Consider the following 63,954-nt stretch of genomic DNA (forward strand, 5'->3'; position numbering starts at 1 on the left):
GGTTCCGAACTACGCCTGATTCCTCGAGATAGGGTTGGGGCTTTTGGGACAACAGACACAGCATTACCATCAAACTGAAGAAATTGATCTACTTCTTCATGTGAGGTCTTTTTTCTGTTTTTCTTTTTTATGATATGTACCTTATTATTAACTTGTGAGGATTATCTGCGTCAGTTTAGTTGACGATATTAACTCTCCAGTTAAACCGAGATAACAGGTGACTGTAATAGATGCATTTGAATAATATTGAAAGGATGATATATCAAGGACAGTTTTACAGTTCTGCTTTCTCTGTTGGAGGTCCATCTGTCCTGCATCCTTGAAAACCCCTTAAACCTCGAGCAAATTTTCAAGTGTGACTGTAACACCGCCATGACTGGTAACTCGAGAATTACTTGGGAGCTATTTGGTACTTAGACTTGACTAAGTTACTCAATACATGTGCCCCTGCACCTGAGATCTTAGGTTCGATTCCCCATTCTCTCAATATCGCTTGTATAACAAAAAAGCATCCCTTTTGCTTGGCTGGGCTAGGTTTGGGATGTGGTGTTTGTGGGCTTTGCAGATCATTAATCCTAGGGCTCAGCCCAATATAGTGCACTGGGTAGGTATCTTACAGTACCTAGCCAAGATTATTAACCATGGAGCTTTGTTGGAACCCGTGTACAAATTTAGGTGCTTTTTAATAAGGCTTGCCTGGCCCCCTTTTTTTTTTTTTTTTTTGCGAAACAGTAGAGATTTAATTGAAAACTGGGCAAAAACCCATATTACAACAGTAAGAACACAGCCCCAAAAGGAGGTTTTTGCAATACATAAACTGTAAAAACATAACCAACTAAGCATACAAAACAGTGAGAACATACATACATCTTGAATCCCAGTTAACATGGAGTTACAGATGAGGAGGACTCAAATTCCTACAACAACCAGTGCTTCAAGAAGATCGAAGCATAAATAAACTCTCAAACATCATGGGACAAGAAACACCTTAAAAGTGGAGGGCATAACCGCTCATCTTCCACTAGGACATTCCACAAAATATCACAGTATCTTCTAATCCCCACCTGATCCTCAAGCACAATAGATTGTAGATCCACCAAATTCAACAGCTCTACCTCCAATACAGAGAGATTTACACGATATCTACCACAAAAGCAGCAGATCTATCAAGATCTTCCAAAAACCAGCACCAAAAGGCTGAGACACAAACCCTAGATAAATAGGGATGAAACAAAACCTTGCAAAAGCAAGGATCAGACAAAACCCAACAAAAGTTGGGAGGGAAAACCTCTCCACAACATAACCAGGAGGGGGGGTAGGCCCGATTATTACCCCAAGGGGGTGGCTCCAGGAGAGAGGCTTGCCTGACTTTAGTGTTCCAATTCTGGCTCTACAAAATTTATGAATGTGACATTAACAATACATATATATATGCTGCTGTTATTTATATGAGCCGCCCAACCAACCAACTGAAAACCAACTCCTCCCCCAGATTGTTTTCATCAAAGTAGAGTAAGGATTGTCATTAACCAACTGAAAACTACAACACCGCCGTATTGGTTTGATCCTAAGTATAGTTGACATTGGCATTGGTTTGGTAGGGCACATTGACATTAGGAATTGCATAGCTTAGGATTTGTCAGTTGTTAAGGGCTCGTCCGGTAATCTTTTCAAAGAATGTTTTTAAAAAATATTTTCATGAAATAAAGTCAATAAAACAAATTTGCAATTTAAAGATATGATTCCGTTGAAAAAATCAACCATGGTACATAAACCAAGGGAACAATGCCATGTTAATTTGGCATTACTTGTTTTGAAAACTTGTGTTCTCTCAAACTAACAAACATGAAAACCTAATCAAAGGATAAATATCTTGAGCGCTAGCTAGTTCAAAAGGACATCGCTGTCGAAAAAATGGATGGTAGGACGTCTGAAGACACGACAAAGGCATTTAGATTTGTATCTAACTTAAAGAGCTCTTCAATGAGGTGATGAATTCTCTGTACTGACGCAGCAGATTTATTTGTCTCCCTAACCAGCTTTCCAGTTTATGCATCCATGGCTAATAGCAAACTTAGCCCCACCAGCAAAACTCCACACCTAAGTTTTGTCATTGCGTATTCGGAACATTCAAGTTTTTTATTATCACATAGTTGATGGAGAGCTATTAATGCAAGAAGCTGGAAACTTCTCCAAACAGTAAAGATAAGACATTGATGGACCATTTCTTGGTGCATTTGGTTTTACCTGGAATTTCCATGTTAGCATGTTTGATTTACCACTTTGATGTCGGTTGTAATTCAAGGATGGCTGGTTGAATTTACATTTTTGTTTGCTGTAATTCAATGTTAATAATTTTATTCATGTCGTTTAGCTTGGTCAGTGCAAGTAAGTTCAAATCGTAAACTTCATCTTCAGTCTCATCCACATTTTCATTCTCCTTCTTTTTCCTCTATACTCTAGCGCCAAAAAAATAAGAACTAAAAAAACTAAAACTAAAATTGAAACAGGCCCTAAAGCAACAAAAATCGAGTCAAAACTATAAATACAACAAATTGTAATTTGGTCTTCAAGGGGTGGGATTGCATCCTATCCAATCACCTTAAACTTCCTTTTCGATTTGGAAAGATAGAGCTAAATCACTTTATGCTTGTTTAGTTGGGCAAAACCTTAACTAACTATATCATTAAACCTTGCACATTGTTTCCCTAAAGTTATGCAATATGTCAAACTCACTTTGTTTCAACTTTGTACAGAATAGTTTGTCAAAGTTTATATGAGTCCAATAATGGTTTTGGGTTCAATGATACTTCATTCTCATTACAATGTAAGATCAAAATTCAATCATAAACTAACTTGAATCGAAGATGTACATTCTAACATCCTATGAAATTAAGATCGAGAATGAATAAGAATTGTGTTTGCACTTAGCAATTGCCCTATATACACACTTGTAATGCTTGTATTGTTCGTTTTCTTTTAAAAAGAATGTTCACAATGCAAAGATCATGGGGCTTAAGTTAACCCAAACCCTAGCAAGTTGGAATGTTGCAAGGGCACTTTTTTTATTCAATTTCTAAGATTGTTAACTTTAGTGACACTCACAAATTACAACACAATGTGTGGATGATTAGAATATAAAATCAGCATATCTTGTTTTGCTGAAATCCATCTGGCATTGCACAACTGCAGATTTTATAGGGATCGCACACCTAATAAACCCATTTGATTGGAATTAATTTAAGAGATTAACTTGCATCAGTTTACTGAAATACCATCACAAAGCTTAAAAGCACTATTGGATTAGGGGGGGTAATATCGTAAGTGCGACTCCGTCCATCCCTGATAAAGCGGACGAACCGCATGTCTCGGAGAGTTTTCGGTACTCTTCGTTTCTTTTAACCTTTTTGGTCTTTTAACGAATTCATAGTTCCCACGTGATGGGATGCCACCACCACATCCGTGGCACCCTGTTTTCTTATATGACCATTCTACCCTTATGAACCAACTAGTATTTCAAAGAACTTTTCTTGAAAAGAAATAAGGTTGATTTTTTTTTTTTTGGTTGAAGTGAACAATTCTGAACACCAAAATCATCATGAAAGGCAGGACACAAGCACAATCCTCCTAAGAAATTGGCTGCTGGAAAGCACATTCATTTAAGAAGTTGACTACCTGAACCAAATCATGAGGGACTTGAAAACAAAAAACAAAAGAACATAAACCTAAAATCGGGTGATGCAATAAGTGTGGCCTTATTAAAACTTTGTCTTAAAAAGTCTTCTAAAATGGAGGAAAATTCGGTCAAGAAAAAAGAGTACCACTGCTTTACAACCAACAAAAAAACAACCCCTAAACTATAAAGGGTTTATTCTCTGTTAAACATTGGAAAAAAGGTTGATTTTAACAAATTGAAAACATTTATTTTGTATGATATAGAAATCCAATAATTTTTCTAATAATAATGTTTCTTCCCAATTTATCTTTATTGATCAAGATTCTTTTAAAACATTTTTTAAATTTTCGGGGGTGCATTTTTCATTTCTTATTTTTAATTGGTAAAACAAGTCGTTTTAGAAATTCAAATATACACTTGCTGTTACTAATCAATTAGCTCTTGATTTAGTGGTACTCTATTTGAAGTTTGAATCCCTTCTGCCCAAATTGAGAAGAAAGAAAAAAACTCATATGTCGACTCAAAATTCTAGTAATGGGCATCACCATCTCCTTGTTGTTGAAGTTATGTAAGCTTCCAAATGGTCCCAACCAGTATGCTTTATGCTTTTCATCTTTATCTGGGTATTATTTAGCGGTCCTTCAGGTTATGTTTGTGGTTCGAATTTTTTTGGGCCAAACAAGTTGCCTGCCTGCCTGCCTAGTGAGATAATGAACCACCTTAGTTGCCTTTAAAAACTAGGTTCCCTTTTAATAGTAAATTTAGGTTTTAGCTATAAAAAAAAATTTATTTTTGAAAAAAGTTAAGGTTTTTTCAAAAAAGACAGAAAAATCTCTCAATTTTCAAATCAAAGACATGCAAATATAAAGAATTCCTTAGAAAATTCAAAAATAAATAAGAGTAATTTTATCCATTTTGACTTCTTTTAAAAAATTTCTCTTTCCTTTGGATTTTTCCAAAGTCTCCGGAATGGCAATGTTTTCAGTTGGATGGCGATGGACTCGGCTGCATTAGGAAGTGCCCGAATGGCATGCGGATGAAAGGGATAGAATGAAAGCATACGTATACCCTATAACCCACGTCAAAGTGCCAAGCCAAGTGCTATGTCGCACTCGCCCACTTCCAATTGGACTTAGTTTTGGGTGGAATATATAGGTGATGGCGGCTTGGAGGGGCATGGCCATCTCAAGCCTACGTGTGACTTCGGCACTCTGGCAAGAGCTCTACGTCCGTCGAATATCTATCGAGTTTTAGGATTTTTTTGCCTAGAGTTGAATGGTAATGGAGTTCATGATTATGGGATAAGTGGAGTTGATAATTTTGCCATGAGTGGAGCTAAGACATTATTGTTTATAGAAGATTATGAAAAATGCCAAAGTCTCTATAGCGACTTGTAAGGCGTAATATATTGGATTATTCTTTAATTTAATAAGTTTAATTTAATTATTTATGAGTTTAGCAAATATTAATCAAGATATTAATACTTACGGAATAACTATACATATTTAGAATTTATGCTTAGATCGAAGAACATACACACCGAAGTGTCTACCTCTCTTTGGTAACCTTACATCTATTGGTTTGTTAACTTTGCTTAGATTTATATTAGGATAATGGATTGGGACTTTTCAAGCTTTTAAAATACTTCACCACTCTTAAATTATCCATTTCTTCATTGACATTCGCTTGATGCTTTCTTATATCGCCATGCATATACTACTACTTTCTTAATGCATACTCAATTTTCCCTTTAAGATAAGTTGGTTAGAAGATAACCACAAAACCAAATTTTAGTACTATTGTCACCAATTTTTCGTAGTATTTATTTCATTTGTGCAACACGTGATGGAGCCGCATTAGTCCTAATGACTCCAAGAATTTTTTTTCCTTTTCATTCCATTAATCTTGAGTGAGTATTCGATCATAATGTTATGGAATTTCAATTTTATAAAAAATAAGTAAGATATTTGATGAAACGTCTCTCAACTAAGAGAAGGCCAAGACACGCCCACCTACATTCAGTTTAATAAGCTTTTTTTGGTATGCCTCCACAATGACAAACTCTTGATCCAATTTTCACTTTACTTGTTTCAGTATATTGTTTCTTTTTGGGTACATGGGATGGGAGGAGAGATTCAATTCAACAATTCTCCTCTTCCCTCATCTTATTATAGTAAAAGAACAAAAAAGGAAAAAAAAAAATCATTACATGGTGGTTAAATGTGTAATAACATGTTCCTTACGAGGGCATAAATGTCCAAATAATTTTTAAAATAGGATTTAAAAAATGGAAGTGTTTGTATAGTGGGAATGTGGTAAAGGCCGAACCTGAGGCGACGCACCTGTAAACGGGGTTGGGTTGCAGCCGTTCACCTTCTCCATCTGGCGAGGCGACCAGAAGAATTGAAACTATTTTGCGCCTCTGTTATATGAATGAATTAATTAAAATATAGTATCTAAATTTTTCTGCCATGTATCCCATGTCGGCTTGGCTTAGGTGGCTGGCTTGGGTGGCTGCAGCCATCAACTTCACTACACTCCATTATTTGCAGAACAAAAACTAGGTGGCTTGTCCAAAAAAAAGAACATGCACTCTCTTCTGTAACTATTCTAGAGCAGGACCCAAAAGTAGATCTCTTCTTATATATTATATTATATTATATAAAAAAGAAAAAGAAAATTTAATTTTAATTCCAATTTATGTGGCATAGCTCCTGACCTATTTTACTATTTCATTAAGAGAAATTAGTGAATATTATTAACTTTATGTGCATGTAAATATATAGTGGTATAGCTAAAATTTTCCCTAAAACTTATAAACAAATTTAATAAATGAGAACGTTTTCATGTCCAACTAATTTAACTTATTTTCTTATACATCAGCCGGTTGGCATGTGTGTGCAAAAATTAACAAACAAGTATATGTGAGTTAGGTTAGTTGGCGGATGCAGTGACTCTGTCTTTTGATATTTGAGTTCGAAAATCATTTCTTGTAATTTAACAATTTGATTAGTTTTTTGATAATTAAAAAAAAAAATGAAAGATAATCTCATTGAGCCCAATTTTTGATGTCCTCCTCATATCTCATAGATAGCATATGATATTTGAAAGGGAAGCAGACAGAATAGGACGTTTCATTCAAAATTGAAAGTAGGACTAGTTGAGAATAGAAATGAACAAGAAAGCCAAATCTCTACTAATAATAGAGAGGTTAATTAATTAGTTACGCGAAAAAACCCAAAACACACTCTATTGTCTATTTGTCTATTTGTCCATCCCCATCACCTGAAAAAGAAAGGAAGGAAAGTCCATCACAACTGTATCCATCATTGGCTTGGCTTCAACTCAAATTCAAGCCACTCAGCCTCTCTCTCTCTCTCTCTCTCTCTCTCTCTCTCTCTCTGTGACATACTATTTCTCCTAAAAATCTTGCTGCAACTCTCTGAATCAGAGAACCCATCCTTTTCTTTTAACACACTCTCTCTGGAATTCTCTCACACTTCAATTGCATGGGAATGAAGGCCAAGCCTCACCACCACCACCACTACAATGGCAATGGCGGTGGTGGTGGAGGTGGGAACGGCAGCGAGAGCAGCAGCAGCACATCACCCAGCCCACCACCGTCACCCCGCCGACACTCCAGCACACTCTCCCACTGCCGCCGGAAGTTCCGGTCCAAACCCATCTCCGTCGTCGCCGGATTTCTTCTCCTCCGCCGATTCCTTCGGTTACTGGTGGTGCTGCCTCTGCTCTACGTCTCTGGGCTTATCATGTGTGTCGGCCCGTTCTCTGGTCTGGTGGGTCATACCCCTCTTCCCGGTTCTGTGTACCGTAGTCACGAAATGTTTGAGCTGCTCTGGCCTCACATTCAGGCTGATAATTCCACCCCAATTGAGGTTTGGCTTCTTGGGTTTCTCTCCTTTTTTGTTTTGATGAATACCCTTTTTGTTGCTCTCTGTTTGTTTGGTTTCTGGGAAAATGCAGGAAAAGCGTCGTTCTCCATCAAAAGAGTAAAGCATGAAAAGTAAAAGCAATAAAATGTTTCGACTTCAGATTTTCATTTTGTAGCTAAAGGACAAAAACTTTACTTATACAAGACTATTGCAGCTTAAATCTGTGATTTCAAAATTTTCCCTAAAGTTTTCCGATCAAATAAACAGTAGGATTGTAGCACAGTTACTTAGTTCTCGCTGTTCTTCTCTTTTTCCCAGTGTTTCTCTAAAGAAATGCTTGTACAGTATCTGAATTATATGAACTTTCTGATATCTGAACGTGGAAGTTAGTTATGGGTAGAAGAATTTTATTTGAATTTGGTATGGGGCATCTTTATTTTGAAAGCAAAAGGAGTTGATAGTTTATGAAAACGGGGAATTTGCAGATAGTCAAACTTTGATGTGGATACGTTTAGATCCTAATTTTGCTTTCAAGTACTACTGTAATGGCCATTATCACTTGCTCAGTTATTTTGCCACTGTGCTCTGCTCCTCAATTGTTGCTGAATTTAACGTGCAGTGAAATTATTGCTATAATGCTATTAACCAAGATGATATGTTGTTTCTTGCTGTAGTTGTCTTCTGTGTGGAGATACAGAAGAAAGCTGAAAGAGCAGAAGCCATGCCCGCCTTCGACTGCTGGACTACAGTTAGGTATTTTCAAGACAGCACAATCTTGTATTAAGATGGCTGCTACAATTTTGACAAACTATTAAATTTACTTGTGGGAAATTGAAGGTTTGGTAGTTTTGGAATCAATGGTCGTAAATCTTTATCTGATAGTTTTTTTTTGGCACCTAATATATTCTCCATTGAATTTCAGAGTCCCCTGGCCCTAGTGTTTACTTGATTGTGGAGGTTAATGGTGGTCTTAACCAACAACGCTCTGCGGTATGCTACTTGTCCTATTATTCTTATAATATTTCAATTTTCATTTGTTTTCTTTGAAAACTAGAGCATTAAGGCGACCAGATATCTATGGTGTGTTTTTTGGTAACTTTACATATCTCCTATGTGCTGGAATATACAGTTTGTTCTTCCTACTAAAACATGCTTTTTCACAGATTTGCAATGCCGTGGCTCTTGCTGGACTCTTGAATGCAATTCTCGTTATTCCTAACTTTGAATTTCATAATGTTTGGAGGGATCCAAGGTAAAGGAACTATATTATTAAAGTCCTGACTCTTAAAACTTTAAATAATAGTTCTTTCAATGAAGAAAATTGATTCAATACTGCATTATAGTTTAGCAAGCTTGCCTCATTAATCTTGATAAGTGTGTATAACCATGTCTAACCAACTTCAATGTGTCCGGAGCTAAAATGGGGTTGTCAGGTTCATACGCAGTCGTCATCTAAATGACCAATAACATCTATTGAAAAGCCTGTCATGTGATAGGAGAACTTGGAGCTTATAGACAGCATGAGGAGAATGATCTCTTTATAATCTTGCGTTAAATGATCTTGTGAAATTTCCTTATTGTGCTTTCAATTCAAATATAAAAAAGTATCTTTTGTTTGGCAGCACTTTTGGTGATATATATGATGAAGATCATTTCATAGCCACCCTTGAAGGCCATGTTAAAGTGGTTAAAGAGCTACCTGAGATGGTATTGGAGAGATATGATCACAGCATCGCTAACATACCAACCCTTCGTGTCCAAGCTTGGGCTCCTGTCCGTTATTACAAAGGAGAAGTTTATCCTATCCTGCAGAGGCAGGGGTAGGTACTGAACTATTTTTTTTTTTTCCATTCTATATCAATTTTCTTTTTGGAAATTAATTCTGTTGTTTTTGCTTGCTTTTTGGTTTATGCAGGGTTATCCGCATAGCTCCATTTGCTAATAGATTAGCAATGAATGTCCCACCTTCTATTCAGCATTTAAGATGCCTTGCTAATTATGAAGCATTGAAGTTCTCTTCTCCCATATCAAATTTGGCAAGGAAACTAGTTGAACGAATGACTGAGATGAGTTCAAGGACTGGTGGAAAGTATGTTTCGATCCACCTCCGTTTTGAGGAGGTAATGGAGCTTATTTTCTGTAAATTGTTAAAAGTTTTTGGTTCATCTTATGTTTAATGGTCAAGAAAATTAATCATGTTATCAACTGTCTTTCTTCATCCTGCAGGACATGGTGGCATTCTCATGTTGTTTGTATGATGGGGGAGAGGCTGAAAATAGTGAAATGAATTCAATTCGACAAAAAGGATGGGGAGATAAGTTCAAACGAAAAGGCCGTGTAACTCTGCCTGGTCTCAATCGGATTGATGGAAAATGCCCACTAACCCCTTTGGAGGTAATCTACTTTGATAACTATTATTGCTTTTTAGACCTGTAACTTTGAATGTAAGGTGTTCCAGATAAACCTGTGGCGTTAATCTACTTTGATAACTTTTGTTGCTTTTTAGACCTTTAGAACTTTGAATGTAAGGTATTCCCGATAAACCTTTTTTTAAAGGAGAAAATGTGGTTATCTTAGATTCTAATTTTGTTGTCATAATTCCACATGTATCTCGTACTTTCTTGCTCATAGCTGTCTACCATGGAGAAATAATCTCTTTCCTGCACATTTGTTGTCAGTGTAGGTTGGAATGATGCTGCGGGGTATGGGGTTTGATAATAGCACTTCAATTTATTTAGCCTCAGGAAAAATCTACTGGGCAGAGAAACATTTAGCCCCTCTGCTAAAGATGTTTCCCTATCTGCATACAAAGGAGTCTCTTGCAACACCAGATGAGCTTGCTCCTTTTAAGGTACATATCTTACTAGCTTTTATTAACTGTGTGCCAAGAGAGTATTTTGGAATTGGTGAAACAATCACTTTGAAATCTACCACCCCAAAAGTTTATCTACTCTGGCTCTACTTCTATCTTTGAAATTGTAAAGTTCAGCCTGGTTAAATTCATGATTTTAGTAATGGGTAAATTCATGATTTTAGTAATGGGTTGACAAATGCTATGAACTCTGAAGAAACCAATCTGTACCAAAAATGAAATAGCCACTCTCATGTTGAACTTCCACATGCTCTAAATCTGGTTATCTCTTTTGCTAGGGATATTCTTCGAGATTGGCAGCTTTGGATTATACAGTATGCTTGTCTAGTGAGGTTTTTGTAACAACACAGGGTGGGAACTTCCCACATTTCCTAATGGGTCATCGGAGATTCCTTAATGGTGGACATGCCAAGACCATTATACCTGATAAGCGCAAGCTTGTTGTTTTACTGCATGACATGAGTATCAGGTATTGTGTAGGTGTAGTTTATGTAAAATAACGTAGGTGTAGTTTCTGTAAAATAAAAGACTTTCTGCTTGCAACACCCTTTTTAAGATTTCAAGTTTATATATGCTAACAGTAGGCTTATATGCAAACTCTGTATATATTTGTTTTTGCAGCTGGAAAGATTTCAAACTTGAGATGGAAGCAATGCTCACGGAAAGTGACCGCAAGGGAAAGATAATACCTAGAGTGAAAAAATTCACCAAAAAATCTTCTGTATACAGCTACCCTTTGCCAGATTGTGGGTGTCTCCAAAAACACAATAGCACTCGGATTGACCCATCTGCACATTCTTGATTTTCATGACAATCTAGGAGATGAAAAAACAAACCTAAAGCTTCAAAAGTTTCTTTTACCTGTGCCGTCATCAGACGCGATTTATAGTGGGGCCTTGGCTCTTTTCTACTGTGGATTTTGAAGCGGCTCATTGCTCTAAAGCCTGTTGGGAAAATGTAGATAGTCCTTACAGCAGGTTTTCCAATTTTGGTTGCAGTAGGATTCCCTTATTTCATGTTATTCTTTTTTCCCTTTTTCGTATGGATATGTCAGGAGCAGCCTCTGGCAATGTTGGGGCATTGTTCAACATTTCTCGTACATAGATTGGATGTTTGACATATAAGTTTTTAGCTAGATATGACATTCCAGCTCGGGTCAGATGGGGTTTAGGGGTTGATACGCTGGTTTTGCAGTTTGATTGTTTTTTTTCAGCCTTCAAGGCATTTCTGAATTCTGAGTACATAAATACTTTGTTCTTGCAAGTTTGCGCATCGTTTTGTATCTTGGAAACAACTTTGATATAGTAAGTATAGTGGCTGCATTGTTTTCTTTAATCAACAGAGAGGAGGATTCGATTTTGGGACCTATTTCGATATTACAAGACCAAGAGTCAGCATGATATGTGAAAACATTTAGTGTACCAATTGAGATGACTTGTTCTTTCAACATTTAAAAGAGAAATAACGCTAGATTAAGAAGTAGACAGTCATGTGCTACTTGTTACATGTATATTAACTTGACCTTATGCATTACTATAAACTATTGTTAAATTTTTGTAATGAATGCAATAAAATTTGATTATGGTTAACCATAATATAACATATGGTACAAAACCAGTGCTCTTGTAAACATGAGTTAGGTTAGATTACTTCATCATGGAAGTGTGCCATGCCCGTCTCTAAGGTAAGGGTAAATATGACATTTTCGGTTTCATCTTTTGCTGTATTTTTTTAAAAAGAAATTTTAAAGTTGATAAACGTTAAAACTGTTATAAAATGAACGGGGATATGAGCGAATATTGAACTGCACGTAAAGTAGATGAGACACAGCATTTAACGAGGTTCGGCTATGCCTACGTCCTCGGAGAGCAGCAACAGTAACCTTTCATTCATAACATAATATGGTTACAACTCTAGTGTTTACAATATGTATGCTCACCTAATTTTCTCTCTAGGAGAATTTCTCTTTGACTCTCTTTCTCTTCACACACTCACCCTCTTTCTTCCTTCCCTTCATCTTCTCTCATTTCATCTTACATTACAAGCAAATAGAATGCCTATTTATAGGCAAAGCAAATGGCTTGGTTTGGTGGGTGTGTGATTTGGTTTGGTGGGTGTGTGATTTGGTTTATGGGTGTGTGATTTGGTTTGGTAGGTATGTGGTTTGGTTTGATGGGTGTGTGGTTTGATTTGGTGTTGAATGTTAGAGCATGTGGGCTTCATCCACTCTTCTTTCTTTACAACACTCCCCCTTGGAGACCACATGTCCCTAGATTGGTTGTCTCATTAAAACCTTGCTTGGAGAAAACCTAGTGAGGTAGAAAACTGATGGAAGGAAGAAAAAAGAGTATAACAATCTGTATAGCATACTTCTGGATGCTCCCCCTGATTAATATCTCCCCCTGATGTCTTCATGACTATCTTTTGGAGTGAGAATCTTTCGGAGTGAGTGGAGGATGTAGCCATTAATAATTCTCGTAGTTGAGTAAGTAAATATATTTCCAGTGAGCTATCTCTATGTAAATCATAAAATTTTTTCAGAGTCCGCGTTTCCAACAAAACTTGGGCTATTTGTAAGTTCACTTGAAAGAATATGCCCGTACATAGTGTTATGCGGAAATAGCATCAAATATACCTCACATCATCCCAAAATGATGGAGTTGAGCTCTATCTGGAAAATACGATGTCCGGTCCAATATACGTCCGGAAAATCCTTCAAGTGGCCAACGGATAATCTGCATAAAAATGCTTCAATACTTTCTTAGTATAAGCAATAATCTTGTTGGCATAATGCTCGATCTTTCAGTCGAGACAAATATTTCTGGAACTCTTGAGAAGCTTTAATGTGTTTGCAAACATATTAATGTACTCACTGAGGCAATTTATGCATATTAGTATTGAGTACGGATTTTGTGCTTCAGGCACATGTCATTCAGGGACTTGCTTCATGCAATTTCAATCCTTTCAAGGATTTTGTTTAAAGGGATTAAACTTTATGACACATTATATAGCTTTAACCGAGCTATTTATACATCTTTAGGAAATCGCTTTTGGCAATATGCTCCATGCATTTAATAACTTTTAGAGATAACATGTTGGTCTCCATGTGCAATAAGGGGGGGCACAATTGAATTTTGAAAATATGGAGAAAACCCAACATTCCTTGTTTCTGCCAGAAACATTGTGTCATACAAAGTAGGTATATTCCCTTTTATTCCGAACACCCAAGTATAACTTTCAGTATTAACAAATTTTGGGGTTCGTACTGTGGGTTTGTTCTTTCACGTTCATTCTCATCTATAATGGAATTGCCTCATTCCATTTTGGCCAATGATATTGTCGACATTTAATAATTGAACGTGGTTCCAATCAACACAGCCCATTGATGATTTGAGTAGCTACTCCAAAATCAAAATTTGTCATTCATCAATTCATGATCCCACCATTCTCATGTGCATGCGCATGCATCAATTATAAGCATTTCTTTGCTTTTTGGGTACCCAAGCCACTGCAGGGGGCTTTTATTATGTGAGAATGTGGATTATAACCTCCAATGGAGCGTTATGTTATAGTAGGGCGTGGATAATCTCCATTTAGGGAGTTGGAACATTTAGAACCATATATATGGCATGCTGCAGGCATGCCACAGATTAATATATACATGTCAATTGATTTCTGGGACTTTAACCCATACAATTTGCAACGCATTAGGCGTGCACAATATCAATATTGACATGTCAAAGGATTGTCCTTTCGGGACTTCAATCCACATCATTTGCTACGCAACAGGCGTGCATCATATTGATCACTGCTATACCCATATTTTGTTCTTATGGGACTTTAATCTGTGCAGTGTATTATCAATGTATCCAACTTGCAATTTGTAAAATTTGCATTAATAATTCATGGATACATACAAGCCATTCTTTTGGAACAGACTTATCTCCCCATTTGGTTACCTTTCAAGATAAAATATCAAATAAGTATATAAGCATAAAATAACACAAGTATTGCTTACATCCTTAGGTGGGAGAAACTTTTCTCAAGTATCATTCATGCTTGTATCGGCCCAGTAAATGTAGTGCTTGATGATCTAGTTATATCCTGCAAAGCAAAATCACAATTCTTTTCTCTGTCACAAATAACTCTCAGAGTTAGGATCACTTCATGGATTCTTTCTTCAGATGTTCATTCTAAAGAAATAAAATCTCTTATGAACAGAGAGTTACAAAAAGAGAAAAAATGCAAAAAAAATTGTGATATTGATTGCAAGATAAGGTAAGCAATCAAGGAAGGAAGCTGGTGGGAGCAGACAAGCAGCTCATCAATCAAGGAAGGAAGCTGGTGGGAGCAGAAAACAAGCTCTCAATTCTCCTAGTCTAGAAGGACCTCAGGAGATTAGAGCATAAGGCCGCCTTCACAATTCCCTGATCTTGCAGAAACATGATCAGGGATAGTCTTGCTTCCTGAATGGATGATCAGAGATAGTCTTGCTTCTCAGGCATATTAAGTGCTTAATGATAAGAAAAACAAGTAGATATTGCATCATTTTGTATGGGAAAACTGGATGTCTTCTGCAAAGAAAATTTCGTTAGTAACACATTTATACACAAATACAATGAATAGGTAGAACCGGTGAATTTCAAATTAACCATAGGAAAATTGCGAGATTCTCGGGATACTTTTGAAAAAGTAGCTCCGTGAAATCCGTAAAGCAAGATCGGCTTTGAAAATAATACTTGAAAATGCCGAAAGTGCCGACAGGCATTATCAGAGGCCACGTGAAGTTTTGGACTCTTGCGAAAGAAAAAGATAATGTGGGGATTCGAGAAGATATTGGAATCCTGAAAAGTTGCCACATTTTCGTCTATAGATATTGCCTTTGCAAAACTTGATTGAGCAACTGCGTTTCAACTCAACTTTGTTTCAACTCAACTTCCTTCATTTTCTGAAACTTTAGTTTTGTAAGACTTTCTTTGAAACCTTCTTAAAATGGCTTCCTCTTCTTCCTGCCCAAATAATTTCAATTTAAATGATGCTCCCACAACAACCAGTGGACGCCAAAGTTTGGCGTCCATCCTTTGTATCCCAAAATCGTCATCTCACAGTTAATGATTCTGTGATGATGAATGATGCTACTGCTGTCACAGTAGCTAGGAATTTCATTATTCCAATGGATGAAATGTTGTTGACAGGGAGGTCTGAAAAAGAGGCTATTGAGGACTCAATGGCTTTTAGCATTCAGAGTGCTGCTTCTGTTTCTAACATGGCTGATCGTTTGCGTGTTAGAGCAAACGAGGTTCAGAAGCTGACAACTGAAAATTATTCTCTTCAAAGAATGCTTCATGAGTCTCAAAAAGAGGTTGAGAAACTCAAAGGAGAGAATAATTCCTTGTTGAAACTGGTGAGTTCGTACTCTGCTGATACACTGAGAAAGCTAGACATGCTGCAGGTCTCAAATGAAAGAATTTTGGGAGACCATGAGAGGCTCATGGCTAAGCTTAAGAGGCGCCGTCCTCTTCCTTCAGAGGCTTCCAGAACATAATGTAATTTTATAGATTTTACAGGGCCTGCACCTTCATTGCAGGTGTAAAAATCTATCTGTTGTATGTTCATTTCCTTGTTATAATAATTGCGCACGTTCTTAAACTTGCATATGTGGTTTTTACGTCTTTTCAAAATGACGGTTTGGAACCTTGTGCCTTATAGGTTCAAATAACCACATCAAATCTCTCATATTTCCATGCATGTGAGCCCAGAATTTTTGGTCTGGGTTAAACCCAAACTCATAATTTATTCGCCATTTTCAAATGGACATGAAATATGAATTGAGTAAAAGCCACGATAATATCTCAATATAGTAGTGAAGAGCATTAACTACTATACACCCACAACTTCAAGTTTCAGGATCTCTCATATATTTGGATCCATGGGCTTCCGGCCCAGATATAACAAAATATGTGGGGAGCCTCAATTCATCATTTGAGTTTATACTGATATTATCCATTTCACGGTGTATTCTTAACAACCGAAATTCACAAAATATATTTCTTCCTTGAGGTGTCGATTATAACAAAATCGAACTTTATTAAATTCATCATTCTCTTATGCCAAAGAAATATGTGGTGTACCACAATTTGCAATAATACCTCAAGGGTTGTCCATTTAATTGTTGGAACTTTAGGTTCTCAACACTGTTAGATTTTGAACTTCAGGCCAAAATCACATATTCTCATGGTATGGATATTCAATCCCTTAGATTTTGAACTTCGGGCCAAAATCACATATTCTCATGGTATGGACATTTTTACAATTTTCTGTACATATTTTGGGACTTCAAGCCCTTACATAATTGTCCATATTTTGAGGAACTTCTGGCATCTCATTTAATTGCTCATCCATGAGTTTAAGGAACTGCAGGTTCCCTTTTGTATATAGTGACGGTTTACCCAAAATGGTTAATATTTATGCATACGTCACTATTCATGTGAATAGTACTATTCATCAAGTCATGAATACATATCTATTCATATGTGCAGTACATTTGCCAGTACAGTTATTATTCATGTGTACGGCACTTTTAACCAATACGGTACTGTTACATCATCAAGGAACTCTAGGTCCTTATTTACATGTCAAGGATCAAGGATCTTCAAGTCCGATCTCTTGTTTACATGTATAGTACCGGAGAGACTGCCAGCTCTCATATCAATATCATCATCAAGGATCTTCAAGTCCTGATGTAATTGTATGATGAGGATCAAGGAACTTCTGGTCCTGATCTGCATACTGTAAAAACTCATCATACAGCACAATTAATCCATAAAATAAATTGCTAGTAAATAAATTACTGGTATGGACGATAAAACCGCACCATACTTTAAATAAAATTAAATGTGCGGTAAAGTAAATTCATAAATTAAATTGCTTGCTGTATGGACGTTAATCCCGCACCATACTTTAAATAAAATTAAATGTGCGGTAAAGTAAATTCATAAAGTATGAGGGTTAATTCCACATCATACTTTAAATAAAATTAAATGTGCGGTAAAGTAAATTCATAAAGTATGAGGGTTAATTCCACTATGAGGGTTAATTCCACATCATACTTTAAGTAAAAGTAAATTTACGATAAAGTAAACGTGCTTGTATGGGCACTAATTCTGCTCCATACATTTAAATAAAAGTAAAGGCGTGGACGATAAACCCGCACCACCCTTTTAAATAGATACTGTTGTATGGGTAATAAACCTACACCATACAATAAATAAAATAAATGTGGGGATAAAAACCACCACTAAAAATATAGAGAAATAATAAAATAATAGAAAAAGTAAGAGGCATAGAGCTTATCCTTACAGTTGGTTTGCTCGTATATCTCTCTAGCAGACCACAACTTCTCCACTACTTTTCTTCCTTACATCAACATAATGGTTAGTAGTATAGATAATAGTGCAACACAAAAATTATACCTGAGAGCTTCTCGTGCTGATAACGTGTTATAAAATGAACGGGGATATGAGCGAATATTGAGCTGCACGTAAAGTAGATGAGACACAGCATTTAACGAGGTTCGGCTATGCCTACGTCCTCGGAGAGCAGCAACAGTAACCTTTCATTCATAACATAATATGGTTACAACTCTAGTGTTTACAATATGTATGCTCACCTAATTTTCTCTCTAGGAGAATTTCTCTTTGCTCTCTTTCTCTTCACACACTCACCCTCTTTCTTCCTTCCCTTCATCTTCTCTCATTTCATCTCACATTACAAGCAAATAGAATGCCTATTTATAGGCAAAGCAAATGGCTTGGTTTGGTGGGTGTGTGATTTGGTTTGGTGGGTGTGTGATTTGGTTTGGTGGGTGTGTGATTTGGTTTGGTAGGTATGTGGTTTGGTTTGATGGGTGTGTGGTTTGATTTGGTGTTGAATGTTAGAGCATGTGGGCTTCATCCACTCTTCTTTCTTTACAACAAAAACGACGATATCTGTCAGAATTCATTCGAAGCCTCCGTCAGCGGTGGCGTGGGTGCTTAAACTTGACCACGTGTTAGAAGCCCATGTAAGGCAAAGCACTGGGCCCCCATTACAAACATGTAGGGCCCAGTCTAGCGGCCGGCACGTGCTTGTATTATTGGCGATGCACGAGCTCATATTCAATTGACCATGGAAATTGTGTATTTGAACCGCATAGCTCTAGCTTTGCGCCAATGCGGGCGAGTTCGCGCCTCGAATCACGGCAAATCATTTCACTGCCAGTTGATCAAGCTCGGCGTTTCGAATGACGTGTTCCTTGCCAACAATCTGATTTCCGTGTACGTTGGATTTCCTTGTTTAGAAGACGCACGGAAAGTGTTCGATGAAATGCCTGACAAGAACGTTGTTACATGGACCACAATGGTCTCTGGTTATACAAATTGTGGGAAACCTGAAAAGGCTGTGAGGCTATATACCCAGATGTTGGAGTCTGATTCAGAGAAGCCCAATGGGTTCATGTACTCTGCGGTTCTTAAAGCTTGTGGCATGGCGGGTTACATCAGAACGGGTAAATTGATTCATGAGAGGATATCTAGTGATAGGTTGGAGTTTGACACTGTTTTGATGAATGCCCTTTTGGACATGTACGTAAAATGTGGGAGTTTAAGTGATGCTAAGAAAGTTTTTGATGACATGTCGAGTAAAAACACCACTTCTTGGAACACGATCATTTCGGGGTACACTAAGGCTGATTTGATGGATGAGGCAGTGAATTTGTTTCATCAAATGCAAGAGCCAAATGTTGTATCTTGGAACAGCATTATTGCTGGTTTCGCGAACAATGGAAGCCCACGTGCTTTTGAATTTATGTGTTTAATGCACCGAGAAGGCCTCAGACTTGATGGTTTTACTTTCCCGTGTGCTCTTAAAACCTGCGGTCGCCACGGTTTGCTAGCTTCTGGGAAACAGATTCACTGTTATGCCACAAAGTCAGGTTTTGAGTCTGACTGTTTTACTGTGTCAGCTCTGGTTGATATGTATTCAAATTGCAATGGACTGACTGAAGCCACAAAGCTGTTTGATCAGCACTCAAGGTGCAATGCTTCCATTTCTGATAGTTTGGCACTTTGGAATTCTATGCTTTCAGGATATGTCATTAACGAACACAATAGTGCAGCTTTGGATTTAGTTTCAAAAATCCATTGCTCCGGTGCATGCATGGATTCCTACACTTTCAGTGGTGCTTTAAAGGCTTGCATCAACTTACTCAACTTGAGACTTGGTCGTCAAGTGCATGGCTTGGTTGTCACCACAGGGTACGAGTTATATCATATTGTTGGAAGCATTCTTATAGATCTCTATGCGAGACTGGGGAACATTAAGGAAGCATTAGGATTGTTTGACAGGCTTCCCAAAAAAGACACTGTAGCTTGGTCTGGTTTGATCATAGGGTGTGCTACAAAGGGACTAAGCTGGCTAGCCTTTTCACTGTTTCGGGATATGGTGTATTTGGATATTGAAGTAGATCAATTTGTCATTTCGTTTATTCTAAAAGTTTGTTCTAGTTTAACCTCTCTTGGAAGTGGCAAACAGGTTCATGCTTTCTGTGTTAAGAGTGGATATGAATCTGAGGAAGTTGTAGTAACATCCTTGCTTGATATGTACTCAAAATGTGGTGAAATTGAGGATGGGTTAGCTCTGTTTGATTCTTTGGAAGAAAGAGACACCGTATGTTGGACGGGGATAATTGTTGGGTGTGGGCAAAATGGAAGAGCAGAGGAAGCAATTAGATTATTCCATCAGATGATAGAAGCAGGATTGAAGCCAAATGAAATTACATATCTAGGTGTTCTTTCTGCCTGTAGGCATACTGGACTAGTTGAAGAGGCACGGACCATATTCAATTCCATGAAAATTGAACATGGAGTGGAACCTGGTTTAGAGCATTATTATTGCATGGTTGACATTCTCGGTCAAGCTGGATACTTTAAAGAGGCAGAACAGTTAATTGCTGAAATGCCATTTGAGCCTGACCCAATCATATGGAGAACATTGCTCGGGGCCTGCGGAACTCATAAAAACACTGAACTTGTTAATGTTATTGCTGATCACATTCTCACAACTTTGCCAGAAGACCCTTCCACATATGTGACACTTTCAAATGTTTATGCAGAATTGGGAATGTGGAATGATTTAAGCAAGGTTAGAGCAGCTGTCAAGAAAGTGGGTGCAAAAGAAGCAGGAAGGAGCTGGATTGAAGTTTGAAGTTAAGAAACACTGCATTTTTAAATTGTATATGGTGCAGAAACTAACTTCCTTTGCATCCATATTTGGACGAACTACGATGCAGATACCATTCTGAAGTTAAGTCCCTACACGAGCTTAATGATCGGATCATTTTATTACTGAAGACCTAACAAGAATCTCCGAAAACAGATGGCCCTTGGTGGCATAGTCCAAGGAGATTTTATTTTATTTTATGATATGGTATGTCAAACCACTTCCTTAACTTTGTTTTAATTTTAAACCTACAAATCAATCTGATTTTTTTCCCCCTTTCTTGAGGTTGAAATTTGGATCTAGCCAAGCCATCAAAAATTTCCCCTCTTAATAGAAGAAAATGATAGAAGCAGACTAATTTACTTATGTAGTTCAACTGTGCTTTTCATTTTGTGCTTCTGCTGTCACTTGTCTATCATATTTGTTTTGTTTACTTATTGTTGTTTTCCTGTTTAATGCAGGTTTTGATACAGCTAACTGCATCATCTAAATGCACAGTTGCTCAGAAAGATCTCGGTACATAACCCTTATCTCTGGTCTATGCATAACTAATTTGTATTTTGTCATTGCTTCCTTCCTGCCATAAAAGGAAAGATACGCATTCCTCTTGGTCTTCACCTTAATCATAAGTGAAATATTTTCTGTTATTGGAAGTAAATCATCTTTTCCTTGTATGGCAGAAAGGGGGAAAAAAGAGAGAAGCCAATTGAGCTGATCAGTTGTCAATTTTGCCTCTGGTCTTGCATGTGCCAATTGTTATCTTTCTGTCAAATAGCCTTTAACTACAAGTTATTGCTCTCATCCCAATCCAGGAAGAGGGTAAAAGATAAGATGGTCCTGGAAATTAAACCGGGTAAGCTGGTCCAACCCAAATGAGCTTGACCCGACAGAATTGGAGCAACAAGAGGAACATGGGTGGGCTCCACCAGTTGCAGGCAGTGAGGTCCTCCATCTTCACTGTTGAACGCAGATAAAACAGATCTTTGCTTTGTAAGGCCTCCACCTTGCAGAAATGGCAGAGAACTCTTTGTCATTTTCCCCCCCTCCTCCTGACCTGACCCTTTCTCTCTCCTCTTTATAAAGTGAGAGCATGAGCTTCCCTTTCCTCAAGCATGCCTTGGATTATTCTTTCTTTTTCAGTTTTTTTACTGTCATCTATGGCTCATAACATAAAGTTAATACAGAAAAGCTACACAGATATTTACGTATAAAAAAAATTCATAATTTTCGCGCCTTTCTCTTTCTGGCGTCAAACTTGACCCCTTCCAAGTTCCAAGTGGTAAAGAAACTGATACCGTATGGTAAAATTATTCTGGTGCATTACTAATTACCACCTCATCTGTATATATATACATCCATTGAAAATGTTCTACATGTCATTTTCTAAAACAATTAAAGCATTTTTTATATAATTATATTCGAAAAGGTCAAAAAAAAAGGAAAAAAAAAAGGTTATAATCTTGTATAAAAGATAAACGGAAGTATCATTGATTGAAGTGATGATACGGTATCTGTGTTTAGAGGTGGAAAGTAAATAAATTATTATTTTAATTATATATATATATATATATGAAATTATAAATAAATATCAAAAGAAGAGGGATAGGATAGATCATGGAAACAAGTTGACTAAAAAAAGGAAGAAATCGGATGAGGACAAAATCGAGCCATACCGTTGCATGCACCATTGTTGTTAGAACTTAGAACCTTCTAATCAAACACCAAGAAAATTCCAAATGATGAGACAATGAGTACAAAAAAAGAGTCAAGAATTAGTAAAACTAGGGCGGGGCCCTCAAATCAAGAAGCCATGCGTAACCTTCTATCCTCGCTGCTTTGCTCAGTAAAAACAAGACCAGAAGACATGAAATGACACAAGATTTGGAAGGTAGCTTCTGCCTTAGCAAAGAGAATGCATAGAGCAGATTAGCATTTGAATTGAATTCATGGTGCAATGGGCAACATATTCTAAATCTTATTTATTTTTAATGGTTAAAGACTTTTTTGGTCGTTGGTTTTTACATGAAAATTTAATTTGGCCACTGAAAAAAAATTTAGCCAAATTATTCACTATGTTTTTCAAAGTTTATAATTTATAAATATTAAGTTATATTCCATTAAGTACAGTTTTTTTAATAAAAAATTTATAAAGGAAGCACCTTCAATGTTCTTCCTCTAACTCAACGAGTTAGGATATAGTGTGCTATTAGGGTTTCACAAATTGAGAGAAATTTTAGGTTGAAATTGAAATTGAAATTGTGAGGTATAAGGAAAATAAAAAAACCAAATCAAATTAAAATGAAATTAACAACTTTCAAATATATTTTGATGCTGTATCGCCTTGATTACGTCTCCTTGCCATCAAAAGTCACAATACGATTCTCACTCAATTGATTCAAGCTTCAATATAGCATCCAATTTGACCTCTCACAATTTCGATTTCAACCCAAGATTTCCTCCAATTTGTTAAACCCTAATAGTACAATATATCCTAACTTGTAAAAAAATAAAAATAAAAAATGCACTTAAAGAAAGTTGATGGAAGATAATAAAATATTTATAAATTTTAAATTTTACAAAACACAGTGACCAAATTGAATTTTCAAATAAAACATAGTGACTAAAATAATATTTAACCCCATTTTTAATAATTAAAGTTGAAAGAGGTTTTGAGTTTGAATATCCATTTCCCGTGGAGTCTAATATCTAATACTAAAAAAGATTGTGTTACTTTTGACCTCTCAGTGTGTGAGAACATGAAAAATGAGAACCTACTTGTATTCATGTTTGTTCCTTTCATTTAGTCTGTTTGTTTCCCTTTCGCTTAGCCTTGAAAGCGCAAGCTTGTCCATTTCCTTTTGTTTGATGTAAAAGCTGCCTACCCTTCTTTAAGCTCGTATCAAACTTTCAAGGCCAAAGAACTTAGGAGGAGCCCTTAATAATGGCCTAACTGGGAATTTGGGGCCATTAGGTTGGACTTGGACATTAAAGCTTGATGATTATTGTATTGTATTTCTGACTTGTAGTTTCTCAAGGAATTATTATTTTCTTCTTTCTTCCCTCACAACTTACATTGCAAGGGGAATGCAAATAGAAATTTAGATTAAAGAGACCAAAAAATTTACCCCCTTGGTTGGATTAAGATATACAAATTCCAAAACCCAGTTTTAACTTAATGTCACCTTAGTCATTAATGCACTAACAGTTACACAAATTTTTATGCAAATAATTTATCTAAACCAGCATGACTCCTTTGTCATTTAGCATCTGTCAGCTGGCACCAAGAACTTTAGGGTTCCTCGTTGACCCAACAAAAATGATCTAAACAATTCCACCAATCTATGTGCATGCACATCCTTCTAAGTTCTAAACTGATAGACTGATCATAGTGGATCACTTCACTCACTCCCCACAGATCACCAAATTTTAGACAATATTCAAAAGATTGTACAGACAAATTACAGTTTGATGCATATGCATAAATTTTCCTTATACATAAACAGCTAAACGAGTCAAAGGAGAATTGAGTCTTAATCATCTCAGCAATATATAACATAAGTGTGGCCAAAAACTCATTAAAAAGTTTAGAAACCTCCATATACGACAACAAAACAAGGCAAAATAGCCTTGGGATTAAACACATACAACTCATCCAAATTAGAGTAAACTCCCACAGCTCCAGCCACAGAGTCATACTCTTCCATACCAATGGGTCCAATACCAATACTATCCTCCATGTTCTTCTTCACCCTCCCTGCAATCACACGACAAACCAGCATTGCCCTCTTGCCATTGTCCTCTGCAGCAACCACAGCCTTGTCATGAGCTCTTCCACTTGTTGCTGTTGTCAAAATGCCGTCTTCGATTAGGTCTCCAGAGAACTTATTGAACCCATTTTTTATTATGCTGCAGATATTGCAATGTGGAATTGAGTTGCAGAGATTGGAGGAGCCGTTTAGGCCTAATGAGCACACAAATGTGGTGCTGTGGAACCTGAGGAGCTCATTGCCGTCTGCAATGCAGCGAGGGTGTTTCTTGGGGAGCTTGGTGGCTTTGGCTTTGATGGATTCTCTGTACTCTTCAAATTTGGAGATGGTCTTTTGGGTGTTGTGGACTTTGAGGATGCGGTCGATTTTACATATTGGGGTCTGTTTCTTTAGCCAGCTGGACTGGAATATGATCTCCACTATGTTCTTGCTTGTGTCTTCAGGACCCAGTTCAGAAACTGTGGATTTTGTGATAGAGATTAAAAAAATTGAAACTTTGAGCATGGTTTTCTGAAATTTATTTGAAAAGACTGAAAATTTGAACATGGTTTTCTGTAAATTGTGTAGATATTGGTAACATGTTTTGGAAATGATGCAGGAAGAGGAATGGTGCTCATGAACTCATTGTAACTAGCTAGTAACAGAAATTAATTCTGCATTGAAGTATGAGAAAGAGAGAGAGAGAGAGAGACAGGTTCTGAAACTGAAAGTTTATGGCTTCACAAGTCCTAGCTGATAATACTTATTATAAGCTCAGAGTGTAGAGATAAATTAATTTTTAATGTACCTTTTCTGTTATGAATAAAGACATTTAATTATTAAACGCAATAAAGGGTTTTCTCAGATCACATCACATGCGTGCATGATTAAAATTGTTGAGAATTGTGAGATGTACCTGCATGCCTAACAGCCTGATGAAGCTCCAAGTTCTCAGCTTTCATGAAAATCTCACCACATTCAGGACATGAACAAATGCTGCCTCTCAGAGAAGGGTCTCTAGCAAAACCAAGAACAGGATCAACCACCATTCTGCACTCATAGCAGCCAGAGAATCTCCTGAAAGGCATTGCTCTAAAAGACCCACCACCAACAGAAGAATTATTAGTAGATACTGCAGATAATGAAGAAGAAGAGGTAGAAACAACCCCATTGAACTCATGCAGAGGAGCTTTCATGGATCTGCTTGAAGTTTCATTACTGTTACTTGAACCCATTGAAGCCCTTTTCTTATGAACGTCAGGAGATCCTATTTCAGGCCTGTGCATGATTTTGGTGTTGTTACACAGTGAGCCAGAGCATCTCATTTTCTTGCTTTTCTTGGCAGCATTACTTTCCTCCATGGCTTGCTCATGCTGTTGTTGTTGTTGCAGTAGCTGCTGTTTGCGCTCTTGTTGTAGCTGAAGTGGTTGGAGATGTTTACAGGTCAATAAGCCTCTTACAACAGACCAATAGGGTGGCTTCTCTGTCTTTTGGGGCTTCTGGTTCTGGTTTTGGTTCTGTTTCTGAGCCTTTTGGTGTATTTGCTTGGTGGGTTTTCTTTGGGTTTTGAGTTTAGAGGTAGCCATGGCTGAAGAAGACATCTAATTTGTGATGTTTGAGCTGAGTAAAATGGTGGTTTGTGGTTTTAGTTTCAGAATTGCAGATGGGGTTCTTTCAGAGACATGAGCTGAGACAGACAGCTGGGTGGGGTTGCAAAGGAGCTCCCTTTGCTTGCTTTTGTAGAAAGCTTTTTCTAGATTAGGGTTCTGTGGGGCTTTTTTTGTTGTGTGTACAGAAGTTGATTTATAAATAGATAAGTGATTGATCTGTGTAAAGATATTGTTATTTGTTAATGATGGGGGAGTGATGCTTGGATGGCAAGAGAATACAAAACTATGGGTTGCACATATTTAATATATCTCTTATTACTACTGAGTCAGTGACAAAAAAGAAACATAGCTTGGGATGAAGATTCAAAACTTAAAATCTTATATGATTCAAAAAACCCTTCAAATCTCATACATGATTATCAATTGAAACATATTGGTATTACTACATTCAAAAAATAACAAAAAGTGGAAAGAGTTCTACATATTTTTTATGGTAGTTGTGTTTCTTTTACTATTAAGAAATAAAAACCATTCAAACAACATTATCTGTTTTTCAAATGGCATTAGTGTGATGTTAACCATTTGTTAAATAAACTACAAATAAAACTAATGATTTTTTTTTTAATATACATGCGATATTGGAAGAGAGGATAATCGAATTTAGGACCTCGTGTACAAAGATAAATGCTCCTAACTACTTGAACTACAAACTCATATTTAAAACTAATGAATTTTAGTGTGAAACAAGAGAAATCAATTGAGACCAATGTGAAACTAATGGCATTTTACATGATTCATTCAAATAATTTTCTATAGGATTTAATTAATGGGCCCTCTCACCCACACACAATGCATGGCTCCCACATAAATATGACAATCCTTCCACAATATCTTCTTAATAATATATTATTGATTGATTTTAAAACACTTAGAATAATATATTGTAAGCAGAGCAACCAACTGGGGCTCGGTTTCAGAAACCCAACAGCAATTTATGGCGAGGCAGAGGTTGCCAACAGAAACTTCAAGCTAGGCTTTGGTTCCATCCTAAGCCCAAGGGAAGACTTTTTTTGGGCTAAGCACAGCGCACAATAAGGTAAGCAAACACACTAATTAGACAATAATTATATTGCTGTACCTCTCTTCTGGGGCAAAGTTGCTTCGTTTTGATTCCTTTTGCTCTCAAAATCATGCAATGCCATATGGTGTTGGAATAAAGTTGTGTACTTTAATAAGCAATCCTTTCCACCCAACAAGTTGTTCATCTTTAATTAAATGTTTGATTGTTGCTTTTCATATCCCTAAGCTTTAACACCAAGGGATGGCAAGCTTTGCTTGGTAACCGTTGCTAAGTACAAAGTATGGAGTATGAGAATCACAGAGTTAACAATTTGAAAATTTGTACTGTTGAGAAAGAGGAGGAATAACAATTCAAATTTTATTTGGACCTCCTTTTCTAATGCTATATTTAAAACATGTAATAGTTTTAAGATGTGGGGAACTGACAGAGCAATTCAGGGTGTGAATGTTATGAGCATCTAACGTTGAAGAATGACAGTCTAGGACAAGAGTTTAAAAGGGTTTCTTCATCTATTGCCAAATTAATTTTTAGTTAGATGATTACATTCCAACGGTAAAAATTGAAAGTTGAACCTTTGATAGCCTGCTTGGTAGCAAATTGTCACAATCTACTTCTTAACTAGATATTAAGCGATTTTATGACTCAACACCGCTAAAGATCATCACAATTTTTCCTAATCATATGGGTTTTTGGGGTTTTTTTTTTTCTGCTTATACAGGCACGAGTGATATAAGTTATCAACCATTGGAGTTGTAATAAGTTTGTCCCTCGGTCGCTTAAGAAAAGACATCATGTGAGCAGTTATGTTACTTATAGAACAATGTTATTTTTACCACATTGACCTTTCTAATAGAGGTCAGAGAAAGCATACGTGGGTTATATCAGTTGGCCAAAGCAGTGTGCTTGTCCCCTTGCACATGAATTTGATCCTCCTCTTCCTACCTTAATTTAGAATATCGCTTTCTTAAAAAACAAAACAAACCAAAAAATGTGAGAGCAACTCCCCTCATGTGGGCCTAACCTTTGTGGAACCCATGTCAATATGGCGGCGTCCAAATATCACCACTCTCATTTATGAGGACTAAATGAGCTGGCCCAAACATATTGGCAATGGGCCATAGGTAGCCCAATTGGGTTGTCTTCTTCACTCATTTGGTTTACGGATCGGGGATGCTTGGGCTAACTTGGGTTTTTAGGTAAACCATAATTTCATGTCCAATGAATATCGGCCCAAGAAAAAGCTCATGGGAAAGCAAGCAAGAGCGCCAAGAGGGAGCGTTTCAAATTCCCAGTGCTTCTCTCTCGCTCTGTGTCTGTGCTGTGTGGTTTCAGGTCCTCTCTCTCACTCCTCCTCATGGATATCAAAATCCCTCTGTTAAACCCTAAATACCAAATCCCCAGTTGAATATCTTCCCGCCATTCCTCCTTCTTTGGAAATTTCCCATTTTTCCCTCCTGCCCCCATAGAAATGCCTGTGAGATCCATCCATGGACGGGGAGGCTAACCTTCCAGTCCGACCCGCTGGGGCGAGGAATTTGATCCGTCCGACCAACCTGGATTCCACATCGTCTTCGTCTTCGTCATTCTCTTCCTCGTTCTCCTCCTCCTCTTCGCCGCACTTACTCCGCAATGTTCAAGCCGCCTTCAAGCGCCACCGCCCTCTCGGTACCTCTCTCCCCCCGTCTCTCAAAGTTAATGTAGTAACTAGGGTTTTCTTTGTGTAGTTGTTTTACTTTTGGGGTGAAATTGAGAATTCAAATTTGGGGGTTTTCTCGTTAGGGTTCTACAGTGAGTGTACCTTCTACAAATTCAAGGCTTCTTCTTGAATTTGTAATACTTGTGCCTTTACATTTTTCTGATAAATGCAAAGTTTGAGCTTTTGGTTTATCTAGTTGTTTAAGTACGAGCTGCCCTATTACAGTTTAGCTTATAGATTGTGGGCGGGGCATCACTGAACTATGCTCTGGGTTTTGAAATAGATTAGAGTTCGAAATTTTGGATAAAACTTTTATAGTAAAGCATATGTCTTTAGAAGTAAAACTGATTAGCTTTGGTACTACTGACCCTTAAATGCTCAGTGATTATACTGAAAAAGCCGGCAGCCCATTTGCATCAAGTGCTCATTTATATGATTAAGATAGGATAAATTTTTTAGAATTACTTCATTAGTTCTTTGAATGTGATGAGTGAACGCACCCTTAATTCTTTAAGTGCTCATTTCGAGGAACATTCAGGAGTAATGCAGTCAAATAGCATAAAACCGCGGCGTATGGTGGTCCCCCAGCGAGGCGCATCCAAAAGTTCCGCTTCAAGTGTGGCCCCTCTGATTGACACCAAGAAGTCGAGAGAAGTAGCTTCAATGAGTGAGGGTAATGCTGCAAAGGATTCGACTGTGCAGCCAAACAACATGCCCACTGTTGTCAAGGAAACTCAAGAAGATGCATGTATTACACCATTTTCCAGTTCAGGCGCTAGCACCCAAACCTTTGATGAACACTTAAACCCATTTGATGGGCGGATAGATCAAATCAAACCTGGTGGTAAAGACAATAATCAGATGTGTCCCGTGAATTTCGAGTCTCAACTGATCGATGGTAAAAAAAAAGTCCAATTTTCAAAGGGAAGCATTGCCACTCCCCTGGGTAATATTTCCTTACTTTTTAAAATCTGCTGGGTTTTATTGCTGTGCTTTGGTGCTTCTTAGGCCTCTTTGTGACATTGCAAAATTTTATGAATTATTGCTAATGCTGTGTACAGAATACTATTTTGAGGTTCTTTCTATGCCCCGAATATGTTTTCCTTCTCTCTTAACATGCAGGGGCCGATGATGATATGGCCACTGGATTGGAGTACTTATCATCTCATACGCGTTCACTTGCATTGACAGAAATGGAATGGGTTTCCAGCAGTCAAGCAGAGGCTTCAGCTGTTATCAATCATGACTCAAAGCATCAGAATATTCAGAACACAGAATCTGATATCAGTTTGAAGTCTGATGGTGGGATTTCTTCTTCATTGGCAAAGAGAACAACCGCCATTCATGATCAGTTGCATCAATTCAAGAACTTCTTAAGCCAGCCTGTGACTCAATCCTCAGTTGTTGGGCCATCATGTGCTACGACAACGTCTGTCCATGCTACTTCAGCACCCATGCTTAGCTCGACAACTTATTGTACTCATTTGCATAGTGATTCTCATGTGGCAGTAGAACCTTCGGGGGATTTTAATATAAATCCTCAACCAGTAACTCAAGGGAAAATGATAAAGCCCTCAAATGCTTCTTTAAAGGACAGCAGTGGAATGTCAACTGACCATATAGCTGTTGCAGTCCAAACTTCTACCGCTGCAATTGATACCCAAATGCAAGTTAAGGAATATGACCTTTCTAAGGAGCAAAAAGGCTGCATGCTGAAGGAAACTAAGATTATGGAAAATCCTTCTCTTCTTGATGCTAAGTCAATTGAAGGGAAAGGGTTTACGGGTGATGCTACCAATCCACAATCTCAGGCTCCTTTACCCCAAAATTCGTGTACTGATATGAAGTTAGAGTCTTCTAAATCAGAAAAACAACAAAAGGCTGCAAGTGGTAAAGGTGCATCAGCCCCTCGTAAAAGGAATTATGATCCTGACTTGTTTTTTAAAGTTAATGGGAAGCTCTATCAAAGGCTCGGAAAAATAGGTAGCGGAGGGAGCAGTGAGGTTCACAAAGTCATATCATCAGACTGTACAATCTATGCACTTAAGAAAATCAAGCTCAAAGGACGTGATTACGCTACTGCTTTTGGCTTTTGTCAGGAAATTGAGTATTTGGATAGACTGAAAGGAAAAAACCATATCATACAGCTTATAGACTACGAGGTACTCACTTTCAACCTAAAATCGTTCATATTATAACATGCAGATAATTTCATTTACAGCATTGCCATATTATGTCTGGGTAAAACTATGCAATTCAAATTTTTGTATGCTGCGACAGAGACGAGGACCTAAGATGAAAATGAAGTCAGGTTGAAATCAACCATCAAATTAGAGTGTCGGTTGTAGACTCTTGATCTCAAGATGGCCAAGATCATTATAAAGTCCAAATAATGGGTTTTCAAGGGAATGTTTCACAGGATACCTCAATGTAGCCAATTAAGTCATCTAACTCGGCCAACTTACTGGTTCTTAAGAGTGACAAATGCTTAGCGGAGCATCAGATTGCCAAAATTGTGGTCAATAAAGTGGCTTGATTAAAATGAACAGACTCGGAAGGAGATTGAGGTGACTCTAGATTTGGCTAAGTTAGCTAGGTGTCTGATTTGGTTCTCTGATCAAGCTAAAGAAAGTAGCTTCAAAGAAAATAACGGTAAAAATGATTAGGAATCTGCTCTTTTTCATCTAATCCAATGAATTTTGCACCATAAATTCTTCTTGGAGAAAGGTCTTGTATATTACATGTGATATTGATGACCATTTTCGGATGTACCGCGTATGTAATTGACAGTTAGGAACCCAAGAGAGAGTTTATGCACTGACAGTTGGAAATCCTGTATGTAACAAGTATATTTCCTCATTTAAATATTCCTGTTAATTGTAAACTTCGGTATCATATAATAATTAGCATGAAGTTCACACAGAAGATGCTAGATTTATGCTAGAAAGTATACCTATGTACCATGGACACAGGTTGAGGAGGCAGAGTTGTTTTCATACAAAAGATACACAACAAATCCTATCGAACAAAGTTGGCGAGCGCTTCTGCCCAATGACTCAATCTTTATTGCATGTGGATTTTCTAATGTCTGAAAGTTGGATGATTGCAGGTTGTTAATTAAGATATATAATTCCTATACTTGTTATTGTTATTAGGTGACAGATAAGGCTTTGCTCCGTGAAGTCTTGAGTGGCTCCATGAGTAATAAAGATGGCAGAGTCAAGGATGACGGGTACATATACATGGTGCTTGAATATGGCGAAATTGATTTAGCTCACATGCTGTCCCAGCAGTGGAAGGAAATGGACGTCTCTAAAAAGACCATAGATGAGAACTGGCTACGATTCTACTGGCAGGTTTTTGAGCTACACACCTTGATATTTTGTTGTTAATTTCTTTGCAGTGCTTTGTGTTTGTTTTGGTACTCAAAAGGATGATTGCCTGAAGGTTCACTTTTCGTCTAATGGTATTAGGTATTTGCTCGTCTTGTTTGTTTGGTGATATTGTTTTGGGGGATTCTATTAGGTTCTTTATTGATATGACCCATATAGATATTGCCGCACCTAGTTAATTATTATTATTATTATAATTTATATATATATATATATATATAGTGGTTACATAGAATCTGACACGTTGCCTGTATATAGTGGTTATTTTCCCCAAGCCATATATGTCCATACTTGACTATGTTCCTAACATGTAGTCAACTTAGGAAACACGAAGTCATGATATCAAGTTGACCTCATTTTCAGTAGTGTGGTGATTGTGGTGTTGGCTGCATACTAAAATTCCTAACCAAGAATGCTATTAAACCGATTGTGGGCAGATCCAGTTTCCATTAAACATCCAAAGATCCTTTAAAACATTGGTTTCTACCACTTGTTAGTTCTCTAAACTTGTATGAATCATACGCTTTTCTAATTTGGTTACTGCTTTTGCGGCTACCATTTCTAGCATTATGCTGGTGAGACTTTCCAAAAGTCTGGCATAATTGTGTGCATGCACTTGTTAATTATTATTGTGGAATAGATTAATTTTTGTGATTATTCTAAGTATGAAAAAGCTGAACCAATCTTGTGGAAAAATATGGCAGCAAATTCTTCTGGCGGTTAACACTATACACGAGGAACGAATTGTGCACTCTGACTTGAAGCCAGCTAATTTCCTTCTTGTCAAAGGCTCCCTAAAGCTAATTGATTTTGGGATTGCCAAAGCGATAATGAGTGATACAACCAACATCCAAAGGGATTCTCAGGTGATTATCACTTAGGCCTCCCTCTTTTTCTGGAACTACGATCTGTTATTATCTGGAAATACCAGTTAAGTAGAATGCACATCCCATTTTGCTTGCTGCCCTTTTGAGAAAACATATGTTTGCAGCATCTAAAAATATAGTTTCTCACTTTTTTCATAATGGTAAATTGTACTGGCATGCCATATGCACCATGCTCTATTGTACATGATATGGCTCCTTAGTATGTTGGAGGTTACCGGATATGCATTATGTGTACTTTTGATTAGTTCTTCTGTTTCTACTCTTTCAGGTGGGTACACTTAGCTACATGTCTCCAGAAGCATTCATGTGCAACGAGAGTGATGCAGATGGAAACACTATCAAGTGTGGTCGGCCGTCAGACATCTGGTCTCTTGGTTGCATCCTTTATCAGATGGTATACGGGAGGACCCCATTTGCAGACTACAAGACCTTCTGGGCCAAGTTCAAAGTTATAACAGATCCCAACCATGAAATCACATATGCACCAGTCTCTAACCCCTGGCTTCTGGATCTTATGAAAAAATGCCTTGCATGGGACCGCAATGAAAGGTGGCGGATTCCTCAGCTGCTTCAACACCCTTTCATTGTTCCCCCGGTTCCAAACCAGCCATCTTTGCCTCATGACGAAAACTGTAAACTGCTTCAACTTATTGCCCAAACTTGTGACAATGACTCTGAAGCTTCCAAGCTATGTTGTCAAATCCAGCAACTGCTTAAGGACCCTGTCCCCTCAATAGGGTCTCAGTTAATAACATCGCGAGACCAACATTGTAAATTGCTCTCCCAAATGTCAAGGCTTTGCTTTCAGCTCCAGGAACATTTAATATCAAATTCAGAGGGATAATAGGTGAAGGTCCAAGCATTTTTTATCACAATTTCAGCCCCCATTTTTGTGAAACTCAGATGTCAGGTGGTATCCACTTTTGTCAGCTGATTTCGGCTCATAGGGAAATCATGCTCGGTTACCATCACTCTCTTCCATCTCCTTGTAATGATATGTAATATTCCCGCTGTGTTATTTTGTTTTGTTAAATATAATAGAAAATCTGCTCAGAGTGATTGGCGTGTAGTTCCTTATCCATTCCTTGTCCTTTATTAAGCAGAATGCATGGATAATGTATGTAATTATTTTTTATGCAGAAAATATATTTAACTTAAATTACTGAAATTTGGTGTCTCGTGCCAAGCTTTTAAAAACCAACTGGGGTGGCAACAAAATATGGCAATTACTTGCTTTGTCATAGAAGAATAAGGTTAATAGTAAGGCCAGACATAAAGAATGAAATGTTGGTACTGTCAGAATATGGCAATTACTCATCCTTACCACCAATGATATTATCACACGTGTAATTGTTATCATATTTCAATGGATGTTTAGCTGTTGGGTTAAGAAATGCAAGGAGTAAATGGAAGTTTGGTTCCATGTTCAATAAATTTGGTATCCCCTTTGATAATAATGCATAAATAAAGATTGATTGATTGGATATACGAAGTAATAGCAGAAATGTACAACAAAAAATCCCAAAACAAGTAAGCTTGTTAACAAGAATCAGACTTTTCTATTCTTCTGACGAAAATTTATAAGAAGCTTCGGCGCGTGCTTCCTCCAACCTCATGAACAGGTCCTTCATGAAAGGTGTGCTTGTCCCATGAGTAATCCGCAGTATATCTACCGCCTTGATCAGAGATTTGACAGCATTCTCTGTGTCTCCTTGTAACCTGTAACAACAAATCAACTTGTTTAAAGATTCAACAGAAAACTCCTATGACGATTTGACCAAAAATACTAACCATTCGAGCTTTCCACAGGTATAATATTGCAAACCAAGCAAAGGATGACAACCTGGATATACTCCTGTAGTGAAACAGAGTGAAATTCGGGACGTTAGCGGCAATATAGTAAACAGATGTGCATCGATAATTTTCAATATACTTTCTCATAATTGGTTACGAGGTAAATGCAGTGTGCATGCCAAAGTAAAGTTTAAAATTGAATGGAAGCGCCTTGTAAGATGGAGATTTAATCTCACATGTGGAGCACGCACTGGCCTCAATTTACTCCAATCCACAGTATCCTAACACCTTAGTTTCCATTTCTTTTACCAAAACTCAGTTTATTCGGTTGTACTTAGAGACCCATTGATTGAGCAACGAGAACAAAAGTAATTTGATCTTTGAACTAAAATGAAAAACAACTTCTAACTGGAAGACACCAACTTGAACAGTTAAAAGTTAGGGAAAAAAAGTAAAGGAATTAAATATCTCAAATGTGGAATAAAAAAGAAACAAGAGATTCTTACGAATAGAAAAAAAGAAATGAAAAAGAAGAAACAAGACATACTTTGATACACTGGAATGGTCAGTCTGCAATATGCTAGAGCTTCACTCCAGTCTTCCAGCTCCATCAAAATCTGAACACCATATGATTTCAACAAATTAAATGCATAATTTAAGTGAACATAAGGAATTAAAGTCACTGCACGTTACCTTACAGTGTTTGACGTTCTCATGAAATTAGAACAACCACAATTTACTACTACTTTACTGAGTGCCCAAAATCATTGATCTAAAAGTACTTTTAGTGTTAATAATATAACGAATAGGCTAATGACAATTGCCAAAAAAATTTACATAGACAATAAGAAACCATTTCCAATGCTCCGCAAACAGAACATGATATTCATTTCACTAGAAAGTAAAACAATACCAAACTTATCATACTTCAATTCATTGAGGCCAAACCCCACATCGTACCTTCCTAACTTTAGTAATTCACTTATCCTAATTGGTACAATTTCAATTAAGTAAAACCATTTCATTTGTACCTGAAGGAGCCAAACGAGATCTGTTTTTGCATCAAATATAAAATAAAACAGAAACTTTAACAAACTTTTTCCAGAACCATTTGATACATACATATGTATGTGTGTGTGTCTATATATTACAAATGAGTTCGACTTCATCGCTACTTTCATTAGTATAATAGGAAAAGAACAAAAAATAAATAAACAAATGAGTTACCTTTAAAAGCTTCTCCCGAGTTTGCATCAAAGAGATTGAAAAAGGATGATATAGTTTCCTCTGCAGTGTCTCAATTGCCTTATACACAGATATAGATTCCTGGTAATCTAAACTTAGTCAAGGATCAAATCATGGTGATGAAATTTGAATATATAAAACCCACAAAAATATTATAAGTAATCATAACATCAGATTGCCCAAAAAGACGAGTAATTCTTAGCACAAAGAAATAAGGATACTGTGAGAAGGTGTAGATATAGGAGCCTTGTCTGACAATGATTTTAGTTCACTTGCTATCTGCTTTATCTCTTCTTTGCTCCTAACAAGTCCACATTGCTGGCATATGAATCCATTGCCATCTGCTCATCCAAATCGCAAACAATGAAATATAGTTGCTTTAGCTACCTAACTCATCTTATTTTCTATTTTGTTTCACCTCCCTGACTTGAATACAGGTAATTACATACCAGACTCACGAAGTAAAAAGCCAATGCATCCATTATCCTTGCATCGGTAGCCTTCCAGAACTGCACTTTCTTGGATATCATTGTACTTGCCCTTCAATACAAAATCAACTTCATTTTTAGTTTAAATAGGATAAGGTTCTACATATTCCAGTATAAAAAATAATTAAAAATGCTACATGACTCACAACGTCACATTCTTTAAAAGAAATAAAAAATAAAAAGTAAAAGTCATAAGTACCACTTTACTGCAGCGGGGACATGTGCAAGTAAAAAGGTATTGTTCTTTTAGTGCCTTTTGTCGAGTCAGAGTGCTTCCAGCAGTTTCTATGTAACTTATCAACACCTTGAAAATGAATTTGTCAAACAGAGAAGCCTTTAGATTTCACTTCTTGTCAAAATTCGTGCAATAACATGATACTAAGTAACTTTACTTCACATTAAAGAAAGTCAGATAACGTCTGGACAGCATATGAGACACTAAAATTATTCACAAGAGAAAAAGGATCATAAATAATTCACAAGATAGGGTTGATTTCTGTGAATGCATTTAAGAGATTATAAAAAATGTCATTGCAGAATAAATCTTCTCGATTATTAATGAAGCACTTTATAGAATAACCAAGGGACATGCAGCTCATTCCTTTAGTGTCTATTTGTCAAGCAATTTAAACTTATTAATTATCTCCCCTATAATCATACATTTCTGGATATTCAACAGATAAACCCTTGATGTAATCTCTTATTCTTAATTGGATATCAATGGCCAGCAAGTTAAAGAAGCATATACTACCTCAGCACCTTTGGGTATATGTTGCACAGCATGTACGACTGCTGACCTTCCCTCAAATAACAAAACAGAATTGGGCAAGCAGCTACAGAACCAGAACCATTTAGCAAACAAATAGCAAGAGGGTGATACTGAAAATACTTTTATCCACTAACATAGTTACCTGTGGTTAACAATGGAAATGACAGGATACAATCCTGTGCCCAGGGGTCTCAATTCACTGTCACAAATTGTGTGAGCATTGCATGCAAGCTGCATGGATCGCAGAGAATCAAAATTCCCAAAGATTCCACTAAAAAAATTTAAACTGCATTCTTATTAAGATACACAACGTTTGAGTCCGTACAATAAAGGATCGAAAGAAGTCATGCAGACAATAGCACTGTAATATATCATTACAAATTTGTAAGAACTTAGTTAGACACCAGATGATCGCATTGATTGAGTTGGGTACATGCCAAACTGACAATATTACTTAAGCATCTCATTGTGCTATGCATAAATGCCTGAAGTACCTCCAACACAACGGTTTTACTGCCTAACATTTGTTATTGGGTTCACCAGAATTACCACAACACTAACATGATAGTGAAGCTTCACTTGCATTACATGGTGCAAATTCAGTCACTTTTATTAATAAAACAGTAATAATTGAGAAAAACAGAACCGAAAAACTGTTTATAAAATCACACCTTGGAAAAGTTTTCTGCAATCTCTTTTATATTGATACCGGGCCACTGAAGTATCAAGCTGACAAGGTTCGCCATCTGAGCATACAGCACCAATTGCTTCTCATCAATCTCCGACATATCTTTATTAAAAGAAACAAAAAGGAATTAATAAAAAGTAAACAGCTACAACAAGAAGGAAAGCTAAATTGGAAAAAGCCAAAAAGGATACGAGCAACTAACGCCTCCACCAACTTGTAGTTGTCCATAGCAGAAGCAGGAATGACCTGAAGGAAAAATCTAATAACGTTAATGTTTTATACCCAAAATTAAAAATTGAATCTTTCTGTGTAAATAAGAAAATCTTTACCTTCTCAGTTTGCAATTTTGTGCGAAGGTAGAGTTTGATCATGAGACGAATAGAAGGCGTGACAGCCATTCTTCTCTCCTTGTGAAGCTTCGAGAGAGCTTCACATTCTAGACGATGCAGCTTCCATTCAGACTTCTGCATAATACAAAAACCCAAGACTTCAACGAATGAGGAAACACAAGAACTCCATGAATGTAATCTAATTACCAATCCGAAGCCTAGGGCATACCTGGCATGAGTTACTGCAGTAGTACACAACCTGACAAGCCGAGCACTTCTTGAGATTACTTGATTCGAAACAAGCATCGCACCTGGATTCCGCTGAGGAGTTGTTTGGCACAGAAACGTACGGCTCTTGGCTTATTATCACCTCCCCTGCAATTCAAAACCTCCATTATCGCTGTTCTGAAGCAGCAGAGCTACAGAGAGAGAGAGAGAGAGAGAGAGAGAGAGAGAGAGAGAGGTGAAGAGGAGACCTGGAGAGAAGTCTCTGGTGGTAAAGAGGCAACGGCCTTTCTCTGGAACATTCGACACGGTTAAGCTTCGGTCCTCAAGAGCTCTCTGCAACTCTTCCATGATTGGCGTTCTGTCTGTGTTTGCTCACTCTCCACCAAACGACGACGTCAATGGTGGCGAAGTTTTGATGGTATAGCAAATGAGTTTTTTTTTTTTTTTTTTTTCTTTTTTTGGTTCTAATTTTGGGGTTTTGTAGGGTTAAGGTGGCGGGTCCTACATGGGAGGACGTGGCGTGCTACGAAGTCTTGTGTTCTTGACTTGTCGTTCTTTTCCGTCTCCGAAGCTGAAACGTTTCAATTCGCACTGAAAGTTCTGGTCTTTTCAAGTTGAATGTCCTACGCCTTCACTAGGTCACTAGGGTTTTTCTCCGCACTGAAGAAGGTCATTTTATCAACAAAGAAAACGAATAGCAGCCTCTCTCTACCGTTTGCTGCTTCAGGTTAGTTTGGTCCCTACTGTTTGGTTACTGAGAAAATCCAGTAAAATCAGTTCGTTTCTGAATTTATCAATCTGTTTGCGAATTTCAGCTATGGATGGTAATTCAAGTTGCCCGTTGGTGTTATGCGGAAAATCATCGGCAGAGAATGAAACTGCCAAAACGCTGAAGAACAGTGGCGCTCTGAAGCTCACTGACAACACTGAGCTTTCAATTCTTCTGCACTCTGAATCGGCAAAACCGATCAAGGAAGACGCTTTTGGGGTGGATTCGTTTATGAACTCTCTCTCAACCAATAGGTTCGGAAGGTTCCTCCTTTGGTCTCCACGCTTGCCTTCAACGCACGACGTCGTCTCCCAGTAAGTCTCATAAAAGCCCTTAGCTTTGTTTGCCTTTCTGAAACGAAGTGAACGGATATTTAGCTTTTTCTCAGGAATTTCTGTGAGCTTCCTATCGGTGCGGTTTGTGTAGCTGATGTTCAGTACAAAGGGCGAGGTTTGAAATGCTAATTGGTGGTTGACATTGATTTTACTGGTTTATTGTGTTATTGGGATTCAATTTATTCTTTGATCTTTTCCAGGCCGGTCGAAGAATGTGTGGGAATCTCCCAAGGGTTGCCTTCTCTTTTCCTTTACTTTGCAGATGGAGGATGGCCGAGTCGTGCCTCTTATACAATACGTGGTGTCTCTTGCTGTCACGGAGGCAATAAAGGATGTTTGTGATAAAAATGTGAGTGCATTTTTCTTGCCGAGTTTGATATAGAAAGAACCTTGTCAAATTCATATTGCAGTTAATAGGTGATGCTATAGTCTCCCAACTTTGATACACTTGTGTTAATACATCTTTTGAATTTCAGGGCTTGCCATATGTTGCTGTTAAAATAAAATGGCCAAATGATCTTTATTTAAATGGCCTCAAAGTGGGAGGTATTTTATGCACCTCGACATTTAAATCAAAGCAGTTCAATGTCTCTGCTGGTAATTAGTCTCATCCTCTGGGTGCTGATTAGCATATCTGATTGGAAATAAGCATGGTTTCACATACCTACTGGCTGCTTTGTTACTTTTCTATAGACCTTGTTCCATTCAAGTATTAGATGAATGCCTCCATCGACAACATTGGATAGTCAAGAAGAAACTCTATGTTGATAATGATGACACAGATATTTTTGCTTCTGTTCTTGCAGGTATAGGTTTGAATGTTGATAATGAGAAACCAACTACATGCTTGAATACATTTCTTAGAGAATTGTCTGTTACGACATACCAGTTTAGAAGAGAAGATATTCTTGCCGCCTTCTTTGACAAATTTGAGAAATTTTATGAGCTTTTTATAAATCAAGGTAAAAAATCATCGCATGTCAATTAACCATCAAATATGTCATATGATATATCAATTATGCTATTCCTTCATTTTGATTTTAATGCTTAATTTTACTGTTTTGCCTCAACTATGTATGTTGGTGCCTTGCTTTCTATTTTTTCTTTTAAGTTTTATGCCTGTCATGAAAAAATATCTGAATAACTTTTCCAGCTAGAATCCCTATAAATGAACAATCTTTGAACTTGTTATATGAAATTTCTTGTGATCTCAAAATTTGAATCCTTGGCAATACCATCGCAGTTATATTTTGCCCTCCTTTTTAACAACTTTATTTGTTTCCTGCATAGATATATGGAAAAAGAAAGGGTAAATGTAATCATTTCTTTCTCCAAAAAAATATAAATTCTAATTGACCTTGTTTCCAGAGTCTCTGTTTCAGTAATAAGATTCTACTCTGATCAGCAAGCACGATAGTGAATCCATTAAGGGCATGTGTTATGAAAAGTAATGCATGGTTCATTTAATGCAGGATTCCAATCTCTTGAGGAGCTATACTATAAGACGTGGCTACACAGGTAACACACTGTCATGTAGATCTAGATTCTACTATGGATCTTTATGGTTGAATTGAAGTTAGTCATTTTTAGGCGTAGTCTTGTCTAGCTTCAAAAACCAAAGAAGCCTAGTGAAATGTAACACCAAATATTCTGTAAATTTTGTCTCACTTGGTACCCATTAACATTTTTTACTCAACCTACAGATGTCGTCTTCCAACCTTTTATGATGGCCTCTTGATTTTCTTCTCATAAAGTATGGAAACCATTCTTGAAGTTAGTTTTGTTTTGATATCTGCAGCGGACAGAGGGTTATTGTGCAAGAAAAGAATGACAATCAAGTTGTGGAAAACGTGGTCACTATTCAGGTTTGACAAACTAGAAAGTTGCTAGATGAGTTACTGACTCAGAGTTTGAATATTCATGCCTATGTACATGAAAGAGTTTATACCCTTTCTTATGATATAAACCCAAAGAAAATCTGTTATTTTATCCTTTCTGGTTCAGACAGGAATTTAAGGGTTAACTTTATGGATAAAATTTTGGGTCTTGTGTTCATAAAAGATATGTCCCTTTCCCTTGATATACAGAAGTTAAAGAAAGTGTTCAGTAAAAATGTGTGAGAATCCTTTATTTGAATGAGATGAAAAGATCTAAGCCTAAAATTCATAAACTAGGGGGAAACTACAATTACACCTTTTATGGTTGACTCTTTTTACATGGATAACCCTGTAATTTATTGTCCACTCTTATACCCCTTATGGTTTCCTATGTTACCACCTATATCATTTGTGATTTACCCCATGTAGCCATTGAATAGAGGAATAAGGCAAGGATAAAATAGTCATTTGCATGCTTATTAGCAACATCCATTAAATAGAAAAATTAGTAAACTACAGAGTGTAAATGTCACAAGTAAACCACAGGTTATACCCTTTTAAATAGGGTACCATATGGGGTCTATATGTACGTCCTCCTAAATTTTATCATGAAATTCTCCCTTCTCGTAGATTTTATAACGTAATTCTCAGGCAGTTTGAGGTATGATTGTATTGTCAATACTATATATTGGTACTAGGTTTTCAACATCTAAATGTTTAATTTGCAGGGTTTGACCTCATCAGGATATTTGTTAGCTATTGGGGATGACAACCAGATGTGTGAACTTCATCCTGATGGCAATAGGTAACTTTGCTAAATTGATATTATTATTTTTTTATGATATAATGATGTTTAATTAATTATGTAACTTACATAAGCAGTACCTGTACAAGTCTCTTTTTTTTTTTTTAAATATAGTCCCATGGATGTTTTTAATAGTTCCACTTGTAAGTAGGAAAAGTGAAAACTACCGGAAGAACATTTAGTAAGCAAGCCATATGGTTTACATGAACTGTAATTTCCATTCATTTAAGATGCTAGTACAAATTTTTTTTTTTTCCTTGTTTTGGGCCAATGTGATAGCACAATTTAGAGCCACCAAGATTTTCATGTTCAACCAAAACGAACACTGTTTGGTCAAGACTGCTTTAAATGTTTTATGTCATATGGGATAGATACCTGGTAATAAGGTTCAAACTTTTTCATACGCCTTACTGGGACATCATAAGCACAACTTTTTGGGTTTGATGTGGTTTTCGCAACTCTTGAAAGTTAGATATGAAAGGAAGTATTTATAAGTTGGTAATAAGTGAATATAGTTATTGGAACTAGTACATAATTCTTGGTATTATACCTGAAGGTAGCTCCACTGTTTTGCTCACATATTACTGGATTTATTTGACTATTAGTTAAATTTATGTCCTGATTTTGTCCTAGTCCCGTATCATATAATCTTTTTGTTTGAAGATGTGTCCTTAACTAAATTCTGGGCAGATCACTTGAGACATCAATTGGTGAGGATATGGAAATTGCAACATCACCTTTTTCTATCTGTTAATTTAAAATTGCACCCCTGCTTTAATACGTGTGTCAGGTTGCTTGGTCAAAAGGACCGCAACTTGGCATCATTGTTCTTTTTGAAATTCGGTTTTACCATCCAAAGTTGAAATAAGGGTTCTGGTCATGTCTCTTGTACTCCTTTTCTCTCCAAATACAGTCATTGTGAAAAACTCTTGCATGCATTTACCATCTTAAAAGTGACGCCTGGTTTTATTTCTCATTTACTGGCCTCTTAATCATTGCCTTCTATTTCTGCAATAAATCAGTATCCATGCATTCCTGGGTATAACTTTGGGGCAGAACTGGTAGGTGATCTTGACATGTCTTTCTTGTCAAACATTACATGCCTGTATTTCTGTCTCTTCCTCAACTTGATACATGTTAAAAAGAATACATAAATAAGTATGTAAGTAATACTAAGTAAATATGCTAGAGGATCACTAAGAACATCCCGTTATATATTTTGCCCCTTTTCCCGATCAACTATGCATAGCTTCAGTGCGAAGCATCCCCTGCATTCCCTTTGTAAGATAAGTCATTACAACTTTTGGCAATTTGATGCAGTGGTTTTACACCAACATGTTATATTTTCAGAAGTTTGTCAGGACATGAGCCTGCTATTCTTAACCTAAGTAATCATGATACTGTCTCTATTTCTCTATAGTTTTGACTTCTTCAAAGGATTGGTCAGACGAAAGCTTGACTGAAGAAGATGCCTTGGCACCATGCATCAGTGGCTACAATCTTGCTCTATCATGTGCTGAGAATGTTTTCTCTTTAGTTACTTTTTTCTATTTTGTTTTTATTTATTGTTCTCAGTATAGATCTCGATCAAACTTAGATCTGTCCTTCTTTGCTTAATAATATCAGAAGTCATGGATTACAACCACTCTACTTTGTATACTTGCAAACAAGAAATGGATTGTGTTTTGTGTCATGATCAACCCAAATAATCAATCATTTATAGGAAATCTGGTCATCCTTGCCAGCTTTGAGGTGGTTTGAATAAGTAGTACTTTTTTTGTGGTTGGTTGGGGGAAAAACTATTATAGAATATTTTCTTGTCCAATGGGTGCTCAAAAAATATGCTTAGTTTTGTTGGCTTTGCTAAGATCTGAAGGCCCTAACAATGACCCACTGGCCAGAATGTCTTGTTTGTAAGGCATTATATAATGATGCAAACAGAACTCTTTGGTTGCCTATATCATTGTTAACTGGTTGAAAAACATGTAGGATAAAGATTCTCTTCCAAAAGAAGCCAACGCTCATTTTTGGTGCGTCCTGTTGTTGTAGGGTACATGCTGTCCCTCTCCACATTCTGAGTTTGAGTCTTTTGTTATAGGGACAGAGAAAAAGGAACCCACCCCTCCCACATGCACAGCCTTCTATACCAAACAAAATGTCCTAAATTGAGGCCACAACCCTTTAGTGGGGGTCCATACAACATTACCACTGTCTCAATTGGGAATCTGGTTAAGCCATCTTCTCCAAGCTGCAAAAGGTCACGTTCGACGTAAAATATCACCAGTCACGTTTTCGACTAGTGCCATGTCTCATAATAGAGGTACTGTACTTATTAAATTGGATAATTTCTCGCATAAAAGAGAAAACAAATCCCATCATCAAGGGTGGGACTCTATGGGACTGGATTTCGGAACGAGAGCTAGATCCAGTCCTGGTCCACCCACGAAACAATTTCGTTGACCACATTTGAAAGCTTTTTGAGATTCATTTCCAAATGAGGTTCCGCCAATGTACCAAACCCACGCATCAAGTTGCAGCTTTTGTCTCTCATTTCCAAATGATAGGATTGTCTTTGCATGAGTTGAAAAAGTTGGCATTCACATTACACTAGGACACATTCTAATACCTTGTATTTGGTCGTGGCATGAGAACAACAACTGTGTCGTTTTGGTGTAGGGGCTCATGGGGTGCAGTCTAAAGAAGTATTTGTTTCTGTGTCGGTCTCTGCTGGTTGCTAAAGATTGTGATAGACGTGCTTGGCAGTGGCCGAATTCCAAGCTTCTCTTTTTAATAGCTTCAGGTTTAAGACACCTTCAACGTGATATAATACGTGTTAGGTTGAATTTGTGCCACAAGACAATAGTTGGATTCTCAGCCTTCTCCTTGTAATTCTCTCTCAAAATATTAAATCTAAATTATATATTGGAAGAAAAATAGGGCAAAGGATAAAATTCGTTCGGACAAAATCATTCGGAGTCAATTCAGATGAATCATTAAAGCCTTCAATTCCATGAGAATCTATCCATTTATCAACTTGGAGCATAAGATTTTTATGGATTAGAGTGAAAAAAGCGAGTACATGAACCCTCCTAGTTATTAATCCTTGGCATGATAGTATGACAAAAGAAGAAAAATCCTTAACAATAATAAAAGTATAGCATGCCCTCAAAAAAGAAAAAGAGAAAAAGACGACTAGAGAGGAAGAAACGAACAGAAAGTTATACTAATCACGCTCTTGGTGCTCAAAATTTGTAATATTTCATTTAATGTTTCAATTAAGTCTTCTATTTAAGTCATGTTCAGAGACTTTTTGACAACCAAAAATACTTTTAAAAGATGTTTTGGCAAAAATGTTTCTAAGTCATAGAAACGTTTTCCAAATAAATACTTCCAAGTGCTTTTCTGTGTAAATTTTTAATAAATATTTCAACGTATTTATTATAAAAGTGTTTATGCACAAAAATGTATGTTTTTTTACCAAAGTAATTCCAAATTATGAAGCAATATAGTCTCTTATTTCACCAACGGTCACAATCCATTACAAAATATGCTAATTCGATGTGATGCAAGTTTAGGGATCGATGCAATGCAACTAATCTTTCATTTATGTGAAAAGCAATTTTAAAGTTGTATTGTATGTGAAGATGGTAAAAAAATAGCAATGGCATAATCGAAATGTGCTCTAGCTATGAGTCTATGACTATGAGAGAATGGCATTGTTTCCATTCGAGGGAAAAAAAATTGAAGGGAGCTCAATTCAAGTGAAATATAATATAAAAATATTAATAGTAACTTGAATGAAATCTGAGTCGAACTTTAACAATAGAAAATGTTTGTTTATCCCTAAAAAGTAACCAATTATTCAAAAGAAGCACTAATAACTCGTAGCTGGAGATCAGTCAAAGATCCACTGAATTATCATCGCATGGCAATATGGCTGGTGGACCATGGTGGTTTAGAGACTTAGGCTCTGTCTTATAGTCGTTAAGTCGACGGGTTCATCATCCTCTGTTAGGATTTAAATCAATCATGATCTATATATTCTCTGTTAAGATATCAATCAATCATGATTTACATATTCGATTAGATCGTGTTTCTATTACATACGAATCAATCCACCCATCTTTTCTTTCTTTCTTGTTTCTTGTTTCTTGTATCTTGCTTTTGATTGTTTGGTGTTCCTTTGTGGGCTGTGACATCTAAATCTTCACCCTTTTTTAGTCGAAAAAGATTTTCCCTGAGTTAGAAATTGGTTGGCAAATGATTGGCTTTTAGTCAAAAAGAAGGCATGCTTAGTGGCACTGATGATGGAGGAGAGCCAAGGATGAGGTTTGTTTGCGTTGCAATGCTGCATTGAGAAGAGAGGACGTTGGGAAATTATTGCTGTTTACATATGTTTGGAACTTTTGGGGCATGTGATATATAATATTGCATAAAATTACATCAATTCTAGGAGACTTTCATGCAAAGAAAATATCATTTTTTATATCTCGATTAATAACGCAATGACACGTTATATAATTTTTTTATATATTCTTTATATTATTAGCCGAAAATAACAAAATAGTGTTATCCATATTACAAGAAATTTTTTCTGCAACGCTAGAGTTCTTTCTGAATTAAGTGGATGTAAAAAGTAGACGTGGCTCTCTTTGGACAACTAACTGTGTGCCAATCATCACTTTCTTCATCGTTTGTATTAATATTGTAAAATAAATCGCATGCTTTGCTAGCTCTTAGTGGCATAGCTTTATAGGATAGGGTTAGGTTTTTTCTTTATCTCCTAGACCTAGTTGGACCTTAAACATATAAAGAAACTCAATATAATTTAGTCACACTTCAGGGTAGGTTCGGTCCTTAATTAGTTGAGGTAATGTAATTGGCGTAGGGTAGGTTAAAATCTGTTCTTTTATCAATCCCGATTCCTTGGATTATAGGAGTCTGAGAGATTGTGATCACTCACCGTTTGATATTAGTCCAATGGTTCAAAAAAATTTCTTAAAATGAGTGCAAGAGTGAGTAAACAGTTGAATTTACATATAACGGTGAGTGACCATAAATCTCTTAGACCTCTGTAGTCCAAGAAATCAGAATTGGTTCTTTTATTTAAAGAAAAAAATAAAATAAAAGGCTATTATTTATTTAGTTCATATAAGAATTAAACATATGCTTTTATAAAGTTCTTATTGGGCATGATTATTTGGTTCAATATATTATTTTCTATTTTCTATTTTCTATTGTTTAGGGGAAAGGAGGAGGGGCAAGACTCAAGATTGAACTCTTTTTTTTTTTAGGACTTTTACTATTGAGATGGGCGATAATATACTAAATTCACACACAGTATATATATATGATAGGATCCGAACACAGGACCTTGCATGATGGAATAATCACTCTAAATCACTACACTAATGGATCTTTTGTATTAAATTGTATTTTTTAGTGTATGAGGTAAGCGCAAACATTATTCATAATGAACTTACAAATCTAAAGGCATGTATATTATTGTTGCTAAAGATCTATCAAAAGCTCAAGAAAGTGTTCATTTTTGAAATCAATAATGTTGCAATAGCTTGATCAATTTCTGATGATAAACTAGTTGTGTAAATTTCTATGCAAAAGCTAGGAGGTTGAAACTCATCAACACAATACATTATTCTCTCGTTTTATTTCAATTAAGATACTCAAATCAACATGAAGATATCGTTTGTATGAGATAAAATCTCAAAAGTGGTTCAGCTTGAAAACTACCAATAAATGCTCATGGGTAAGATTGGTGATTATTATTTTTATTTACCAAAATAAAGGAGAAGAAAAAAGTACCAGCTGAGTGCCAACAAAGCACACAGAAACAGAATGTTGTCGTCCTTTGTCCTCTGTCCTCTGTTCTGACACAACACAAGTAGGTACGTACACTGTGCTGTGCAGTAGAAGATTACTTCTCGCTCCTCACCAAGGACGACCACCGCGTGTGTCATCAGCGTCACCCTCTGCCAGCTTTGACTGGGTTTTTTCGGGGTCGTACCCAAAATTAACTACAATTTCTTCTAAATTCTCTAATTTCGCGTGACCATCTGAGGTCGGCTACACGTTTTATCTATTATTCTCCACATGTGTTCCATGCAGCCACGCCTTATACCACTCCCTTACGCGGGGAGGTACTACAAGGGCTAATGGGTCCCAAAAACCTCACTCGGCTACAGCCTAATGGGTCTTAAAAATCTCATTCAGATATAGCCTATTGTTTTGAGATTTTTGAGTAGGTTGTAGTCGGGTGAGGTTTTTGAGACTCATTAATGGTTTGGATTTATCCTTGTTAAAGGTTTGATTTTTCTTTTTCTAATATTATTTGTGTGCAAAGATTTTTGTAAAAAATTAAAATTAAAAATAGTTAATTGAGCTATAAATTAGTGTGGTTTATATGGTTGAATATGCTCTTGACAAAAAAAAAATAAAAAATGCTCTAACAATGGCGGAATATTTTTTAGATGCCCCAGGGCAATCTCTCGCAAGCTCGCATTTATTTCAAAAAAAATTATAGAACTGTAAGTACATAAAAAAAATTATCATTAGATTTTTAACTAATAAATGTCGCTAGCCCACCCGTTAAAAAATTCATGGTTTGACCCTTGCATTTCCTCGATGAATTGTCTCAATTTATGGAGAAAAAACTCTTGTGTCACGGTAGCAATGCTTCGTTCTCTTAATTTGTCTTTTTATTTATTAATACAAGTGATAGTCTAAACTACAAAGAGGAGGTGGTTTCTCACACACATACTATCAATGTGCTATGGGGGTTCGAACATGAATAATCTGCAAATCAATGCATTTTTTCACTGAATTAGACCCCCTTAGCCGATCTATCTTCCTACGTGAACTTGCAAGTTATTTCCGGATTCATTCTCTTCATCCTCATTTAAATATCCATTCAAATCAATTTTGCATCAAATAATCTTGACACTTTCATATTCATTTCAGTTTGTATCACGACGTATATTATCATGTCCCTGTTACATACGTATTACAACATATTTAATTATAATTAGCACATGTGATTTGGTTTTTCATTGAAAAAGAAAAGGTTACCCATGATAATATGCACGATACACTGTGACCAAAGAAAAACATTTAGGTTAAACATTGAACATATAGTTTTGTATTTTAAACTAAAGTTAACAACATTGAACAACTTTTGGAAGCCATGTAAATTATTCACTAAAACGCATGGATGGCTTGAAATATTGGAAATATGGTTTTATTTTGGTTTAAAATAATAAAACACCATAATTCCCCCTAATGTGAGAGTTGGGGAATATAGTCAACTATAGCACAACAAAGATTTTTAAAAAGAAGATAAAATATTTCCCAAATTAATTTTTGAGGACTGCCCGCAATGCATGTAATAATAATTAAGAAATGATATTAGATTATACTAAAATTCATGGCAAAAGTCAATATGGACGTTCGGATATCCAACTGTGATTCGAAATTCTTAATGTCGTTGCTTCCAATTTGATCACTTTGTCTTTAGCTTGTATTATTCAATCAGTGCATAGTGCATACTCCCACGTCGCTCTCTGAATTGAGTTTTGATGTGAAATGTGTATATTGTGAATTCACCACTGTCCAAAAAGCACAAATCATGAGTTCTTTTTACTGTGATTGTTTGTAAATCGATAAGGTAGGTTAAAATTTAAATTTTGGAATTTCTTTTAAATCAAACATTGTAATTTGAAAGTAGTCAAGTCACAATAGTTTTCATTTTTTACAAAAAAAAATTGCAAAAATAGTGATGATAGTAGTTTATATCAGTGGCAAACTCAATAATTCACTCATATAAATATTGGATGATGAGGTCTCAAGTGCAAACCTGAATACTCGCAATCACTTAAGTTTCAAACCCTTGACAAACTTATTATACAGAAATTAACAAAATCATTTTTGTTGGTTAGTAGCCTAGACCTAGAGAAGTCCTTCCTCGGATGCCAAATCTTCTGGTATCAAAATAAGGTTATATGCCATTTGGTTGTAAAGATTTGATATTCTTTCGGTGATCCCCCAAATCCAATAATAATATTTAAAAAAACCAAATATCCAAAAACAAACAAAAAAACAAAAAAACAAAAAAACAAAAATCAATCATCAAATGATTTAGAAGATGAGAATATTTTTTTCTAGGGGGAATAAGTAAAAGTTGATTGTGGAACCAGATTACATTAGCTTAGATTCAAAGTTATGGTGGACATGGTCAATATTGCTACTATTTACACGTGTACCCAATTAGTAAATATTTACTTTGTTTTTATTTAATCTCGGACGCAAAATAGTCATAAGAAATTTTTCATGAAATAAATAGGACCAATGACTTTCGGAAAATAGAAGCTTCTGACATTTACCCCAAACAGATTTAAGCATTTTAATCAGGACAAATCAACTTTTTGATAGGCAGCCAAGACAAATCGTAATCAAGGAGATTATCATCTAATAATTGGATTTAGGGATGAAATCTTCTGCCCTTTACGATTCTGTAGGTTGAATTTTCACGCGAGTAATAACTCCTTGACGTCAACCTAGACCCCAGAAATCTACAGTAGGATTTTAAACTCTTTTACCTCTATTTTTTACTTTTGGCTTGCAAGCTATATGACCTAGCTTCTGCATCCACAGTTAATAAGAGGGATTTATTATTGTGGGCATGAGAACATAAATCTTAGTTTAGTTTACTTATTATTTATTCAACCGTGAAGATTATAAATGTAAACAACTAAATACATTGAGTTTTACTTTTTTATACAAACGATAGTCTAAATTACAGGAAAGAGGGTTTCTCACACACACACAATTAAATGCATTGATGTTTAACAAACGGAAAATGCAATGGGGACAACAAATGAGATAAGCTTAACAAAAAATGGATAGATCAATAACACCATAATACCAAATTAGACTCTTTGTTATTTAATCAAAGTGCTTTAAAATTCCAAAAATTTTCAAATTTGCTTGCTCTGTAACTTGAACAAAAAAAAACAAGAGTGAAGGGGTTGTAACTTGTAACTATCTAAAAAAAAAAATAGGTTGTATTTTTGGTACGAAAGGAGAGAAAAAAAGGTTGAATATCTTCTTCATGCAATACAATTGTACAACCAACTCTTTTGATTTGGCTACAATGTACCCACCTAAAACGTTCAAAATAAAATTTAATGAACGACTAATAAGGGTTGATTAGCACTATTTTTAAATTACATGGATAAGCATCTAATTACATTGAGCATTCACAATGGGCTCCATAAACCACCTTCTTAGACAAATTTTAGGGATGAATCGTAAAAATGCAACTTCAACCACGCTCCCTATCCACCTCCTAAAATATGGAGTCCTCTAGGAGTTCCTAAATATGAGGAGAGAGAAAAAACTCCTAGTGGCTCTTTATAATGTAATGCTGCTTTATTTAATGAGTATTCCAAACCTTTATTTAATGCTAACTTTTTCTTTGTTTTTTAAATAGAGATGACCAATCAAAAAACAGTTATAGCATTTATGACTCTCCAAATTAAGGAGTATGGTTGGAGTTGAAATTTTTTAGAGAGCTCCTCAAATAGTTTTCTTATATTTTTAACTAAATTTTAGCTAAGAAATAGAGAGCATCATTGTGAATGCTCTTAGGCATCCAGATGTGTTCATAAGCATCTAATTTTAGGCCTTTTTTACAAGGTAGTTGCAATTTTAAATGAAAAAGTTATCCAATCAATTTCATTATATTTAAAACAAAAACAAAAAAGAAAAGAAAGAAGTTTCCAATACATAAGAAAAGTACCCAAACGCCAGCGCAATTGCCAAAGTCCCAAGTCAAAGACGTGAAAGCCATTAACCATCCCCCGTCAAACATCCAAACGCCCCCGCCGCTCACTAACCACTCCCTCCCCAACACGCGTCCCCAGACGCGTTTCCCACGTGTCGCTCTCCCACGACCCAGCCGGCTGCCTTCTCCACCTTAACCCCTCCCTCCTCCCCGCACCCAATCCCACCCCATCCTCAAGAGAGAGAAAGTCACAACTCATCACAGACACAGTGGCCCAACCGCCTCATATTTGTTTAAAACAACGAGAGAGAGAGAGAGAGAGAGAGAGAGAGAGAGAGAGTTGTTTGTATTGACCGCTCCGTCACCGTCGCTCCCTCCGAAACCCCAACTCCTTCCTCTTTATAACCGTTTCTCCCATTTTCACGCGGAACTCGCTTTATCCGTTTCGCTCTCTCTCCTCAATCCCAATTCCCAACGCAAATTGCTGAAAATTAAAAATTAAAAATCTAAATGAAACCCCTAACAATAATCCCAACCGCAACCGTAACCGCCGCCGTTCTCTGCCGCCACGCCAGCACCACGGCCCGAGCCCAATTTCAGCATCCCCCAACTCTTTCCGTATAATTCCATATGCATCCCTTCTGCTGCGTCTCCACGCTCTCCGATCACTCCTCGGACCTCCACATGTCCTCCTTCGGCTCCAGATCCGACACGCACATCCGCCCCGCGAAACTCGACCCGAATAGCAATCATAGCAACAGCTTCAGCCATTCCAGCGCCGACTACGGCCGCCTCAGCCAGCGGACCACGGCGGCAGCGGCCGCGGCAGCCGTCGCAGCCGCAGAAGTTGTGGCTCGGCCGCCCTCGGCTCGGGAGCAGCCGGTAGACGTCAAGATAAACGACATCGTCGGGAATGGCGTTTCGGGGATTCTGTACAAGTGGGTGAATTACGGCAAAGGGTGGCGGCCGAGGTGGTTCGTGTTACAGGATGGAGTGTTGTCGTATTATAAGATTCACGGCCCCGATAGGATAGTCGTTAGCGTTGAGACCGAGAAAGGCTCGAAAGTCATCGGCGAAGAATCGATGCGGAGGATTTCGAGGCACAGGAGGAATGGCACTCCTCACCAGCTTCGTCGCAAGCCCTTCGGCGAAGTCCATCTCAAGGTTCTCAGCTTCTCTTGATTTTCATTTTCATTTCTTGGCTTCAAAATTTTCATTTCTGTTTATACGTTTTGATTCATTTCTTCGTCGATTATCAAGAATTAGAAGTATATGATTTCTCTCTATTTAAATCTTGTTTTCATTTCGTTTCCTATTTTAATTTTAATCGGAATTCTAAAGTGATCGGCATTTTCCTCGTTGGTCGTATATTTTTTAAATAAATAAAAAATTAGTATTTGATTAGATGAGATTTTAATTTGATTAAATTCTGCTCAATTTTGTTTTATTTTATTATTTTGGTTGATTCTAATCTAATTTTGTGATTTGATGAACTCATTCACAGGTTTCGAGCATCCGCGAAAGCAAATCAGATGATAAGAGATTCTCGATCTTCACAGGCACCAAGAGGCTGCATTTGAGGGCAGAGTCGCGAGAAGATCGATACGCGTGGGTGGAAGCATTGCAGGCTGTGAAAGACATGTTCCCACGGATTTCTAACAGCGAGTTGATGGCTCCGGTGGACAATGTCGCCGTTTCAACCGAGAAACTTAGGCAGCGACTTGTGGAAGAAGGTGTGAGGGATGCAGCCATTCAGGACAGTGAACAGATAATGAAGACTGAGTTTGCAGCGCTACAGAACCAGCTCCTACTGCTCAAGCAAAAGCAGTGGCTCTTAATCGACACGCTGCGACAGTTAGAGGTATGGAAACCTTATGCCCATTGAAATTCGGAGTCTTCTTCTTTGGTTTCCTACCATGCAGAAATCCTTTCTTTTTTTTCCTTCAAATCACCAAGTAAATTGCTAGGAGGCTGTTGGCGTAGTGTGTTTCAGCTTTGTGGAGTAGTCATTTGTTGTGATTCGTTTGTGCAGAATGGGAGATAGCGGCTATTTTTCTTTCTCAAAATTTTGTAAATTTTTTTAATATAATCAATCTTATTAATTGTGTTTTTGTTGTCTTTTGGCTTGAGTGATGCGAGTGTTAATCGAAGGACATTATTTAGTATCAGTGCCTTAATTTAAAGGAATCATGGCAAGGTCACTACACCAGAAGATGACATTGATACTGTACAAACCAGATCACTCTTGTTTAGTTTCTGTCCTTACTATTATGAAAAATTTAAAAGCTGTCCGAATGACTAAAAGTTGGTCAATTCTAATTATATATTTTCTAGGTTGTTTGTCTGAAAATCGACGTGGGCTGAGAGTCTTTAGTATAGACCTGTGGTTTTCTCTCTGGGATTTTCTTGTGGCATGGGTAATGCGATATCTGTTCAAGGACTGATGAGTTATTTTAAACAGGTCGAAGTAGTATCCTTCCACAGTTCCAGTAATATTAGGATGTTTATCGGTTTTTGAAGGCTAAATGTGGAGTGTTTAAATGACGCCACATCAACTTTACGGTGATGGTTGTTAGTTCTTTTTAGATTGCTGAAAAGCACTAACTTTAAAGAGTGTTGAAGAGTTATTTCATTTAGGGCAATCTGAATATTATTTGGCATCCATGTTTTCTTGTTTTGACAAGTGATATCTTGTAGTATTGTCTTTGTATGAAGCATGGTCTCTCGTAGATTTATGCTACATCCTGTTTCTTTGGTGGTCTATGTTTTGGAATAAGCTGATTTAATTGAAAAACAGGAGTTGATGATCTATATATGCATCTGGATCATATTAATTTGGTGTATTGAAAGACCACTTCTCTGTATGGGGTTTCTACCAGGAAACATATTGTAGTTGCATTTTCAAATTTCACCTGTCTTTTTTTAAGAGTAATCTGTGGTAACACTTGACAAGTAAGCCAGTCACCATTTCTGTCTCTTCTTACGACTTTCATAGCCATTTCGTTACCTTCTTGACTGTTTACCTAATAGCTTTGTTGAGGTCAAGACTGACTAATGTTCCTGATTGAGTGTGAGGCTTCACCTCATCTAACATCAACATGTTTGAGGATTAAAAAGTACTTTCATCAAATCGAAAATGCCTTAGAAGACTAACCTACTTTCCCCATACCCCACTTTCACAATATTAGCACCTGTAAAATTACCCCACTTACTCTTTAAAAAAGGCATATATCATTGAATGTCGGATTGATCTTACACACATACGCCAGTATATCATTGAATGAGAAAAGTAAAGAAAAATGTCCTCATTACCTAAAAGAAAGAGAGGTGTGCTAATGACATTTTAATAGATGCCAAAAAAGGGACACTAGATAATTGTACAATGCCGCTCATCTCACTCATGTATATAAGCGTTTTTTTAATGAGGTATCTTTTGTTCATACAAAGGTTGCTTCCTTAAGAGTTTTAACTTCTGGTAAGGGGATTTTATTCCTCATTTACTTATTTGTTTCTTGCTAATAAAATGGCTATTTATACTGTATTGTGTAGACAGAAAAGGTAGATTTGGAGAATACAGTGGTTGATGAGAGCCGTCAGTTGAAAGATGGTGGGGCTTCTGCTAGATCAAGGCAAGACAAATTCAGTGGTAAGCATTGAGGTAGAAGTTTAACAACACGTATTTCTTGTTTCCTGTAACAAGTTATATATGTTACTTAAATTGCCTTTCTTCCAACCTCTCTTTGCATTTGTAATATTAGAATGTGCCGGACTCTGTGCCATGTGAAATGATGTGTTCTAATATATTCTCTAGGTTTTACGTCATGCTTCCTTTTGCTAATTTAATCCTGCATTGGTATTAATTTTTCAGAAGGAAGTGCAAGTGACTCTGACGAGGATAATGGAAGAGTTGATGATGCTGCAGAGGAAGAAACTGATGAAGAGGACAATGCTTTCTTTGATACTCGTGATTTTCTTTCATCAAGTTCTTTCAAAAGTAATGGGTCCGAATATCGGATGTCATCTGTCTCTTCAGATGATGAAGGGATAAATGCCATTGAATCAGAAGATGGTATCGATCCATCCATGAGATCAGTTGGAGCTAACTTTCCTTTCATCAAGCGGCGTAAGAAATTGCCTGACCCTGTTGAAAAAGAGAAGAGTGTTAGTCTTTGGTCAATGATTAAGGATAACATTGGGAAGGATCTCACAAAAATCTGTCTTCCTGTATACTTTAATGAGCCTCTGTCTACTCTACAAAAAGGTTTTGAGGATTTGGAATACTCATACCTCCTTGATCGAGCTTATGAATGGGGTAAAAGGGTAAGACCTCAAAGCCATCCGCATTGCAATGCTAGTCTCCTGCCTCCCAACAATAGCTTTCTTAAATGTGTTAGATTAGCACAGTGCTCTCTTAACTTATTTTTGGCTTTCCTTGAAGCCTTGCAGGGTAATAGTCTTATGAGGATTCTTAATGTGGCTGCTTTTGCGGTTTCTGGATATGCATCAACTGAAGGAAGGATTTGCAAGCCATTCAATCCATTATTGGGGGAAACATTTGAGGCTGACTATCCAGACAAAGGCCTCCGGTTTTTCTCAGAGAAGGTGTGAAAAAGTCTTATAACAATCAATCTCATATACTATTCTCGTGTAGACCTGTTCTGTTTGAATATATTTACGTTGTGAGAATTAGGCCACATGATGCTGTCCTATTGAGGTGGACGAGATTAATATATTCAGCTGAGTGGTGCATTTATCAAGTATTTCATACTAAAATACGCTTGGATTGTGACACCCAAACATGATCGTAAAGAATCTTACTTGGTCAATGAGAACATTGAATCTTGAAGTTAACATCACCATTTGATCAATGATGAACAATTTTTAACTTTTGATATGCAGTTGTGGGAAGAGAAAAGTATTGTCACCCAGTGAAGCTAGTTTCAGATTTTTAAAAAACGTTTAAGTTGATTTTGATTAAATATAAATCAAAACATCCATTTATTGAGATTTGAAAGTTTGAAACTCCCCAGACAGCCTGAATTCTGAATAGGTAATCTGATAAATGAGAAAGGTATAATGTATCGGAAAGAAATGAGCCTTGTTTGAGCAGAGAGGTGAAGTAACTATAAGAAAACCCAGGGGGTGGGGGAGATATTTGTGGTAGTCCCTATAAAAAATAAAAAAAAATTAGGCATCCCTTTTAAAATTCCCATTATTGTTCTTTTTCTACTATGTATCAAATAGTAAAGGTTCTTATATTTTGGGTGTCAGGTTAGTCATCACCCCATGATAATTGCTTGCCACTGTGAGGGTAAAGGATGGAAATTCTGGGGAGACAGCAATTTGAAGAGTAAATTCTGGGGTCGCTCGATTCAGCTTGATCCTGTTGGTGTTCTGACCTTGGAATTTGATGATGGGGAAGTTCTTCAATGGAGTAAAGTATGTAACCCAGCAACTCAGGGATTGTGTTCATTATTTTCTAAGTTCATGTCTAAAAGTGAACTCTTTTTGGCCAGGTTACGACATCCATTTACAACCTCATTTTGGGAAAGCTGTACTGTGATCACTATGGTACGATGCGAATACAGGGAAAGCATGAGTTTTCATGTAAGCTGAAATTTAAGGAGCAGTCTATCATTGACCGAAATCCTCACCAGGTACTTTTTTCTTTTTCAATTGTATTTCATTTAAGTTGATCACGCCAGCATGTTATTAAGTGAAGCAGGAAAAAATTTTGCTTTCTAGCTTTTGCCAATATTTCAGACAACTTTGAATCTGCAGATAGAATAATTTTTTTTTTTTTGTCAAGCTGCAGATAGAATATGATTACTAAATGGTTTTGATATATATATATTTTTTTAGGAGGGGCTTTGTTATATAACTATCGAGTCAGCAGCCAGTTTACATAGACTAATGTTGGTGGTGGTTGTGTTTCTGTAAATTTATTTCAAAATTTAAGTTAAACTTAAATTGGGTTTTAGAAGGCTGTAATTTTTCAAATTAGAGAACAATGGTGTGTGATATTATGATTTTATGCTGGGGGAACTGAAGAAACAAATGATAAGAAACACCGTCAGCAATTTGTGAAAGCGAACTTAAGTTTCAGTATATGCCCAATTTGGTAACAGAGAACTCCTTTATTCAGAAAGGAGAAATGACTGAAGAGTTGCCTTGTGAGTTTTATCAGACAGTCCTGTCTTTTCTTTTTCCTTATCAGGTTGGGAAAAAAGTGTGGACATTTTGCAGTTCACCTCATTTTACCACCTTTCTTCATACAGAAATACTTCTGATGTTTTTGAAAATGTTTAGGAAATTAAAGGAAAAAGACATGAATCTTTTATAAAAAAGAATGGAACATCTTGACCAAAAATAAAATAAAAAACATGACATGAAATCTTCTAACTACTTGTATGTTTTCCGCTTTTCTCCATTAGGTACATGGTATAGTTCAAGATAGGAATGGGAAAACGGTAGCAACAATGTTTGGAAAATGGGATGAGAGCATGCACTATGTGAATGGAGACTGTTCAGGGAAGGGAAAAGGATCTGATTCTTTATCTGAAGCCTGCCTGCTCTGGAAGAGGAGCAAGCCACCCAAGTTTCCAACCAGATATAACTTAACACGCTTTGCCATCACAATGAATGAACTCACCCCTGGACTTAAGGTAATTATTTTGACGAGTGTGTTCCTTAGTTTGATCTATCTTGTGTAGATGGTGGTGGTATGGAAAGTACGGTTTGAAACGATGACTGCTAGCAGTTTATGATTCTTCAAGTTTACTGACATGCAGGAGAAGTTGCCCCCAACAGATTCAAGGCTCAGACCCGATCAAAGGTATCTGGAAAATGGGGAGTATGAAATGGCAAATGCTGAGAAGTTGAGGCTAGAGCAGAGGCAACGGCAGGTAATATTGCATTTTCGAATATACAAGTATCAACATTTTTTTTGTAGTTGTGTTTTGCATCTTTTCCATGTAAAACTATTACGAGTCAGTTTAAGCTTCTTGTAACAATGGTATTTATTGGTTTGTTGTAATTGATGGAATGCTGCTTTGATCGGGATTCAGGCTCGAAAGATGCAAGAGCAGGGTTGGAGGCCGCAGTGGTTTGCAAAGGATAAAGGAAGCGACACATACCAGTACATCGGTGGATATTGGGAGGCAAGAGAAAAAGGACATTGGGATTCATGTCCTGATATTTTTGGGCAAGTCCCTTGTGAACCGCTACTTGAGTAAAAAGCTACATTGCCCTTGTGGTTTACTAATTCTTTTTTCATTTTTTTTTTACTCAATGGGGTGGTGAATACTGCTGATTGATTGCAAGCAGGTAAAAAAGGGTCCCCCATGATCTGCATATAAAGTATATTGAATGAAAGGTCTTGCCAGTCAATAAAATGAAATTCTTTCACATTGTCTCTTCTTATAGGATTTGAGTTGGGTTAAGTTGAGAGCTGGTGGTTTCTTCCTAGCAATCAAGTAAATCCGAAACCAAAACATAAAGATCTCTTTCATATGGGCTTGGTATGGCAGTCCTCAGTTTGATCCTCGGAGGAGTCCCAAATAGGGTCATTGGTTGGGTTTGGGCTTTGAATTTGCAATGGACTACCAGAATCTTTTAACAACAAATGATGTGGAATAAATCATGTTAAAAACAAGGGGGGAGTGAGATTCCAACTTAAGATCTCTTCTAACGTTAAGGAAAGATCTAATATTAGATCAAAAGCTAGTTTGATTCTATGAATCTTGTTTTGAGTTTTGACAAGTGCATATAAAACCGCCCCTAAAATGTACTCGAAAGTAACCAAAAAGATACTAACAAAGTAAATTTCTATAATTGGATGAACGGATTCACTATTGAATCGATGGATACATCCTTTTCTATTATGATTTAGATTTATCGTAAACCGTTACGACATTTTATTAAGGGTTAGATTTATCGTAAGTTATTAAGACTACATATTTTATTAAATGAGAGTTCAAATCATAGATGTACATTTCATTAAGGGTTAGATTTATCGTAAGCCATTAAGACTACATATCTTATTGAATGCGAGTTCAAACCATAAATGTACTCGTATATTAGATTATGTATAATGTCGTGAACTACGTAATAAAATAAGGTAATAATGTGCAGACACATCATATTCAGCTCACGTTTAGACAGGTTGGCTTGGATCCAATTATATCAACAAACTCACATACTTTCTGTCTATTATTGAGTTGATTCTATTATCCTTCAACTGTCCTCCCATATATGGTCGGTTTCTTCAATCTACTTTCAAGTTTTGTAGCTCAAAATACCTACTATTAGAGCTACTACAAAATCATCAAATCTTGTATGGGTCCTTAGACCCACCTGTGTTTTCAACGAAAAATGGAGCAGTTTTTATTTGTTTAGTTTCATGCATTCTTTATTCTTACTTCTCTACTCACTTGACATGCATCGTGTTAGGAGTTACGTAGAAACGAGGGGTGCATGCTCATGAGGCAACAAAGTTTTTCTCGAGCAGACGTGAAAACAAAAACTTGAATTTGAAAGCTCTTTCAATTTTGAAAAGAAAAATACTAGTAAATTAAGTGTTAATTTATTATATAATAATCATTAATAACGTCTATATGCACCTGTAGTTCTATTTTCGATTCGTCAATTTATAAATAAAATATGAAAAAAGGGTTGATCTTCAACATCATTCAAGTTATACTCTTGTAATCTGACAGTAGGAGATACTCACCGTATGGGTAATGGATGGATGGACGGGTGACCCATCGCATCGTAACCCTAAATCCCCATAGCCAGCAGCTTTCTCTTCTCACTTAGCCGTCCAATCAATCCTGACCGTTCAAATTTCATTTGACTGAGAAGATTAAAATTTGGACAGGGACCCCATCTGTACCAACCGCCCTGTCACCAGCCCAACAACAAACAAACCAAAACCCCAGTCTGATTCACAATGCCCCACAGTTCATTTTTGTTTGCTGTGAAGACAAAAGAAGACGTATCAGATTGGGAATTAATTAATTTTAAATTAAAATTTTAGAAACAGAAAAATGGTTTTGGAGTGATCAGTGAAGGTTTTTTTCAACATAGTTTTCAAAACCCTTCCACCCGGCAGAATCTTGGGCTCTCTTTTATTGCATTGTGAAATCGCTGCCCTCTGCTGCAGATGATGCAAACGAGGCCGTTTTTTGTCATGTCATGTCATATTTTTTTTATCATCAAAATACTTTCAAGACGTTACTTGTTTTGTTTATTTGACATGAGATGGGATTGAGCTGCAGCTGCTGCTCTCTGCTTTTCTTTCTTGTAAGTTGTGACTGTTTTTGATTCACTCTTTGGCTCGTTGGGTTTTTCAGCTTCTTCTACTTCCTTTGATCCAATCTTCAATTACCGGCCAACATTCTTGCCTGCATAACATGCACAACAATGCATAAGATAATCTTCTCCTGCGTGAGAGTTTTGATGTAAATCAATCAATAGATTGTCAATTTAAACTAAAGATTCAAACCATGAATCATTCAAATTAGCATTGTAATAACATAATATTTTAAACGATGAATTATTCAAATCAAAAGTTCTAGTTTCACGAGTTATTTTTACATAATGATACTGCACTTATTTCGTATAAATATACATCTCTTTCCACTTCTGAACGTAAAAACTAACAAATTCTATAGTTGCTTAAGTTTTCAAAATTTGTGATTAAATCAACATTAATTTAATGATAACAAAATCTATCGATGATAGTGATTATGAAAATCCTTCAGTACGTACTCACACAATAAATCCTTTTTGTTTTACATACCCATATTTGGGGCTTCTGTTCTCAAAACCCCACAAAACGTCCAGCGCAAGTGAAATGAAAGGTGAGTGTTTGGGATCATTGAACAAAAGAAAACTGTACAACTCCCCACCAACAGAAAAACCTTTATGAAACGCTTGCGCACAGCACTGTTTATGTCAAATAGAAAAGTTATTACCTCAATAATGCCACCATTTTTTCATCAACATTTTAAAATACCAAATTATAATAGGTGTAAAGAGTGACTTTCTACTAAGCACTGAGTTGTCTGCCAGAGTTTTACCTCAATAATGCCACCATTGATTTAGTTACAAGACAAAATATTCCAACTGAGGATGAGGAAGGCTGCTAGGGTTTTGCTTGTTCTTGCTTATTTTCATTTAGATGAGAGAATTTTAGCTCAACTTTCTCTTTGGAGCCAAAACGACAACCAAAAGTGCTGACTTGCTTTTGCTTCTACAGAAACAGAACGGCCAATGTTGCATGGTCTAGTCTGGCTGATGTGTAGATTTTGAGGCAGTCAAAATCTACAGCCAGTTTGGGCTGGGATTGTGGGAAGTAGTCTGGGATGACTTTTGCCCAAGATTTGAGTTTTAGCCTCTTACAGCAAAACCCAGCCCATGTACAATATTCTTCTTTTTCCTTTTTGGCTATTGAATTTAAGAGAGAGGAGGAATGGGGGGTCCCCTGTGGATCATATTTTCCTTTTTGGGATGACTTTTGTTTATAATATATAATGCATGGGAAAATTTACATTCTTCTATTCTATAAGATCTCATCCTAATGATATTGTAATATTTGTGCCCAAATATACCACATGCCATTACAAAAAATTGTTAAAAAAGGGTCAAATGAAATGAGTGCCTCCCAAGATGCCACTTTTTAAACCTAGTTGTTCGCTCCAAGATCGCTCTAGCTATGGACGGAATTAGAATTATATATGTGAAGGGTCCGAATTAAAAACGAGATCTTACAACAGTAAATAATAGACTGAAAAAAGGACATTAGTCTTGAGTATGGAGGATTAATAGGCTAATATGACTGTACTTTCCCCCTTTTTTTCCTATAAACATTTACTATATAATTGTTAAGAAATTGCATTTAACCACCTACTAGTAATTGCATTGGGGGTATTGACCCCAAAAAAAGAGAGTAATTGCATTGGGGCCACTAAAGTGGTTATATGACCTACTAGTAATTGCAGGCCTTCTAGTCCCAGAAATAAGTCAGGAGATTGAATTGTGTGAGTGTGTCTCACCATTAGCATTATAAATAGCCTAATAGAAAAATGAATATTTGCAAATTTTGATACAAACACCAACAAATGACTTTTAGCTTAAAAAATTAAGAATTTATGTATCTGAAGTCATGTGTTCTCGTATGTTGGAATTTCTCAACCCCAATATCTCTAATATAGAATTACATAACAAAACAAAAAACTTGGCAATTTTGCACATAAAATTCAACTATTATTATTTTGATAATGTTTAAGTGATTATTCATAAGCGATAATAGGCCAACATAATAAGCTAATAATATACTTAGAGACTAAAAAAAAAGAAGAAAAAACATTTGATTTGAGTGTGCAGCAGCTGGGTTCCAGAGCAAAAAAGGCTACTCTCGCAAACAAAAGATTCTTCTTGGATTGAATGAAGTGGTCCGACGACCAATTTGTCTTTCACAAACATATCGTGAGTGAGTGATGACATTTTTGCAATCTTCTATTTCCCTATCACATTCGCACAGCATGATCTCACCGCCCACCTCCTCTTGGCCACGCATGTCAATGAATACTGGGATTATTTCGATTTCTAATTTCTTTTTACACTTACTAAAATATAAGAAATCAAAAAATCTGCAAATTTCACATCACAATGCACATAATTCATAATTTCTCTGATTCTAAATAAAACTTCACA

At 36.7% G+C, this 63,954-nt stretch overlaps 8 protein-coding genes across 12 annotated transcripts in view; 6 read left to right on the forward strand and 2 right to left on the reverse strand.

Annotated features, from left to right (window-relative positions):
* LOC117616806 (ubiquitin-fold modifier 1) overlaps window positions 1–284 on the forward strand; it is a 2,138-nt gene extending 1,854 nt beyond the window's left edge. Inside the window, exon 4 of the mRNA XM_034346232.1 lies at window positions 1–284. This exon is cut by the window's left edge and continues 20 nt beyond it. Within this exon, the coding sequence (XP_034202123.1) occupies window positions 1–78 (78 nt within the window). The 3' untranslated portion in view covers window positions 79–284.
* Window positions 285–6,991: 6,707 nt separating this feature from the next.
* LOC117616224 (O-fucosyltransferase 10) lies at window positions 6,992–11,619 on the forward strand. The gene is made up of 10 exons (XM_034345471.1): window positions 6,992–7,572; window positions 8,244–8,322; window positions 8,492–8,559; window positions 8,733–8,821; window positions 9,192–9,389; window positions 9,485–9,689; window positions 9,796–9,963; window positions 10,253–10,420; window positions 10,720–10,910; window positions 11,063–11,619. Exons 1-10 carry the CDS (start codon window positions 7,186–7,188, stop codon window positions 11,241–11,243), a joined length of 1,734 nt encoding a protein of 577 aa, XP_034201362.1. The 5' UTR covers window positions 6,992–7,185; the 3' UTR covers window positions 11,244–11,619.
* Window positions 11,620–18,467: 6,848 nt separating this feature from the next.
* On the forward strand, window positions 18,468–21,885 carry LOC117614658 (pentatricopeptide repeat-containing protein At4g08210). Of its 2 annotated transcripts, none has more exons than XM_034343542.1 (3): window positions 18,468–20,905; window positions 21,160–21,214; window positions 21,379–21,885. In XM_034343542.1, exon 1 carries the CDS (start codon window positions 18,608–18,610, stop codon window positions 20,681–20,683), a length of 2,076 nt encoding a protein of 691 aa, XP_034199433.1. In that variant the 5' UTR covers window positions 18,468–18,607; the 3' UTR covers window positions 20,684–20,905; window positions 21,160–21,214; window positions 21,379–21,885. The 2 variants fall into 2 exon arrangements, with proteins under 2 accessions (XP_034199433.1, XP_034199432.1); XM_034343541.1 differs by having other exon boundaries at window positions 21,511–21,885.
* Window positions 21,886–24,210: 2,325 nt separating this feature from the next.
* LOC117614179 lies at window positions 24,211–26,211 on the reverse strand. Its single transcript, XM_034342900.1, has 2 exons — window positions 25,361–26,211; window positions 24,211–24,923 (listed from the first exon to the last, which is right to left on the reverse strand). Exons 1-2 carry the CDS (start codon window positions 26,043–26,045, stop codon window positions 24,283–24,285), a joined length of 1,326 nt encoding a protein of 441 aa, XP_034198791.1. The 5' UTR covers window positions 26,046–26,211; the 3' UTR covers window positions 24,211–24,282.
* Window positions 26,212–28,388: 2,177 nt separating this feature from the next.
* Window positions 28,389–34,179, forward strand: LOC117616735 (serine/threonine-protein kinase MPS1). Of its 3 annotated transcripts, none has more exons than XM_034346132.1 (6): window positions 28,389–28,800; window positions 29,370–29,777; window positions 29,954–30,993; window positions 31,987–32,187; window positions 32,928–33,089; window positions 33,379–34,179. In XM_034346132.1, the coding sequence occupies exons 1-6, from the start codon at window positions 28,623–28,625 to the stop codon at window positions 33,952–33,954; spliced, it is 2,565 nt and encodes an 854-aa protein (XP_034202023.1). In that variant the 5' UTR covers window positions 28,389–28,622; the 3' UTR covers window positions 33,955–34,179. The 3 variants fall into 3 exon arrangements, with proteins under 3 accessions (XP_034202023.1, XP_034202024.1, XP_034202025.1); XM_034346133.1 differs by having other exon boundaries at window positions 28,390–28,800; window positions 30,023–30,993; XM_034346134.1 differs by having other exon boundaries at window positions 28,739–28,800; window positions 29,347–29,777.
* Window positions 34,180–34,561: 382 nt separating this feature from the next.
* Window positions 34,562–39,228, reverse strand: LOC117626147 (histone-lysine N-methyltransferase ASHR1). Its single transcript, XM_034357797.1, has 14 exons — window positions 38,900–39,228; window positions 38,653–38,798; window positions 38,424–38,558; window positions 38,286–38,340; window positions 38,078–38,196; window positions 37,549–37,637; window positions 37,389–37,470; window positions 36,837–36,941; window positions 36,599–36,689; window positions 36,371–36,490; window positions 36,132–36,238; window positions 35,452–35,521; window positions 34,902–34,965; window positions 34,562–34,829 (listed from the first exon to the last, which is right to left on the reverse strand). The coding sequence occupies exons 1-14, from the start codon at window positions 38,997–38,999 to the stop codon at window positions 34,670–34,672; spliced, it is 1,443 nt and encodes a 480-aa protein (XP_034213688.1). The 5' UTR covers window positions 39,000–39,228; the 3' UTR covers window positions 34,562–34,669.
* On the forward strand, window positions 39,136–44,130 carry LOC117626156 (biotin--protein ligase 2-like). 2 transcript variants are annotated; one of them, XM_034357809.1, is made up of 10 exons: window positions 39,136–39,378; window positions 39,467–39,734; window positions 39,809–39,870; window positions 39,956–40,104; window positions 40,232–40,352; window positions 40,562–40,717; window positions 41,228–41,273; window positions 41,554–41,620; window positions 42,361–42,437; window positions 43,858–44,130. In XM_034357809.1, the coding sequence occupies exons 1-10, from the start codon at window positions 39,270–39,272 to the stop codon at window positions 43,898–43,900; spliced, it is 1,098 nt and encodes a 365-aa protein (XP_034213700.1). In that variant the 5' UTR covers window positions 39,136–39,269; the 3' UTR covers window positions 43,901–44,130. The 2 variants fall into 2 exon arrangements, with proteins under 2 accessions (XP_034213700.1, XP_034213707.1); XM_034357816.1 differs by lacking the exons at window positions 41,228–41,273; window positions 41,554–41,620 and having other exon boundaries at window positions 39,223–39,378; window positions 43,858–43,962.
* Window positions 44,131–52,465: 8,335 nt separating this feature from the next.
* Window positions 52,466–59,645, forward strand: LOC117622730 (oxysterol-binding protein-related protein 1C). The gene is made up of 10 exons (XM_034353498.1): window positions 52,466–53,400; window positions 53,741–54,097; window positions 55,786–55,882; window positions 56,105–56,556; window positions 56,683–56,838; window positions 57,508–57,675; window positions 57,753–57,893; window positions 58,671–58,901; window positions 59,028–59,141; window positions 59,304–59,645. Exons 1-10 carry the CDS (start codon window positions 52,867–52,869, stop codon window positions 59,469–59,471), a joined length of 2,418 nt encoding a protein of 805 aa, XP_034209389.1. The 5' UTR covers window positions 52,466–52,866; the 3' UTR covers window positions 59,472–59,645.
* The last annotated feature ends 4,309 nt before the right edge of the window (window positions 59,646–63,954 follow it).

This window comes from Prunus dulcis, chromosome 1 (assembly GCF_902201215.1).
Source record: "Prunus dulcis chromosome 1, ALMONDv2, whole genome shotgun sequence".
NCBI lineage: Eukaryota > Viridiplantae > Streptophyta > Magnoliopsida > Rosales > Rosaceae > Prunus > Prunus dulcis.

Excerpts from the sequence above, each read along its gene's own strand:
- LOC117616224 (XM_034345471.1), top strand. The coding sequence starts at position 7,186 with ATGGGAATGAAGGCCAAGCCTCACCACCACCACCACTACAATGGCAAT. Across the intron at positions 9,390-9,484 it reads CCTATCCTGCAGAGGCAGGG|GGTTATCCGCATAGCTCCAT; the intron begins GTAGGTACTGAA and ends TGGTTTATGCAG. Across the intron at positions 9,964-10,252 it reads GCCCACTAACCCCTTTGGAG|GTTGGAATGATGCTGCGGGG; the intron begins GTAATCTACTTT and ends TTGTCAGTGTAG.
- LOC117614658 (XM_034343542.1), top strand. The coding sequence starts at position 18,608 with ATGGAAATTGTGTATTTGAACCGCATAGCTCTAGCTTTGCGCCAATGC.
- LOC117614179 (XM_034342900.1), bottom strand. The coding sequence starts at position 26,045 with ATGTCTTCTTCAGCCATGGCTACCTCTAAACTCAAAACCCAAAGAAAA. Across the intron at positions 24,924-25,360 it reads TCAGGCTGTTAGGCATGCAG|TTTCTGAACTGGGTCCTGAA; the intron begins GTACATCTCACA and ends CAAAATCCACAG.
- LOC117616735 (XM_034346132.1), top strand. The coding sequence starts at position 28,623 with ATGGACGGGGAGGCTAACCTTCCAGTCCGACCCGCTGGGGCGAGGAAT. Across the intron at positions 32,188-32,927 it reads GGCTACGATTCTACTGGCAG|CAAATTCTTCTGGCGGTTAA; the intron begins GTTTTTGAGCTA and ends AAAATATGGCAG. Across the intron at positions 33,090-33,378 it reads ACATCCAAAGGGATTCTCAG|GTGGGTACACTTAGCTACAT; the intron begins GTGATTATCACT and ends CTACTCTTTCAG.
- LOC117626147 (XM_034357797.1), bottom strand. The coding sequence starts at position 38,999 with ATGGAAGAGTTGCAGAGAGCTCTTGAGGACCGAAGCTTAACCGTGTCG. Across the intron at positions 38,799-38,899 it reads CACCAGAGACTTCTCTCCAG|GGGAGGTGATAATAAGCCAA; the intron begins GTCTCCTCTTCA and ends TTTGAATTGCAG. Across the intron at positions 37,638-38,077 it reads TTGCAGAAAACTTTTCCAAG|CTTGCATGCAATGCTCACAC; the intron begins GTGTGATTTTAT and ends CGATCCATGCAG.
- LOC117626156 (XM_034357809.1), top strand. The coding sequence starts at position 39,270 with ATGTCCTACGCCTTCACTAGGTCACTAGGGTTTTTCTCCGCACTGAAG. Across the intron at positions 40,353-40,561 it reads GCAGTTCAATGTCTCTGCTG|GTATAGGTTTGAATGTTGAT; the intron begins GTAATTAGTCTC and ends CTGTTCTTGCAG. Across the intron at positions 42,438-43,857 it reads CTTCATCCTGATGGCAATAG|TTTTGACTTCTTCAAAGGAT; the intron begins GTAACTTTGCTA and ends ATTTCTCTATAG.
- LOC117622730 (XM_034353498.1), top strand. The coding sequence starts at position 52,867 with ATGCATCCCTTCTGCTGCGTCTCCACGCTCTCCGATCACTCCTCGGAC. Across the intron at positions 53,401-53,740 it reads TCGGCGAAGTCCATCTCAAG|GTTTCGAGCATCCGCGAAAG; the intron begins GTTCTCAGCTTC and ends ACTCATTCACAG. Across the intron at positions 55,883-56,104 it reads AAGGCAAGACAAATTCAGTG|AAGGAAGTGCAAGTGACTCT; the intron begins GTAAGCATTGAG and ends TTAATTTTTCAG.